This window comes from Osmerus eperlanus, chromosome 28 (genome assembly GCF_963692335.1).
Source record: "Osmerus eperlanus chromosome 28, fOsmEpe2.1, whole genome shotgun sequence".
Taxonomy (NCBI): Eukaryota; Metazoa; Chordata; class Actinopteri; order Osmeriformes; family Osmeridae; genus Osmerus; species Osmerus eperlanus.
In genome coordinates this window covers 5304068-5368624 of record NC_085045.1, presented here as the reverse complement: position 1 = coordinate 5368624, position 64557 = coordinate 5304068, and the positions used below count along the sequence as shown (strand labels likewise).

At 49.5% G+C, this 64557-nt stretch overlaps 6 protein-coding genes across 7 annotated transcripts in view; 3 read left to right on the top strand and 3 right to left on the bottom strand.

Moving 5' to 3' along the window:
• Window positions 1-26622: 26622 nt before the first annotated feature.
• On the bottom strand, window positions 26623-30679 carry wdr54 (WD repeat domain 54). 2 transcript variants are annotated; one of them, XM_062454367.1, is made up of 10 exons: window positions 30625-30679; window positions 29829-30111; window positions 29526-29588; window positions 29373-29439; window positions 29031-29087; window positions 28797-28924; window positions 28370-28470; window positions 28046-28208; window positions 27822-27896; window positions 26623-27527 (listed from the first exon to the last, which is right to left on the bottom strand). In XM_062454367.1, exons 2-10 carry the CDS (start codon window positions 30051-30053, stop codon window positions 27396-27398), a joined length of 1011 nt encoding a protein of 336 aa, XP_062310351.1. In that variant the 5' UTR covers window positions 30054-30111; window positions 30625-30679; the 3' UTR covers window positions 26623-27395. The 2 variants fall into 2 exon arrangements, with proteins under 2 accessions (XP_062310351.1, XP_062310350.1); XM_062454366.1 differs by lacking the exon at window positions 30625-30679 and adding an exon at window positions 30197-30287.
• A 466-nt stretch (window positions 30680-31145) lies between these two features.
• LOC134015201 (uncharacterized protein C2orf81 homolog) lies at window positions 31146-33014 on the top strand. Its single transcript, XM_062454578.1, has 3 exons — window positions 31146-31451; window positions 31586-31789; window positions 31902-33014. Exons 1-3 carry the CDS (start codon window positions 31209-31211, stop codon window positions 32778-32780), a joined length of 1326 nt encoding a protein of 441 aa, XP_062310562.1. The 5' UTR covers window positions 31146-31208; the 3' UTR covers window positions 32781-33014.
• A 174-nt stretch (window positions 33015-33188) lies between these two features.
• Window positions 33189-47420, top strand: skic3 (SKI3 subunit of superkiller complex). Its single transcript, XM_062454368.1, has 41 exons — window positions 33189-33331; window positions 33733-33830; window positions 33975-34118; window positions 34209-34300; window positions 34410-34485; window positions 34579-34719; window positions 34918-35016; window positions 35206-35314; window positions 35422-35562; window positions 35774-35875; window positions 35987-36105; window positions 36220-36306; window positions 36413-36516; window positions 36624-36750; window positions 36930-37109; window positions 37374-37498; window positions 37600-37850; window positions 37952-38054; window positions 38300-38482; window positions 38565-38721; window positions 38848-38926; window positions 39070-39131; window positions 39251-39307; window positions 39465-39533; window positions 39845-39919; window positions 40133-40274; window positions 40517-40610; window positions 40756-40833; window positions 40964-41088; window positions 41185-41308; window positions 41431-41655; window positions 41999-42071; window positions 42164-42217; window positions 42314-42425; window positions 42589-42717; window positions 42815-42939; window positions 43177-43353; window positions 43922-44074; window positions 44677-44807; window positions 44952-45081; window positions 46366-47420. Exons 2-41 carry the CDS (start codon window positions 33741-33743, stop codon window positions 46453-46455), a joined length of 4734 nt encoding a protein of 1577 aa, XP_062310352.1. The 5' UTR covers window positions 33189-33331; window positions 33733-33740; the 3' UTR covers window positions 46456-47420.
• Window positions 47382-48459, bottom strand: gig2p (grass carp reovirus (GCRV)-induced gene 2p). The gene has a single exon (XM_062454369.1). It carries the CDS (start codon window positions 48385-48387, stop codon window positions 47680-47682), a length of 708 nt encoding a protein of 235 aa, XP_062310353.1. The 5' UTR covers window positions 48388-48459; the 3' UTR covers window positions 47382-47679.
• A 705-nt stretch (window positions 48460-49164) lies between these two features.
• On the bottom strand, window positions 49165-56422 carry fam81b (family with sequence similarity 81 member B). Its single transcript, XM_062454452.1, has 8 exons — window positions 56355-56422; window positions 55712-55919; window positions 54588-54706; window positions 53783-53912; window positions 53087-53193; window positions 50834-50969; window positions 50534-50729; window positions 49165-49440 (listed from the first exon to the last, which is right to left on the bottom strand). The coding sequence occupies exons 1-8, from the start codon at window positions 56396-56398 to the stop codon at window positions 49307-49309; spliced, it is 1074 nt and encodes a 357-aa protein (XP_062310436.1). The 5' UTR covers window positions 56399-56422; the 3' UTR covers window positions 49165-49306.
• Window positions 56423-60841: 4419 nt separating this feature from the next.
• The window catches only part of LOC134014904 (multiple C2 and transmembrane domain-containing protein 1-like), a 62898-nt gene continuing 59182 nt past the window's right edge, over window positions 60842-64557 (top strand). The window contains exon 1 of the mRNA XM_062454084.1: window positions 60842-61733. Within this exon, the coding sequence (XP_062310068.1) occupies window positions 61236-61733 (498 nt within the window). The 5' untranslated portion in view covers window positions 60842-61235. The remainder of the gene's footprint in view (window positions 61734-64557) is intronic.

The window sequence follows — 64557 nt, the reverse complement described above, 5'->3', positions numbered from 1 at the left end:
GCTCCCTCCCTCCCTCCCTCCTCTCCCCTCGCTCCCTCCCTCCTCTTCCTCTCTCCATGTTCCCAGCACAGCTGTGACCTCCACGCCGTTTGGCCAGTGTCCTCTGATCCCCGCCCGAAAGCCACAGACGCGGCTCCCTTAAACACGCTGTGGAACACCTGTCTTGTCTCTCGAGCTGCCCGGCCGGCTCACTGGGGCACCAATCTATCCCTTATCTATGATCGATGTCTTTATTCGCGTCTAGGGGGTTATCTTCTTATTGACTGCAGTTTGTCAAACTCTCCCCCCCAAGTCAGTTGTGTAATGGCTCCTAGCGGTGTCAGCCGCTCAGCCCAAACGCCCCCCCCCCCTCCCTGCCCGAGCCTCACACAGCTGCCTCCCCTCTACACCCTCCCCCCCCCCCCCCTTCCCCCACCCCCTCCCTCATGCCAGACGGATTGACCCCGAGAGCAGGGTTGGCTGCACAGTGAATCAGGGGGGATGAACCAATTACACCTCAATACCAAGAGAAAGGAGGTGAGCAGGTGTGTTGGGGCCTCTGGTTGGCTGATTTGACTGTGTGTGTGTGTGTGCCACGGACAGCGAGGGCTGCAGAGACCGTGTCCTCTGCAGGCAGAGTGGGCACAGACAGGTTATGTAACCAGGTCTGCTCTGCAGCCTCAACACAGGCAGGCTGTACGCAGCGGTCACCACACCTAGCCAAAGCCTCATCTGCTGATGAGCAGCCCCGGGCTTCTGCTCTACACACACACACACACAATCAGACATATCACACCATAACACACGCAGACACAAACACACACAAGTATGTCTGCCTGACAGGAACGTATATATAACATATATAGCCGACACGCAACACAAACATTTAGAATAGGCATCAATCAGTGGAGCCCTAATGAGCATCACTCCGGGGCACTGAGACAGTGTGTCTGCACGGAGCCCTGCTTTAGTAAACATGGTCAGGCAGGCAGGCTGGCCGCTCTGACTGGCCTCATTTCTCTCCCTCCTCCTTCCTCTTCTCCCCTTCCCTCCTCGTCTCTCTCGCTTCATCTCTCTCTCTCTCTCTCTCTCTCTCTCTCTCTCTCTCATCTCTCTCTCTCTCTCTCTCTCTCTCTCTCTCTCTCTCATCTCTCTCTCTCTCTCTCTCTCTCTCTCTCTCTCTCTCTCTCTCTCTCTCTCTCTCTCTCTCTCTCTCTCTCTCTCTCTCTCTCTCTCTCTCTAATATCCCCTCCCATCCTTTTAGCTCTTCTCCTTTCTCCCCTCCTGCTCTGCTCCCTCCTCCCAAATAGACTCCCAAGGCATATCCATTGAGAGAGAGGGGCGAGAGGGGAACGCGGTGCAAGCGGAACCTGCAGTAGCACAGAGGTTCTGATGGGGCTCCATGTACCACAAGGTGAGGGCAAGCAGCGAGAATTGAGATGTTCAAGTGTCACAAAGAGCATTAGGGTGAGGTGAAGCCTTCTGAAACCGTCATTTCACAAACTGGGACTGGGTTCACCCTGTTTCCCCATCCTCTCCTCCAACCATCTGTTGAAACAGCACAAACACAGACACACACACCACCACTGCACTCATAAAAACCATATCAGGCACCCAAGTCCAATTCAAAGGTGTCTGATCGTCACAATAAAGTATGATACGCTCGTTTATAAGGGCCTTAGCCCCCCCTCCCCCTCCCCCACAGGACTCGTAGATGCTAGTCCTCTCCTCCTCAACCTGTTTACTCCAAGGCCTCAGTCTGTGTCTACAGGCATTCCTCTCTCTCTCTTTGTCTCTCTCTCTCTGTCTCTCTCTCTCAGTTATAACTGGGCCCTCTGTCCAACCTGCAGAGAGAGGGGGGGGGCACTGACTCTTCAATGGGGCTCAATGAAGGGAGCGGTTATCTCTGGGCTGTAGGGGGAGAACGAGAAGCATGGCGGGTGATGGGGCCCAGCGCGGCCCCGTGTCCTGTGAGAGAGGTGTCCGTCATGCAGCGCGACCACGTGTTCTGTCGGAACGTGCATCGTCACGGGGGAAGCATGTTTAGGAACTGCCTTTTGTTTCCAGAGAAAGATGCATTTCATTTGCCAAAGCACGTCCAAGGCCACACTGGCTATAACAAGGTTAGGAAGCGTGTAATCTATGTTCCACAAAACATGAAGATGAGTGGCTTTTATCATATTTGCGGTAAATTGTTAAATTGTCCTCCTGAAGTGGTTGGACCAGACAATGGAACAGGACAATTAGTGTGAGATTTAGAGAGCTTGATGAAAACATGCTTCTTCTAATCTCAAAGGAAATTGATATTTGAACATTCATACGAAACAGTTTCTTGTTTGTGTGAACTGTGTTTCAGTGATTTGTGGGAACACAGTATCTTAAATCTCACAGATTCTGACAGTCACCCGGAAACATATACCTAACACCCCTCTGAACCCACAGCGACCAAAGTTGCAGATCACTGAGCGAGTGTGTGTGTGTGGGGGGGGGGGGGGGGGGGGGGGGGGGTGGGGGTGTTAGCTGTCTGTCTACTGTGAAGACAATGGATGTTGAAGAACCTGTACATTTTATCTACCAGTTCAATCTGAAATTCAGACACTGAGCCAGTAATTCAACAAAGGCACAAGCCAGACACTAGAAGTTAAGCTCCAGCATTTCACAGGATTGCATCAGTATGAGCTGCCTGCTTCCTGCGATGCTTTGAGCAGTCATTCACAACTATCAGGTTCATTCATATTTTTGTATTCCATGGTGTTAAACGTGCATCACTTGATCGGTAGGCTATGGCATGCTGTAGTGTTTAACCTACATCTTAACGAATACCTTTCAAAGATGCAAAATTGAAAAAATACATGAGAACGCATTGTGTTATTGAGCAAGTAGCCCAAAATGGGTTGGCTAACCCCCGCCCAAAAAGAGATGCATTAATAATCTCTTGCATAACGGGCCAAGCCCATGCAGCACAATCGAACATGAAGCCATCCGTTCCCAAGCAGCAATGCGAGGAAAAACACGTGTGGCATAAATTGAAACAATGTTCCACTGGTGCCCACCCAGACTTTCTGGAAACTCAACCTGTGCGCCATGCGCCGTTTGCTGTCTCTTCTTTAGACCTGACAAATTAAGTAAGCATGTGACCGATGCCTGCAGGAGAGTTCGTTCCTACCTTCCGACTGTTCCGGAATTGACCCACATCCCCTTCTGTTTGCACCACACGGCAAAGACAACCGTGTGCGGAAGAGTAATGAACTAAAAAGACGATTGTCAAAGAGCACTTTTGCCAAAGGCTATTAATAAAAACCTTTTATTGAAACTCTATCCAGTCACAATGGTAACATCTTCCTTCTTCCCGTTGCAATCTTCATCCGATTTCAGTGCCGTGCTTATCTTAATAGTAGGATATGACGTATACTGTCCCTATCGGGTTATACTGCTTATTTTCTGTGAAACTGTATTAATTAGTTGTTCTGTCACTTTTTCTCTCTGATCGAGCAACCTCTCTTTGTTTTTGTTTCGCCAGCTGATTTCCTTACTGGCACGCCCCCACGACTCTGCGTCACCACTGAGGCAGCACAGATCACTGGTCTTTGAGCTAGGCTTGAGACAAACCAAGCATGCAGTGCAAATCTGAAAACCGAGCTTTTCATTGCTCGCCCCGTGTGCCACTGTCTCCTTTCCTACTCAACCTGTAATGTCTGTGGAAAATAATGTGTGGAATTTGGAGTGATCTGTTTAACGGGGGAAAAAACTTCTATAGATAGCCAGTTAAAAGGGACTTTGGTATCAGATTCAGTAAGCATTACCAGGAATTTTGGAACCGATGAAATTATATTCCAATTGTTCATTTAATATTGATCAGTGGTTGTCATGTAAGCCATATCTATGTTGTATTTCCTCTGAATCATTCGCCCTTTGCCAGATTGGCATTTCTCATTCAATTATCCAGCTGCTATTATCCATCCAGACCCTTGTGGCTCACCATCTTTATTATGCATATCCATTCTCATTGAACAGAGTATCAATAATTTCATTAGAGTGTAACACAGCCTGCAGAGGAAAAAGGCTGCCACCCTGTGGTAGTTAAGGGAACTGTCTGACACCTTCAACACTTTCGGGAACGCAGGTGAAAGTAAATCCCCAAAAAGTCTTTTATGAGGGAAAACTTCAAGGTGAAGATAGTTTTCTATTGTAGTCTTTTCCAGTATGGTCATGATCTATGGTCAGAGCAGAGCGCCTGACTAGGGAGGGCTAGAGGTGGGAGAATGTCCATGGCAGTGGGCAGTGACCTACCCTCGCCTGCGGGCCCTGAGAAACACATGCCCTCTAACACCCCTGGCATAGGCCGAAAGGAACATCATGAACGATGGGGGTGGAACGGAATGTGGGTGAAACTGGTGGGAAGGTGTGTGGGGAGATTAAGGGTAGAGGCGGGGGGTTAGGGGGGAGTTGGCTGCCGATCCTGTCACTGTTGATAATGGACTTGAGAACAGGCCTGTGAAACAAGCCACTTTATACCAGCCGCTGGGCTGTTTTTACGGCTGAGCTGAGGTTTGAGTCGGGGCTGAGGTTTGAGTCGGGGCTGAGGTTTGAGTCGGGCTGAGGTTTGAGTCGGGGCTGAGGTTTGAGTCGGGGCTGGGGCCACGGACTAAGGGACGGAGCGGCCTTATCAAAACAGAGCAAATTCACTTCTAGAATGCGGCTGTCTTATTTTGTCCTTCACATGACTGATACGGCTGGGAAACCCGCTGCTGTTTATTTAGTTTTGGAGTGAATATATAACTCTTTTTTCCCCCCTCACACACACACACACACACACACACACAAGCTGTCAGAGCAGTGAAGGAGGACAGGACAAGGGGGCCGAGTTTAACTGAGTGCCAGATTCCCCGTGCTCCCTCTTTGTCTCACAAGGTGGATCTATTTCCTGTCTCGTCTGTCCTCCCGTCTCTCTGTATCGTCTCCCCGTGGCCGTCCAGCCCCGCCGCTCGACGAGCGAACCCCCCTCCATTCCTCCACCGATCCTCTTCTTGCCCACCTTGCCACTCTGCAGTAGCTGGCAGGTCGAAGCCGTCCAAACACCTGCCGCCACAGCCACTAAGACAGACACCCTCCCCTCTCCCTCTCCCTCTCCTCCCCCTCCTCCTCCGCCAGCCAGCCCCACACTCTGACACAAGTAGGTCAGTGCCCCAGTCTCCAAACACTGCAGAGCAGATAGCAGTATCAGAGACTCAATTCTCACTTCATCCCTGTCACACACAGTCTCAGTGACGGCTCAGTCTTGGCAAGGGGGTAGCGGGTGGGGGGGGGGGGGCTGGGGGGCAGCGTGGCTGTTTGGGGACATGTTTTTGTTTTTGTGTTTACCCCCGGGGAAGGAGAGGGGTGTGGTGATGGCGGCTCCTCCTCAGGGGAGCTGCGAGGGGTCAAAGGTGGATGGCGAGCCGTGGCTGGACTGCTGGAGGGCCGGACGACCTTGTGGGAAAGAGGAACGCTGGCATCCCTGAACTCACACACACACACACACACACACACGCACACACATACACTGGCCAAGAGGTGTGTGTGTGATATGATTGCAGAGTAGGAACCCAGCCGAGAAACAGAGTGTTTTAATCGTAGTCTGCATGGTGATGTGCATGTGAGTCGAGTGGGAGTTTGTGTGAAAAACATTCAGGGCTTGATAAGATAGCGTGAGAGTCCGAGGCAGAGAAAAGAGGGAATAGGAAGTTGTTTTCTTGCCCAATATCTCCTGTTTTACACTATGAAAACACAGTTTGATACGGAGAGGTCAAGTAGATGATTCCTAAACTCAATAAGGCAAAGTCCATTGTGCGTTCTTGTTTGAGTACATACAGTATGTGTGCGATTCCGCCACAGTACGGGACACCCTAGAAAGTTCTAATCGCAGACCAGACGAGGGCCGTACGCGTGTTTGTCTCTTTTCTCAGTCACCACCGTGTGTGAACCGATCACAAGTGATAAAGAAGGAGCCGGATGATTGTAATACTGTTGTCCGGGCTGGGTCAGCTCTGGCGAGCAGAGCCAGCGTTACCAGGGAGCATGTGGGGAATATTAAGTGCCCGGGTGATGAGGGGGCTGGGTGATGAGGGGGCTGGGTGATGAGGGGGCTGGGTGATGAGGGGGCTGGGTGATGAGGGGGCTGGTTGATGAGGGGCCTGGGTGATGAGGGGGCTGCGTGGGGGGAACAGGGGCAGCGGGGAGAGGAGGGAGGGGAGGCAGGCCATTTTTTTGTTCAACCGCGTCCTCAACACTGGTGATGAGGTTAAACAGATCTCTGGAAGTCTCAGTGGGCCCATCAGTGCCAATAGAAACCACCCCCCCCCATCCCCTCCCCTAATGCCTACCCCCCCCCCCCCCCACCACCACCACCACGCACAGCTGTCCTCGCCACCCGTTGCCCTTTTACAGTCATACTTACGGCCCCGCCACCGACCGTTAGGTTTCACTTTCGCCCTTACCCTCCCTCTTCTATGCAGCCCCTGGGGGGGGGGGGGGGGGGAGGGGAGAGTGGACAATTGGGTTTGCAGCCAAAAACCTGAAAGCGCTGACTCAGAATCACTACAGAGGCGCATGGCAGCGGTTGTTTGTTTCCCTAACTGCTGGCTGCTCGCTATTTACCTTCTCATTTCGTAATGCCAGGATCCTGAAGTCAGCGCCTCTCCATGCACTAACTACAGACTCGGTGGAGTGTAAATCACAGTGGTTGGGGGGGGTGGGGGGGTGGTCAGGCACTGGTGTGCTGGGGGGGGGGGGGGGTGTGGAGGCTTCAAATTCCTGAGTGGCAGACAGCTGCCGCGACGGAGACAGACCGCTTGGAGGGACGTCTTATTGTCTCCTTCTATCTGTCTGCAGTCGCCCCTACACCTAGGGGTCTTTCAACCCCTCCCCCCCTCCCGTCCAGTCCCCCCATGTACCTGCTTCCCAGGGACATGTCACCACCAAAGGCACACAAACACACACACACACCTCCTCTACCGCCTGGGTTAGAGACGCAGGGGTCAGAGGAGGTACTCCTCAGCCATGGCTCTGTCGAGTGGCAGGGCTAATCTCGTTAAGGCTCTACTTAGCTGCTGTTCTAAGGCCTTAATTAGCTGATGAGACAAGGGCCAGTGCCAGACACACAGCCCCTCTGGTCTCTGTCCAGGACACACTGGGGCAAACATTGAAGAAGGAGGTTTCCTCGGAGACGCTCCACTGCTGGGAATCAACCTTCGGACCCTGTGTCAGCGCAGTGTCGTACTCTCTTAAACGTTAGCCAAAATATGAGTGTTTGGCGAGTGTAATCGCCTGTGCGTGCCCTGTCTGTCAGATGCTATGAGGCTTACACATTAACAACTTCATCTGCGTCCGGTGCCAAGTATGAAATCGACTTAATCCACTTGATCCGGCCTGCTCCGATACGCCCTTTGGTCAATTCATCAGCCACGAGGAGGGAAGGCCGCAACGCCCCCCGCCTCTCCGTGCGTGGAGACACCCAGCCCGGCGCTGAGATCCAGGGCCCTAAATCTTCATCCCTGGCCCTGGAGGACAGACATGTCCTGAGGCGTTCACAGCCCGGTGCGACCTGAGGGCCGAGTGGAACCTGTCTGGAAGTCGACAGCGATCTCGGGCACGCCTCACACCGAAGCGTGGACAGGTCTTGGTAAACATCTGAGGCGAGGCCCGGAGATGGGGCAAGATGGCGGGGGAGGAGAGGGCTAGGGAGAGGGTAGGGCAGTGAACCCTCGCGCCCTTCAGCGATAGGCCCACGTGGGCCTATCGCTGATGTCGCCAGGAAAAAGGGGAAAGTAGCACCAAGTCGAACCCAGAATGTGGATACTTATGTAGTATGGTCGAGGGGAAAGAGAGTTGGGGAGTGGAGCGATAGAGAGAAAAGAGAGAGGAAGCAAGGGAGAGACAGACTGTGGAGGGTTGGGGAGGCGGGGGGGCACCTGGCAGAGGCATGGGTGAGTTTTGCAGAAACAGCCTGATCAAACAGAGCCCTAGGCCAAGCCAAACACCTCTGGACTTCAGTCTGCTGGGGCCGAGATCACACTGTGCTCACTCAGACACAGAGAGAGAGAGAGAGAGAGAGAGAGAGAGAGAGAGAGAGAGAGAGAGAGAGAGAGAGAGAGAGAGAGAGAGAGAGAGAGAGAGAGAGAGAGAGCGAGAGAGCGAGAGAGCGAGAGAGCGAGAGAGAGAGAGAGAGAGAGAGAGAGAGAGAGAGAGAGAGAGAGAGAGACGCGAGAGACGAGAGGGAGAGAAGAAGAAATAGGAGAGGAGGAGAGAGAAAGAAGAGCAGAGAGATCCAGTAGATGAGGTGAGAGAGAGGAGAGGAGGAGAGAGAGAGGCGGAGAGAAAGGACAGGAGATTCGAGAAAGAAAAAGAATCCATACTCGTGACAGGCCACCTCCCAGAGAGCCTACTCTCCAACTGCATAACAGGAAGGTTGTTTGTTTTGATTCCTTCCAATAGCCGCCGCCATGCCTGTTTGTCCGTTTCTGCGGCCCTCTCGGTGTGTTCCCCACATGGTCCCCCTCACAGCACACAGACACCAACATGCCTCCCTAGCACAGACACACCACGCCGACACTTAACATACTTCCACGCACGCGCACGTACTTATGTGAACACAAACAGCCAGACAGCCTCCTCTCTCTCTCTCATTGTGAGACTGGAGCGCTTGGCAGCGACTCCCCCAAAAAAGAGACAGAGAGAGAGAGCCATGGAAAGATATATAGCGGTGTCCGGTTATTTCCGGCCCTCGCGGCCGCGCTGCGCTCCCGATAGCCCGCCGACGGTCTCAGCACACTGTGACCACATGGCAGCGGCCACTCCAAAGCCTCACACAGGGGGAGGGGCCGCGCCGAGAGAGCCCAGGTTGGGAACACCTGATGCAGGGGCAGGAGAGAGGACGGCGAGGGGTCCCTTGGCTCGGCCTCTCGGGATACTGGGGCACAATATGGCGAAGCCGGGCGTGTTCACTGTTCACACAGAGCTACTGTGGGATCGGAAACTGGTCAGTTTGTGTTCTGGTCTGTTGGGGAGCGGGGGGGGGGGGGGGGGGGGGTTGTGTTGGTGATTATGTAATGATACATGGGAACTTGTTGTATGCTTAGCTACCCCCTGCTAGCGAGTCACCTCTCTGTATATATTGTGTGTATCCAAGCCTATTGTCTCTCGTCTGAAAATAAAATATGACCGCGGGCCTGCACCCAAACCACCGCATACCTCTCCAACAACGATCCCAGTCACGATGTACAATGCTGAGCAAAGTAAGACGTTCGTTGAGAACCTGAAGCCCTACCTTAGACGGCATTACCTTCCAACGACAGTCATCTTCTTCATCCAGACAGGGCCCTTCCTCCCGCCTGCACACCACTGGGTGTCTTCCGTCGCTGCCCGCGCGTAAAGGTTCAGGTTGGCGTGACACATTCACGCTCGTCCCTCTTTGACAATCCAAAACGCTGTATTTCATCGTACTGGAGGCCCTCCTTGACAGCAATAAGTGGTTGGGCTGAGATGAAAGCAGACACTGTGGCACTCCCTTCACTGGCTAGCCGTCAACTGCTGTAGAGAATGCAAGACGAGGGACACTCCTAGGTGGACTGAAACCAAAATGCTACCACAGGTCTAACCTGTGGCTTGGCTAGCTTCTTGACTTATTAGCTGTTTAGGTCCAGTTCCTGTACATAGTAACTAAGCTCTTAGCAACGGCCTACCAGCTTGTTTAGCAAGGTGGCTCCCTGGCATCCTGTGCAGTAGGGCAGCCAGCTGTGTGTGTGTGTGTTTGTGTGTGTGTGTGTGTATGTGTGAGAAAGAGAGAGAGAAGTCCGCCAGGGACCTTGCCTAATTACTCCCCAGCCCACGACAAAAACACTGGCATCGAAAAGTAAAGACTGTTACTGAGAGGACAGGATCCTACAAGTCACTACGAGACGGAAATATTGTGTTTTCTTACCGGGTGTCTTCCTGTTAATGAATAATCTATCAAGACACATCATTACCCTGTTCTTCCTCTCACAGACTCTCTCGTTTCACTCTCCCTCTCTCCCGTGCACTCTTTCGTCTCCCGCACGTGCGCACGCGCGCAAACCTCGTTGTGGAAAGGCGTTAATGGGGCTTCTTAATTCTGAGTTGATGAAAGTCGCGTTCTCTGGAGGGGTGTGATGGGAGCTGTTATTAGAGGCAGGCAGACAGGGGGCTGAGACGGGGAGGGGGAAGGCTGGGAGTAAATCAGCAAACACGCAAACTGTGGAACACACGCACACACAGACAGGCAGACAGGCACACAGGCAGACAGGCAGACAGACAGACAGACAGACAGGCAGGCAGGCAGACAGGCAGGCAGACAGGCACACAGGCAGACAAAGAGGCACACAGGCAGACAGACAGACAGACAAGCAGACAGGCAGACAGACAGACAGACAAGCAGCCAGGCAGACAGGCACACATACAGGCAGAGACAGAAATAAAAACACGTACACCCAGGCCTCCTCATAAGGTGAGAGAAGACACACACACACTCACACATACACACACACTCACACATACACACACGCACACACACGCTCACACACACTAACACACACAAGCACGTCCCATAAACATGTATCATAAACATAAACACCCGTAAGTGAGGCCCTCTCTCTCAGTCACATGGTTGAGCTGCCGTCTCGCCCAGGAGGATCCTGTTTCATTAGCACACATAGAACAGCAGCAAACACTGAAGAACAGAGTGTGTCAAAGTCACATCTCCAATTCCACGTGCATTTCAAAACACACACCCCGCAACGCCACATCACAACACACACAGACAGACACACACGTTGTAAATAAAGAGAACGGCATAGGCAGGGATACATAGCTACAGGCACTCTGAGAGTGTGTGTGTGTGTGTGTGTGTGTGTGTGTGTGTGTGTGCGCGCGCGAGCTCGTTTTGTAGTTCAAGTCAAAGGACTGATATCTTTTGGAAAGATCAAATAGCTTATGTTTCAGAGACATGCTCTTCTAAAGTTGGAATGCCAGTCAACCTTCACCTGGACTCTGACCCTGTACCATCTTAGTGCCTGCCTGTCACATGAAGCCATTCCATGGGTAGAATGTGCTAGAACAGAAATTTCCACCACTATTTAGGGTTTCAGTAATACACACTGTGTACAAGCACCACTGTGGGACAGAGACACAGTGTTTTCGATGCATACAAAACAGCTCGATGTTATGCAAATAAGTTAAGGTTAGGGAACTCAATGTTCGCATTGTCACTGACAATGTGAGCTTTCTATTTGATAAGGTTAAAGAACAAAGCATGGCTAATTCAACTCGCCACAGAAGCATAAACGTCATATTCATTTGTGCAGAACCTGAATCAGGCCAGCTCTGAACTCTTTCCCCCCTCTGGTTTGTCAATAAGTGATTGTGCAACAGGAAGCCCCTATCTGTGTTGGACGCCCAGAGGCAGGTCACCCTCTCGGTCCGCGCGCCCGGCCCGAGGCGCTCAAAGTGGGGGGAGAGGCCGATGGGAGAGAGCCTCCTCTGGAGCTACTGACAGCTTATCTGTGCGCCCCCCGCTCGCCCTGCTCCCCTGTCCCATCCTGTCCTCGCTGGAGGACCAACGCCCCACTGTCCACACCTCTCCCAGCACACGCATGCAGCCAACCAGGATGTACACTGGAGTATGACACTACGTTTGTATACTTACATTTGAAGTGCATATTTACAGTTTATGTTGTGTTTGCTTTCAGTGTGTGTGTGATGTGTGTGTGTGTGTGTGTGTTTGCACGTGCATGCTTGTTCAATACATAAACAATGTATCAACAAATCAACTTTGAAGCCAAGACATCCATTTTGCATTGGCACGAATACAGACTTAAGCTCCACTTCTTTTATGTTTACGACTTGTGGAGGAGATTGACGTGTGCGACGGCGTTAGCGTTCTCGTGGTAACGCAGCCCAGTCGCAGTAAGGACGCCGGAGACACACGACACCAGATGACTAACAACATTACCGCAACCTCAGACAGATGTTCGAAAGAAGGCTGGAGGAAAACGATTCCCGTGTCGCTGACAAACTCAGCCGACGGTTCTCGAATCTGAGAGAACACAGCAAAGGGGATTTCTCTGTTTTCACAGCGTGTTATACCTGAAATATAAATCTCTCTTTCTTTCTCTCCATTTGCTTCTGGGTCGTTTCATTGGTGGAGTTCCTCTCGGCCAACCCCATCCCCTACCCCCTTATGTCCCTCTTCCTCTGCATCTCTGCTCCTCCTTTCCTCCCCACTCCTCTCTGAGCGTCCCACTCTACCGGCCCACAACTCTCCTCTCTCTCTCTCTCTCTCTCTCTCTCTCTCTCTCTCTCTCTCTCTCTCTCTCTCTCTCCTCTCTCTCTCCCGCACACATTCTTTGCACACGGACACCCTGTTTAAAAAAACAACCACAGAGGCGGCCAAAAAAGAGAGAGAAAGGCAAAGAGGAGGAAATTCTGTACCTCTGCCATCCCGTCCACAATCGCCTGCTTCTCTCTTCGGCTCCCCCCCCCCCCCTCTCTCTCGTCCCCGAAACGGCATTACCAAGGCAGGCAAATATCATGTGGTCGAGAAAGAAGAAGACCCTGTTGTTTGGTCTTTCCTTTGAGCGTGTGTGTGCGCGGGAGTGTGTCTGCCCGCGTGTGACGGAGTCAAGTTTGTGTCGAAATTAGCATGTGTGCAGTCCCAGTCGCGACACTGTGGATTTGTGTCATTTTCTTTCCTGTGTCCTTTTGTTGCAGATTAAAGTTCTCCCCATAGACGTGCATACGCATGCAAACACACGAATACTGTCCACACACATAAACAGACCCCCCCCCCACCTCCTCTCCCCCCCACCTCCTCTCCCTCCCCCCCACCCCCTCTCCCCCCACCCCTGCACGGTCGGGGTATGCAGAGTTGAGCGGAGGTGGATGGGGGTACGAGAGCGGACGGTGCGCGCGCGCGCGCCCGTGTGTTTGTGATGTTGCTCAACACACAAAGACACAGCGTCTTATATGGCTCCCAGCTGTGTGGGGCTGGCCTGCTAGCCCGCCATCCAGCAGCCAGGAATGTTTGGTGTGCAACTCCGCTGGAAAGCCCCAGTTGCCAATACACTCTCCCAGCCCCCTCCGGAGACCAGCATACTCCACAGAGCAGGACAGGCCTCACCCAAGGAAGAAGGGTTTGAATTCCACAGCTGATAGGAAAACACAGCCGAACATAACAAAGTGGGGGTCGAGGAACTGATGTCAGCTCCGCAAACGAACTTCCCAGGCCGTGAAGTAAAACGGAGCAGGAGTTACAATTATTTCAATTCTGCTTCAAAGGGGTTGATTGTTCAGTTGTTTTGGTCAGTAGGTTCGGAGGGGGGTGGGGGGTGGGGGGGAGTTGAGGTACAAAGTATGTAACATACTGTGCACTGTCATGAGAACAGACGGCTGAACTGTGGTCATTTTGCTGATTATGTAATTTATTGAAGGACAGCTTGAGAGCATCCCTGTTACACTATGTTGCAAGTGAACCAAAAAGTAAACAGATATGGGCTTTTTGTTTTGGAACAACTTGTGGGTTTTGAGGATGGGCTTCTCTAAATTATGTCATTAAGCATTAGGCTTTTTCAAGGTAATCCGGAATTTAAATGAATCCATATTGTCTAAAAGAGTAGTCTTTACTGCCTATAACAACTTGCTGGCTATACTGAGGCAATGTAAACGTGTTACAAAAGTGTAACACTTATCTATTCAGTAACACCTTCATATCCCTCAGTTTAACCAACGTGATTTTATCACTTGAAGTGTTTACAGTTGACTCGCACAAATATTATGGGTAAAACTCCGTAATGAAAAAGTTGACTTAAACCGTGACTTACGTCTTACGATTTATGACTTGTGTTTAGTCATCAATGGAGAATAGTTCTGTTATGGCAGTCACTTAGATTTGTTTGGGCATAATGCCTTGGTTTGCCTACTCAGGTCTATCGCGGTATACCCTCCAGATGGTACAGTTTCACACAAGCGTCGCGAAACTGATACAGAATGTTATGAAACAATACAAGGTGTCGCAATGAAAACCACGTGCATTTTTTTAAAGCATTGTAGAGTATATGATTGTCACCGGTCTTCTTACCTTCAAATGTCTGGTACCCCTGGAAGATTCGCAAGATTCTTGGCGTCGTCCACTTTCTCACCTCTCCGCTTTTCCTTGTCAGATATTGGAGACAACGTCCTCTTCTCTTGTAACTGTAGTGGCACACATGCATTCAATATTTTAGTATCCCGAGAAAATGAGATTCCCGGGAATCCAACTCTGCTGGGAAGTTTTTTATCTTTCTAAAATCAGATCCGATTATCGCCTTTGTTCATCAGCGCATGCTGAAATGCTCCCGACTGATGAAAGACGCCAGGTAGAATGTCATTTCGAACAGATCTTTTACAAAACAAAATGCAGACTTGGTCATGTGTCGGGGCATGGCCATTGTTGTGTGTATGTCTGGGTGTTGTTCAAGGATGCTGATGCGAGTTTTCCACGTTTTGTACACACCTCGGAAAGAGAGGTTGTGCCTGACTTTCTTTGTCTATGCCCAGCCTGTTAAAGGAAAGACCACGCGGAATACGTTTTTACGATACATGTTATAATCCATTCATATCTGGCTCAGGTCGCGTTTATTAATCCGATGATCTGTGATTATCATAGGATAGGCTAATTAGGCTATGATGTACGGATTAGTTAAAATCACAGCAGACATAACGGTTTGGAAAGAAGAACGTCTCATGCTTTTTCTGTCCAGCCAAAAATAAACTAGGCTAATTGCATTTAACAATCAGTAGAACGTAGAATATTTCAAAGTATATACCCAACTCCTTTGTTGCTCGTCTCCCCACTCCTTGGTCGCGTGTATGTAGTTCATGCGTTTTGCAAGTCTGCCTGCAGCCTTCGCCCCGAACTTCAGCCGTTTTCGTCCCTTTTGGTGGAGCTGAAGGCTACGTCTCTCGCTGTCCGTTGTCAGATGCGGCGGTGGCTCCGAGTCGCGCTCCAGTCCAGTCCTGCCCAGTGCCCGCAACAAATGCCAGTGCCTATCAACCAGCGCCGTGACGACAGCTCAGCGCCAGTCACTCACGCGACGCCGCCACACCCATCCATTCATAAAGTGGAGTACCATTCTTCGACTGCTCTGTGCGCACAGTAGATGAGGGCAAGGTGGGTGAAGGATGTGATTTTACGCAGGAGGGCTCAGTAGACATGCATTCTTGCAAGGTCAGCTTCATAGAATCCGTCACACAATACACAGAAATCAGGGACTGTTGAATAACCTGTCTGCAGTTGCTGCCGTCATTGGGCAAAATTACTCCATCACGTTTGCTCAGAAAGGTGTTTGAATATGATCAGTTTCCACTGAAACTGTGACGCTACATACAAGTCCAAAATACATGCGCAGGTTTAAGTGAGGTTGACACCCTTGGGCAGGTCGGTTGACACCCTGGCACTCGCTTACTGATGGATCGCTCTGTGACCTGGCATCTGCATGTGGCACATAGCTCAGGTGTGCCCCTGCTATGTTGTCCACAGCGCGGATAGTGGATACACTCGTTCCTCAAATGCATCCCGTGTCAGGGCTTAGTCATGTGGCAAGGTGGCAAACAGGATTGCAAGCCACACACACACACACACACACACGGGTGTGTCATTAACACATAGAACCAGAACAAATGGTGGGATTGTGCTATATTTTGAAACTGCCTGATTTGAATGGTATTTCATTGCCAGGGGCTTGACTTTGCTGTGACATTGAGAGGAACAAACCATGTATTATTTTGGGGGAACATCCTTCCCAGGGCCTTACTCAGCTCGACTGCAGTGTGGAGCGACATGTTCAGACTTGCTCTCAGGCTTGCTCCCATGTCGGTCGTTGCCCATCCGAGGCCTCAAACACACAACCCCGGGGTCTTCGGCCACTGGCCACTGGCTAGTCTCCCTCTGTCATTAGCCTCACACACACGGTAAATGTGTCAAGCTGTGGCCATGACAATGGCATTGTCGGAATTTGACCTGTAACCTTGTTATATGTGTAATTGTGTTTCTGTTCCCCCCTTTGTCCCAGTATATGGCCTTTTGGAAATGTGGAGAATGTGAACACAATTAAGATCAACAGTGGATTGTTGATGATGGATGCGTTTTATCAGGCAGGCCATTCTTCAGATGGGCTACCGGCTGACAAACGAAATCGCTGTCCAATCTCTCTCTCAGGAGCGCGAACGGTCATGTGAGTTTCCAACGTAACTCGAGGCGAACGGCCCCACATCACTCATCACTCATTTACCGAGCGCCATGCCACCACGCGCACAGGTGTGCAGGAGCTTTATCCAAAAGTGTCTCGCCCAGCACTTTCCCGTCGCCAGGCCCTGTGCCCAGCACCACAGTTGTGACTGGGCACAATGGCAGCACAATGGGGGGTCTTCCTGCGGTCCGCCCTGAGTTCACTCTCACCTAGGGTAGGCCCTGGGAGGGGCAAACTGCTGATCCCAGAGGTGGGAAAGGCCTGCGTCGGCTCGAATCAACAAAGCCCGATGTGGCCCGTGCCCGAAAGGCCCCGTCCTGGTTCTGCGCCGGATCGATTTCACTCAGCAAACCCTGTGTTTGCTTTAGCCCGGGACAGGTCTGTAGCCACAATAGCTTAGGACACGGGCCGGCTCACCGCCACAATACGGCTCTTTCTGCCCCTGCGAGCGCCCGCTATTCTCCCCCGCTGATCCCTCCCACAAAAGCATGTCAATTGAGCTTCAACAATCGCTCACAATGGGAAGCACTGACTGGGTGTCCCTGCCCCTGCGGCAGCGGGCGGGTGTTTCTAGACTGTTCCGCTAAACGTCCTGTCGGGCTCTCAGAGCCCCGTCGATAGAGAGAGAGAACCGGGCCCTGAAATGGGACGACTGGCATTAAAGGCAGGAACAGAAGCGTAGTGGCTTGGAGATCCTCACAGTCACAGCTATACGATGTCAGAGCCAAACCCTGCAGAGCCTGTGCTGTGTTGAAATACAATTCAACTGCGAGGCGGGTCAGAACGGGGGCCCCGCGAGGACAGGAGAAAAAGAGAAGAGACGGAACTTTCTCGGTGGGTTTGTGCAGGACTAACCGACCGTCACAATGACCTCAATGGTGTGTGTGTGTGTGCGTACGTGTGTGCGAAGAGAGAACATGCTTCCACTGATGTGTGAGGTGCAGGTGATGGATGGATGGATGGAGGGTTGTTCGAGTGAATGTTCATCGGCAAGGACACACATTGCACCGTGTGCTTGGGTCCAGGTCGGCGACACTCGACATGAAGGCCAGGGAAGGGGGAGGGGGGGGGGGCAGATCAAACAGCTATGGTCGACAAAGTGGCCCGGGGGGGGTGGAAGGGGCTCTGTGTGGAATGCGGAGGACCCGGTGTCAGTGTGGAAAGAGATCAGAGAGAGAGGTAAAAGATTACTCCCACCGGTGTCCATCCATGCACCCTCCACCCTCCAACAGGGCCTCCCAGCACGCAGGTCTGCCCCTTGCCAGTGCCCAGTGCCAGGGTCTGTCTGTGCCCGCAAGCCTGGCGCTCTGGGCTGGGCGCGGCATGTGCTATGAATAGCCGTGGCACTCGGTGCCTGGAGGCGGACGCCGGTTTACCGGCACGTGCGTGTCGGCTGCGCCAGTGCGCCGCAAAGCGCTCCTACCGGCGTCACCGCTCAGACGGCGCTTTGGGGTCGCCATGGAAACAGGGAGGACGAGCACAGCTGCCGCTTGGCCCCCCCCCTCCCCCCCCCCGACGTCGTGCGCGAGACGAGGGAAGATTCCGGTCTCGCAGCGAGCCGTTCTTCTCTCTCTCTCTCAACCTCTCTCGCGCACCCTCCCTCTCACGCGCTCTCTCTCTCTCTCCCCTCTCTCTCTTCCACTTTCCGACAGCGTGGATTGGGAGTGGTGACGTTGGGAGGGGTGCTGGGGAGATGAGACGCTATCTATCTAGAGCGTTGTCTGTTCGGACGGAGAAGTTGAGAAACTCAGTGTTTCTTTCGGTCCAGCGTGGCTGCATTCGTGTGATGTGATCTGTCACTATGGCTACAGCCACGGTCAATGATCAGCTGGAACTTCAGCTTCAGCTTCTCAAACTGAAATACATGTGGACTGTCCCACGTCTTTCTCTTTATGTCTCTGTCTCTCCCTCTCTCTCTCTCCCTCTCGCTCCCTCTTACTCTCTCTCTCTCTCTCTTTATGTCTCTCCCTCTCTCTTTCTCTCCCTCTCTCTCCCTCTTACTCTCTCTCTCTCCGTTTCTCTCCCACCCTCCCTCTCTCTCTTTCTCCCTCTTTCTCTCCTTCACCTTCTCCTTCCCCCTCTCTCTCCTTCCCTCTCTCTCTCTCTCTCTCTCTCTTTCTTACAGTCATGCAGAGGGCTTATGGTGTGGTTCAGCAATGGCAGCTCTGTCTGCGTAAATGACCAGATTGAGATGTTTGTGTTTCAGCTCCATTTACCTATTAGGATATAATCTGAGGTATAATTGCTCACCGCCAGGTTGTTAGGCAGACAGACAAGATGTCAGGTTGTTTTCAGGTAAAAAAAAGATTACCATTAAGTTCAGAGTTCGGATGACATCACGTCTTTTCAAGTGGAAGTAGAACAGGCTGTAGTCTCCAGTACAGGCTTGCCTGACTCTGATAAGACTGGGGTCAAAGACTGTCAAAGTGGAGTCAGTTGATGTTACGTATCTCGTGTGTGTGTGTGTGTGTTTGTTTGTGTGCTTGAGTAAAGGAACAGCTGGCTTGGAAAGGCATGGGGTTGGACGAGGCAATGGGGGGTGCCCCCGTGGCTCATCGGTCAAGTGCGCTTATCCCATTGGCTGAGGCTCCAGGGTTTGAATCTGGCCCAGATCTGTTCCTTCATGTCCACCAGTACCCCATATCCGCCTCCCAGTCCAGAAGACCTTAACTGCCTGAGCTGTGCACTGCATTAAAAGTCCGCTGTGCTACATACGAGCGAATCTAATCGGTGAAGGAAAAGTGTCATGTTGAGGTGATAAACAGCTGGAAAAAGTGATGTCGAATCAACGGCTAGATAGATGAGCTGGGAATGTGAAGAGGCAGTGTTAAAGCGGGCTCGTGTTGTTCCAGGACCGCACCAAGGTATTTGGGTGCATTCAGTTTGACAACACAGGCCCTGCCCTGCTTTAATGGTGTGGTCGTGTGATACCAGTTAAACAGACCTTCCACTTGACAAGTAAAGTACTGAAGAGAATAAAACATCGTAAAGGACCACGCCCGGGCCACTGAGTCACTAGCTTTACTCAGTGGCTCACACTGAGTAAAGCTACAGTTGAAATACACATTGCAAGGCGGCGACCATGTAGAGACAGAAATGACACGCCGTTGTGTAAATAACATAAAGAACTTAAGGCCATCTACTTTGTTTAATAAAAGAGCAAGCTATAGACCTGTTTTATAGGAAAGGTAACCTTAAATGAATTATTTTGTGATCGGGCATATATATATAGAGAAATAAATAAATCTTTATTTTTTATTAACTTGACCTTCCAGGGGGGGCGGGGAGGGCCGTTGGGGGGGCGGGGCGCCCCCCCAATATAATGGTAGGGGAAACACTGCATACTAGTGCCCTCAGTGTACAGTAAGAATCATTTGATGCTGGGATATACAGAACAGACAATAGAGGGGGGTGCATTTCACAACAGGCTTGTTGTATTCCTTCTTGCCATGAAATGCACCCCCTGCTAACCCTGACTAGGAAAGTGTTACATGCCTGAAACTTATTGTCCTTACTCATACTAGTGCCCTCAGTGTACAGTAAGAATCATTTGATGCTGGGATATACAGAACAGACAATAGAGAGGGGTGCATTTCACGACAGGCTTGTTGTATTCCTTCTTGCCATGAAATGCACCCCCTGCTAACCCTGACTAGGAAAGTGTTACATGCCTGAAACTTATTGTCGTTACTCATACTAGTGCCCTCAGTGTACAGTAAGAATCATTTGATGCTGGGATATACAGAACTGACAATAGAGGGGGGTGCATTTCACGACAGGCTTGTTGTATTCCTTCTTGCCATGAAATGCACCCCCTGCTAACTCTGACTAGGAAAGTGGCACATGCCTGAAACTTACTGTGCTTACTCATACTAGTGCCCTCAGTGTACAGTAAGAATCATTTGATGCTGGGATATACAGAACAGACATTAGAGGGGGGTGCATTTCACGACAGGCTTGTTGTATTCCTCCTTGCCATGAAATGCACCCCCTGCTAACTTTGAATAGGAAAGTGTCACATGCCTGAAACCTACTGTGGTTACTCATACTAGTGCCCTCAGTGTACAGTAAGAATCATTTGATGCTGGGATATACAGAACAGACAATAGAGGAGGGTGCATTTCACGACAGGCTTGTTGTATTCCTTCTTGCCATGAAATGCACCCCCTGCTAACTCTGACTAGGAAAGTGGCACATGCCTGAAACTTACTGTGCTTACTCATACTAGTGCCCTCAGTGTACAGTAAGAATCATTTGATGCTGGGATATACAGAACAGACAATAGAGGGGGGTGCATTTCACGACAGGCTTGTTATATTCCTTTTTGCCATGAAATGCACCCCTGCTAACTCTGACTAAGAAAGTGGCACATGCCTGAAACTTACTGTGCTTACTCATACTAGTGCCCTCAGTGTACAGTAAGAATCATTTGATGCTGGGATATACAGAACAGACATTAGAGGGGGGTGCATTTCACGACAGGCTTGTTGTATTCCTTCTTGCCATGAAATGCACCCCCTGCTAACTTTGAATAGGAAAGTGTCACATGCCTGAAACCTACTGTGGTTACTCATACTAGTGCCCTCAGTGTACATTAAGAATCATTTGATGCTGGGATATACAGAACAGACAATAGAGGGGGGTGCCTTTCACGACAGGCGTAATGCACCCCCTGCTAACCTTGACTAGGAAAGTGTTACATGCCTGAAACTTATTGTCCTTACTCATACTAGTGCCCTCAGTGTACAGTAAGAATCATTTGATGCTGGGATATACAGAACAGACAATAGAGAGGGGTGCATTTCACGACAGGCTTGTTGTATTCCTTCTTGCCATGAAATGCACCCCCTGCTAACCCTGACTAGGAAAGTGTTACATGCCTGAAACTTATTGTCGTTACTCATACTAGTGCCCTCAGTGTACAGTAAGAATCATTTGATGCTGGGATATACAGAACTGACAATAGAGGGGGGTGCATTTCACGACAGGCTTGTTGTATTCCTTCTTGCCATGAAATGCACCCCCTGCTAACTCTGACTAGGAAAGTGGCACATGCCTGAAACTTACTGTGCTTACTCATACTAGTGCCCTCAGTGTACAGTAAGAATCATTTGATGCTGGGATATACAGAACAGACATTAGAGGGGGGTGCATTTCACGACAGGCTTGTTGTATTCCTCCTTGCCATGAAATGCACCCCCTGCTAACTTTGAATAGGAAAGTGTCACATGCCTGAAACCTACTGTGGTTACTCATACTAGTGCCCTCAGTGTACAGTAAGAATCATTTGATGCTGGGATATACAGAACAGACAATAGAGGAGGGTGCATTTCACGACAGGCTTGTTGTATTCCTTCTTGCCATGAAATGCACCCCCTGCTAACTCTGACTAGGAAAGTGGCACATGCCTGAAACTTACTGTGCTTACTCATACTAGTGCCCTCAGTGTACAGTAAGAATCATTTGATGCTGGGATATACAGAACAGACAATAGAGGGGGGTGCATTTCACGACAGGCTTGTTATATTCCTTTTTGCCATGAAATGCACCCCTGCTAACTCTGACTAAGAAAGTGGCACATGCCTGAAACTTACTGTGCTTACTCATACTAGTGCCCTCAGTGTACAGTAAGAATCATTTGATGCTGGGATATACAGAACAGACATTAGAGGGGGGTGCATTTCACGACAGGCTTGTTGTATTCCTTCTTGCCATGAAATGCACCCCCTGCTAACTTTGAATAGGAAAGTGTCACATGCCTGAAACCTACTGTGGTTACTCATACTAGTGCCCTCAGTGTACATTAAGAATCATTTGATGCTGGGATATACAGAACAGACAATAGAGGGGGGTGCCTTTCACGACAGGCGTAATGCACCCCCTGCTAACCTTGACTAGGAAAGTGTTACATGCCTGAAATTTACTGTGCTTACTCATACTAGTGCCCTCAGTGTACAGTAAGAATCATTTGATGCTGGGATATACAGAACAGACCATAGAGGGGGGGGGGCATTCACGACAGGCTTGTTGTATTCCTTCTTGCCATGAAATGCACCCCTGCTAACTCTGACTAAGAAAGTGGCACATGCCTGAAACTTACTGTGCTTACTCATACTAGTGCCCTCAGTGTACAGTAAGAATCATTTGATGCTGGGATATACAGAACAGACATTAGAGGGGGGTGCATTTCACGACAGGCTTGTTGTATTCCTTCTTGCCATGAAATGCACCCCCTGCTAACTTTGAATAGGAAAGTGTCACATGCCTGAAACCTACTGTGGTTACTCATACTAGTGCCCTCAGTGTACATTAAGAATCATTTGATGCTGGGATATACAGAACAGACAATAGAGGGGGGTGCCTTTCACGACAGGCGTAATGCACCCCCTGCTAACCTTGACTAGGAAAGTGTTACATGCCTGAAATTTACTGTGCTTACTCATACTAGTGCCCTCAGTGTACAGTAAGAATCATTTGATGCTGGGATATACAGAACAGACATTAGAGGGGGGTGCATTTCACGACAGGCTTGTTGTATTCCTTCTTGCCATGAAATGCACCCCCTGCTAACTTTGAATAGGAAAGTGTCACATGCCTGAAACCTACTGTGGTTACTCATACTAGTGCCCTCAGTGTACATTAAGAATCATTTGATGCTGGGATATACAGAACAGACAATAGAGGGGGGTGCCTTTCACGACAGGCGTAATGCACCCCCTGCTAACCTTGACTAGGAAAGTGTTACATGCCTGAAATTTACTGTGCTTACTCATACTAGTGCCCTCAGTGTACAGTAAGAATCATTTGATGCTGGGATATACAGAACAGACCATAGAGGGGGGGGGGGGCATTCACGACAGGCTTGTTGTATTCCTTCTTGCCATGAAATGCACCCCCTGCTAACTCTGACTAGGAAAGTGGCACATGCCTGAAACTTACTGTGGTTACTCATACCAGTGTTTCCCCTAGGTTAACAGCTTTGGGGGGTGGGGGGGTGGAGAAACACTGCATTGTCTGTTCTTAGCCTCAGTGCTAACGTGTTAATCCAGACTTGCCACTGCCAGGACTGCCCTATGCCCTCTAACGTCTGTGTGCCACGACAACTGTCAAGATAATCTCCTGGGCTAACAGCACCCTTCTTGTACCTGAAATGTACACACACCCCCACACCACAATCACAGTAATCAAGCTACAGCAGGCTCTCTGGAGCCTTAGCCCCGGAAAAATAATTCATCATTATACACACCGTATGCGCACACACACACGGGCACACACATTATCCTCAGAACAGCCGCGTCAGACCGTCCAAACAGCGGCCAGCGCTAGGCAACCGCGCCATCCTCGTGCAGATGGCAGAAGCCTATCATGTTTATTTAACTCTAATGCACTTAAGCACAGGCGCTGCGCCATGTCTCCTAATTGACATCAGTAGGAGCAGGTACTGGCCGCCTTCAGCCGGCGGAGAGTTTGTGACGTCAAGACTGGAGAGTCAGAGCAGCGTGAAATGGTGCAGCGCCGAGCAAACAATATCATTCTGCGAATGCCAAACGATTGAAAGTTCAAGGTATGTCAGGATTGAAATGTCCTTGGAATAAGAAGTCCTTGTGTCAAGTCGGAAGGAAGTGTGTCGAACTTTCTAGAATATCTGCTCGGTATCTGTGGGTTGCGGTGCTGGGATTGTTTGGTGAGTCAGGGTTTCCGGGCCAGACGTTTCCTTCATCAGAGAGGCCTAGTCTGGCTTGGCCTGGTCTGGTGTGTTTCATCATAAGATAGATACGGAAGGTACAGCACAGAACTTTCTCAAACGAGGGAGAAGAGGTTTTCTTAGAGAACAACAAGCTAGGATAACAACAACCCCATGATATTATTGCGGTTTTTACCATCAACAGCTTTCCTACGTTCGGTCTGTCTCTCTCTCATTCTCAGTCTCCCATTCTCTCTCTCTCTCTCCCTCTCTCTCACTTTTTCTTTGGGTGTTTTGATAGCAGTCTATTTATACCTGGGCGTCTGTGGGAGCTGGCTTCCTTGTTTCCTTGTGAACGTGTGTGTGTGTGTGCCATGGCAGAGCGGTGCAGCTTCACACTGCTCATCCCCTTGGTGTGGCTTTTCTCCCAGCAGGCTTTGCAGTGGGAGTTGTGCGGAATAAGCCACAGGACTTTGTCCTGAAACCAAACTTGGCTTTCTGATTGATGCCAAGATGACATTCCGGCACACTCGGTGCATGCACACTGTGAACCAATTCTGGGTGTTGACTGACTGAAAAGGTGCCTTGATCTGACAAGAATGTTTTGGGAAACAATCTTTCATTCATGTTTTCAGAATAACCTATTTTTGCTGCTCTCATTAATAAAATATGTCTGTGTGTCTGCGGGGTAAAGTGAATGGGGTCAATGCTTCTATTCCACCTCTAATACACACATACATGCATGCACACTCTCACACACACACACACACACAGAAACACACAGTCAAACACAGGTATGTAGGCCAACACTTAAACAAGGACAGAAGCTCAAACAAAACAAAAAAATCAAATTGTGCCCGAATTAAATAAAATATATTGGAAAAACACATACCGCTTGAAAGTCACAACCTTTCAAGCGGGATTCCGATCTTTGCAGAGTATTGACTGGTATCGTATTGTGCTAAATTGTATGGCAGGACACAGCAGGATCAGGCCTTGGGCCTTTTCTGTCGCTGGAATCTCACCAGGACTATTGACTGAAACCATAACTGTGAGTGACCGATGGAGCTTGTTACCTCAGCCGCTCCCTTGACCGAGGTTCCTTTTACTCCTCCTGTCATCCTGACATCCTCTGACCTTTCCCTTTTCTTACATCCCCTCCATCCTTTATCTCTCTTTCTCCATCCATCAATCCTCCTATCTTCCTCCACTCCTCCCTGCCCACTGTCACAGCCCAGTTCTGCTTCTGGACCTACAGTACTTAAGGACAGTCGTAGTGTTACCAAATCCCATCAGTGACCGTGTGATCGCGGGGACTATATATATAGACATCCATCCTTGTGATACTCGGTCCCACACATCTGCATCTGACCCTCGGGCAGTGTGACAGTCAGTCAGTCAAACAGTCAGTCAGCAAGTCAGTCAAAAAGACAGTCAGCAAGTTGGTCAAAAAGTCAGTCAGCTAAACCGTCAATCAGCCAGTCATTCAAACAGTCAGTCAGCAAGTCAGTCAAAGTCAGTCAGTCAGCAAGTCAGTCAAAAAGACAGTCAGAAAGTTGGTCAAAAATTCAGTCAGCTAAACTGTCAATCAGCCAGTCATTCAAACAGTCAGTCAGCAAGTCAGTCAAACAGTCAATCTGTCAGTCAGTCAGCAAATGAGTCAAAAAGCCAGTCAGACTTTCAGTCAAAACAGTGTCAGTCAGTAAACAACATTGATTACACTCAGCTTCACTGTTGTTTGACCCCCACCATCCTCATGCCTTGTTGATCAGTCAGTCTATACCTGCCAAAGTTAATAGCCTTACATAACCTGGACCGGGTGTGTGTCAGTTCACAACATCCCAGCAGCTGCTCATGTTGTGCTGGGTGTTGTTGACAACAGCGACAGCAAGGACAAAACTAATATCCCTAGATGACCTAAATGTCCTTATCTTGTCACGATAAGAGATGGATTCTGCCTGAGCACACACCTGCGCCTCAGGGGGACAGTTAAGCTGTCGTGTGGATGATGATGACATGGTAAACCAGGTTACTGTCCTGGCTTTATTATGGGATAGCAGGTGAGGAGAGGATTTAAGTTGCATTCATCTCTTCACATTAGTGCTCAGGTTTGTGAAGAAGAGAAAGTGACTTGACTTGCATCCTATTCAAACTTCCAGGAAGGTTCTAGGTTTATCCGTTGAAAATGTACACCGTTATTTATTCGATGTACCTCTCATTTGGTCGCTTTATCTCTCTGCCATGTCCCGAACCACTTTACTGAGTGTTTTGGCAGAGGAAGAGAACTTACTGTGAAGTGGGTCTGAAGCTCTGGGTGTTTGAAGCACAGAATCCATGTTCCCTTCAGGTTGAGGCTAAAGCTCTTCCTAGTCATGTCGTGACTTGACTGGTGACAGCTGTGTAAAGGAGCATCTATTTGATGACCTTATCTTAGAGATAAGAGATTCCTCATGGAAATAGGGGATATGTTGGTGAATACAGAAAACCTGACAAATAGCCCCATCTACTGGCAGGATTGTCACAGAACCATGACGGTACCAAATCAAACCGGGAAATGTCAAGTAGTTGAAAAAAGTAAGATTACATAAACCAAATATTCATCCCCCAATGTCAATTCTGAATTAAGCAAACTCAAGCAGATGAATAACTACATAGAAAACAAACAAAATGAGACAAAAGCTCGCGAGCAATAAATATTTATTTGTTTGATAGTTACGTTTAAAAAGTGACGACAACAAAACGGCACGTCAACCGAAGGAACGTCACATAAAACTCCATGTGGAATGTCCCACGTTCACACCTTCAACATCCAACAGGTACAGCACATGTAAACGTCCTACTCCAACTTGTAACAGTCGTATCCTGTACTGAGACACGACGTACGCGGCTCACAGTGTGGTCTCCACCTTCCATGTCAGCACAGAACTCTGCATGGTCTCTCCCCCTTCACACTCACGGGTCAGATAGTCTGAACGCAGAGAGGACGTGTCAGCGTAATAATCCATAGGGATTGGTCTCCGAATAATAGGCCTCAAATCTGATTTGTATAGCCCTTTTTTTTTTTACAAGCAATGTCACAGAGGGCTTCACATATGCTCATGGAACCGCGCCTAAACCAATCGAAAACCCTCAAAGGAGTGCCTCAGTTATTGGTCCATGTCAAACCATTCATAATTCACTGCTGTTGTTCCTGGTCCATCTGGTGCATACTGTACTCCTACAGTATGCACTAAGACGACACGATTACAACATTCAATCGGACCACCCGGAGACGCCAAGCTTTAGAACCGGTCCTCTCCGGAAAGGTGGATGGGGAATCTAAAGAACGGCCTGTTTCCTACATTCTGTCTCTCCTAGGTCACACGTTCTCCAGTCCCAACAGAGACGGTAAAACACTCTGTTAGCATTTCACACTCACACGCCTAGACACCCCCCCCCCCCCCCCCGCCAGTCCCCTAGGCCTGCGTGTAGCGAATGATCTCGCTCAGGTCGTATCCCGTCACGGCGAAGGCGTAGCCGTCCCCGTCGCAGAACTTGGCCCCGCAGATCTGGGTGTCTGTCACACACTCGTTGTACATGTGGGCGATCTGGAGGCAGAGCGGAGACAGAGAGACAGAGAGAGACGGAGGAGAGAGAGGGGGGGGGGGCAGAGAGAGTGGGGGGGCAGAGAGAGGGGGGGGGCAGAGAGAGGGGGGGGGCAGAGAGAGGGGGAGGGGGCAGAGAGAGAGGGAAAGATAATCAGGGCCCAGTTTGTCCTGTGTGTCCCCGTGTCTCTCTGCGTGCTCCACCGCAGACGGCGGAAAGGAGGTGTGCCTGCATGTCTTCTAGTGACCAGCCTGTGGACCCGTGCCTCAGGCCATCAGACGTGGAGGGGCTTTTACCTCAACACTGTTGCTCTCTGGGGTCATGGTCAGGTGCCAGACCCTCACAAAAGAGTCCTCAGCGGCCGACAGCAGCTAGAAGCACACACACACACAAAATGATAAAAGAGGTGGAGTTAGCATTTCAACGCCCACCTAGCTTTCTCTATCTAGCGCTATTATGGACATGGTTGTGTACAGTAGGGTTAGTATGGGAGTCGTTTCCTCTCCCCCTCCTGACTCACCAGGCCAGAGAAGGGGGCGATGTCCAGAGAGTAGATCCAGCGCGCGTGGGCGTTCACCTCCACGTGCACGATGCCCGTCACGGCCTCGTACAGACGGATCTGGCCCGTGCCATAGGCCGCCACCACCGTCCCCTTCCACAGCTTGACGGAGGAGCAGCACATACTGGGGGGGAGAGGGAGAGAGAGGAAGAGAGAGAGAGACAGAGAGAGGGAGAGAGACAGAGAGAGAGGGAGGGAGGGGGAGATGTTTGCTCAGTGGTAATGATCCCAGCCTGACCCGTTCCAGAACATACCCCCAGGAGGTGGGTCGAGGAATGCGCTCACTCAAAACCGGGGATTTTGTTGAGCAGCTGGAAGTCCTCCCCTGACTTCCACACGCAGAGGAGGCCCGAGGCGTCCGCACTGACCATGTCTGCGATGCACTCCTGAGGGGGGGAGAAGAGTCATGTACCTTCCACACCCTCACAGTGAGTGGTCTGCTACATGCCAATGTCTGCGTGCCCTCCTTGTCTTGCCAAAAAGGGTCAAAGATCTCCTATAGATCACAGAATGTCTACTGCAGCTACACTGATATTCACTAACTGGTAAAGGATCATTTATAGTCATTTAGCAAATATGAATAATTAATTCTGCACCTATTGAGCACTTATAGACCATCTACAGATGGAATATCTGCATCAAATATTACTGAAGTCGAGGTACCACCAAACAATACTAAAGTAGAAAATACAGTTGGAGATGATCTGTGTACCAGGCTTCCAGAACATTCCGAGGCCATGTCGGTGATGGACTCCTTGTGCTCCTCCAGCACCTCCGACAGGGTGATGTTGCTGCCTTTGCTGGGAACGTCAAACACCAGGATGGCTCCTGACGACACGCCTAGAGAAAGAGAGAGAGAGAGAGGGAGCGATGGAGAGAATGAGTGACCCGTGAGAGCAAGCAGGGGAGCGGGAAGCCGTGTCCTTGTTGTTCACACTGCACGTACCCACGCAGATGTATTTTTCCCGCACTGCTGCGATCCCTCGGGCGAACACGGCCTGAGCTGGAACACGCAGGGTTAGTCAACGTGGTCCACAGAGAGGCGCGCACACACACAAATCAACAAACCGAGCACTGTTGAGGACCCCAGAGGCCAATCAAACAGTCCAGGGATAAACAGCCACAAGGGTATGCCTGTTTCTGATGTTACTTAGGAGCAGGCAAACCAAAAAGTCAAGATAATAATATCATTTACAGTTATCTTATAGACAAAAAGATTGTCTGGACTGATTGTCTGTGCTTCACAGAGAATATGTGAATGTGTGTTTGTGTGTGTTTGCAGAGCTACCTGTTGGGGCTTCTGGAGTGTCGAGAGCGTGCCAGTACACCATGATGGAGCCATCAGACTCATACATCTGGAACAGACACACACACACACACACCTGTTGAGACACACTAGGAACACATACCACATGAGACACATTCACCAGAGCCATCTTACCTGAATGCCCTTCTGAGATGTCAGCACCAGGAGCTCACGTGAGGGTAAGACACACCAGGCGGCCTGTAATATGGCAAACACAATTCACACACAGATATGCATCTCTCTTTTACTTTAAGACCACGTGGGAATCATAACCGAATTTCAAAACAAGCCCCTAGACATTTCCGAGAGTTGGGATAGTCCTAGGCTAACTATGGTGAGAAGTCTAGTGGTCCTATGTATTTATGTGCCAGTTAGAGACGTGGATTACTTTTTGAGTCAGGTCATTTGCAACAGAGAAGCCAGCCTCCTTTGCATTACCTGCATAATGAGAGATGAGCTGGTGGCAACGTTGCCCTCCTTAGACTGCAGCTGGCGGTGAGAATAGTTGAGGCCGTCCCAGGACGCGCTGACCATGTTGACCACGTTGGCATGGACCACAGAGAAGTAAGTGAGGTTCCGCGGGGCTATCCGCAGGACACTCAGGTTGTTGTACAGAGCGGACGCGCTGCTTTTGATCTGAATGCTCTTCTCTTTGTGGTACATCTTGAAACGATACAGGAGTTCAGTTGAGTGTCACGGTTGTGTCGGCTTAGTGTTGACACTTTTGGGGAGAAAGGTAAAACAAAGTGTGTTAGTGCAGTAAAGGTATAGAGATGGATAAATGCTAGGTCCCACAAAAAAAGTACCTTGCCATCTGAGCTAGCTCCGTGCATAGTCTAGCAACTTGTATCAACCAGGTAACGTTTTTGAATAGCTAGCTACAATCATTCCTATTAACACCTCTAAAACACACATGGCCACTTTGTTAGCACTGGTAAACTGATCAAATAAATGGCATCCTACATTTTGCAAGTTGGCTATGTTTCTTATACGTGTTATGTCGAGCTAGCTGGCGACCTAGTAGACACAACCTTAACAGATGGCTACTGTACTCCTGCTAGTCCAGCTAGCTAACAAGATAACATTACCTGCGAACTTAAGTTAACGTCTACGCAAAACGGAAAGCAAGCAAGCAAGGCAAGGATTGTTATCGTCTGATCTAGAAAGCAGAAATAGAAAATGTATAGAATTCAGAATAACATAGTTTTGTCTAATCAAAAGGCATATTAGCTACCATAGCAATGAGTAAGAACAGTTACCTAGGGAGCGCGTCCTCTGCAGCCATAGTGACAGATTACGTGGCTAATTACGTAGCACGTTCTGTCTAGCCACACTGCGTGTTGTTGCTATGCAACCACAAGTGCTGGTAAAGTATAAAGATCAAGCTCAATCTCAGCGTTTTCTGAAAACGCCTTAACTTGCCTAACTATAAATAAACTGCAGAAGTAGGGAGAGGAACATTTTCGTCTTTCTCTACATTGAAGGTAATACTTGTAAACAGTGTGAATGACAATGAATAACCAATGCTTTCTTGTTAAGTTTAACTATAGCTATCGTAAACAAGTCAATCGAGTCTATTATTGTTACAGTGCAGTGCAGTTACAGTAGCAGTAAACTTCTGTACAGTGAACGTCTCTTACTTTATTAAGCACGTAGACAAATACAATAGAAAGAAAACAAAATAAACAGAATTGGGTACAGCCATTTCTAAATGGCATGGATTGAATGATACATATCAACCAACCATTAAGTAAATATTTAAATTACATTCTTTAAAAAATTCATTGTATTTTCACCAGTCAAACTGTACCAACACAGATGTCCCGTGCAGCGTCAAAGACTCGTCCCGAGAAAGGGCGCACCCCTTCAGTTCCTGCACAGCCTCCTCCACCAAGCCACAGTCCTGATGTTGTCGTGGACATCGTCCCTGGCCGCCTCACTCAGGCCAACTGGGTGTCCATGCAGGGGCAGGAGGAAGGAGAGGAGGCGGTCATGGATATCCTGAATGAGTTACTTGGTCATGTCATGGACAGGTGTTATGATGTGTACCTTCAGAACCAGGTGAGGCATCAGAAAGACGATGAGTAGTAGAATTGCATGTCTGAACAAAGTCATTTTTAACAACCATCCTTTGTCTAGCAACTTTTTTTTTTAACAATGTACCCTCCCTGGCCATTCACATGTTTCCTCTCTAGCTAGTGCCATTCACAGTGGCCAAGGTCAGAGATTTACTGGTTCACATCATAGAGTGGAACTTCCTGAATCAGGACAAAGGGGAGGGACCAGAAGATGCTCCCACTTGGACTGAGGACTCAGAGCCCCTGCCGTCAACAACAGAATCCTGGGCACAAGGCTGTGTGTCTGTTAAATATGCCACAGCCCCCAAACACCCTCTTCAGGTATCACTGCACCACTCTCCCCCAGCATTGAGAAAAAGAATGACCAAAACGTATCAATTGTTGCATACATTTAAAAGTTAAGTATTAAGTTAAATAGTGTGTGTTTCTGCAGAGAACTCCTGTTCCTCGCGTCACTAGGAAGACAGACCAACGATCGAATCAGAGATCTTGGATGACGGCCCATCCAAGCACCTCTCCAAAGTTCTTCGGGAAAGCAAGACAAAGCAAAGAGCCTCCAGGGTATAGGGGTTATAAACTCCCCCTCGACCCCCCACTAAAAAATGAGGAACCGAAGAAAAGCCTAACAGAATCTTCCAGCACAAAGCCTTCGCTACACCGGCTACAGTCTTCGCTGCATTCTCGAAAAGGCTCAGTGGACGACGAGGAGAAGGAAGGAGGAGGAGAGCAGGGGGAGGGCGAAGAAAGAACCACAGACAGTTCACTCCTTAAACTGGCACGCCAGAGTGAAGACTTCCCAGCCATGCCAAGAGTAGACCCTGCCCATCTGCCACGCCACAGAGTCTGGCCCCAGTATGAGGTTCTGGACACAAGTCCTTCTAAGCAGCATGCCAGGAGAACCAGGGAACCCCCAGCCGTGCCAGGAGGACGAAGACCTGACAGACAGAACATCAGGCACGCACAAGCACTGAAGCCTCTTCTGCGCTACGGAGCCCCATCCCAGGTCAACAGAAGAAATGACGTGTCTGGGGCTGTCTGGTTATCCTTGAGGGAGAGACATATCCTAACTGGGGGCAGAAGTGAGGGGATTATTCCCTTTTCTGGCACTTTGATGCTTGACACAATGGAGCTGGCACCAGGGGTGTCTGTGAAGGGCCCACAGGGTACCAGGAGTAGACCACTGAAAGGGAACCCAGCCCAGCTGGAACCCAGTGCAGAGTCTAGGCCCATACGGATCAATGTTCCGGTGCCAGTATTTCCCCTAGAACAGCTTACAGCTGGAGCAACTCCTCGTGTTACCCCTCTGCTCTGAACCCACAAAGCACAGTGCTACTGTGAACCATAACAAATTCAAATAAAATATCAATAATTACTACAATAAAACATATGACATACTTCACACAGATATGACAAATAAAGTGTATGTTTATTTTTTAATATAATGAATACATATAATTTAATATCATAAATATAAGTATATATATATATACAAAATATTGTTTTTTTCTTGTGATTAACTGTTCCATTATGATCCCATATGGCTTTGAAACATTAGTGAGAACAGCAGCAGAAATCCATGTTTGTGCTAAGCATGTATATAACGCAGCAATAAAGAAGAATGCATGACTATCTGTATGGCTGATGTGTTGTGAACGTTTTCGACTGTCGTTCTTCAATTTACGGATTCGGCACTTGTAGACTTTTATTTTGAAAGTTCAAGCTAGCCCAGCTACCGCTAGCTATCTATCTAGCTTCAAATGTGTTTACTTATGTCAGCTGTACTGCCCAATGTTTACACAACCAACTAGATTATAGCTATTATTATTGTTATGCTAACCGTTTACACTCCTGGACTATAGAAGGGTATGTACAGATGGTGTTCGGTCATATATCACTTATTTGTGAAATCAAGTTAATACTTAGAAAATATAGCTAACGTTAGCTTGTAAATTAGCTTGCTGCCTGTAGTTGCTAGCCAACACATAGACCTACTTAGCAAACTAACGCTGCATTGGCAATGCTAGTAGTAGTAGCCTAGCCAACTGTCAGTTCAAGTTTCTGCGGTTTGTAAGTACGTAAATAGTTAGCCAGGTAGTAACTGTGGTAGCCAGGTAGTGTCATAGAATCAGAGATAACAGTCAGTTGAACAAAAATCATAACAAGTTGCAAACTATTCATTCATTCATTGCCATACAGGCTTGGCTTGGGTCATTGTGTTTGGGGGTCTGGTTTGAACATCCCCATTGCATACTATGTACACTTAGCTGGAACAATGTCAAGCAAAGAAGTGAAATCGGAGCTGAAAAGTGCCAGAGAAGCTATTAAGAACAAGGAGTTCAAAGAGGCACTAAAACACTGCAAGGTAAGTGGCCTCTTCTTTGGAGGGACTGCCTATGTCCAATAATGCTCTGTCACCTGCAGTTGGACTGTCAGGCTGCATATTGCCTTTATAAAAGTAACATAGAAGAACACATGTCCAATGTTGAGCTTGTTTCCCATGGCTTAGGCTGTGCTGAAGCTGGAGAAGAACAACTACAATGCCTGGGTGTTTATCGGAGTGGCAGCGAGCGAGTTGGAGCAGCCAGACCAGGCGCAGACTGCCTACAGGAAGGCAGCGGAGCTTGAGCCTGAGCAACTACTGGCCTGGCAGGTATTGACACGCGGTTCAAAGGGAACCCTTTAAAAAAATAAAGAATGAATCGTAAAGAAGGCACATAAGATGTGTTTTTGTATGTCACAGGGGTTAGCTAACTTGTATGAGAAAACGGAGCAGATAGACTTTAAAGCAGAGCTGCCCCAGGTCTACCAGAAACTCGTACAGCTGTATGAAAGGTGGGTTGTGTTTTTTAAAACGGCATGTCTGCCGTTCACCATTCCCCCTTTTTTGTCCGTTTCTCATTTTGGTTCGGATTGTAATCCGTGCGCCTTTATCCATTTACAGTTCAGACAAGACCAAATGTTACGAGGCCATCCAAAAACTGTCAGACATCTACCACGCCCAGAAGAACTATTTACAGGTATGCATATCGTTGGGATCACCTACAGTGGTGTGTGTGTGTACTATAAACTGTACACAAAATGGACTATGTGAATGTGATTGTGCCATCAAGGTGGCCACGTTGTGGCAGCGTCTGATCCAACTGAAGGAGGGAGAAGCTGTGGAGAAGGTCGAGGTCCTAGGGCTCCTGCGCCGGATGAGCCTCCTACTGTCCGACAGCGTGGAGGAACAGGACAATGAGACACAGCAGCATGTAAGAGCTTCCACAACGACCTCCCCCCTCGTATGAGACACACTGCTGCTGTACGCGTGGCCGGGCATCACTGAATGGATTTGGTCATGTGTTATGATGTTTGGGCCACTTGGATGGTATTCCCGTTTCCGAGCCATTTTTGTCCGTACTGTTGGTGTTCCCTGTCCGATCGACGGATGTTTTTGCGAATGTTCACAGTTAATCGCGGCCTTGGAAAAAGCCATGGCACTCACTGACGGTGTTCCTGGTGAGGAACATCAGAAGCTCTCAGCCGACTACATCAGATGCCTCTCCAAGGTCTGTTCTCACTGGCTGCTGTCTCGCCACTAATGTCCTCACCACTTCCATTGTCGTGAAGATACCTTTTTTTTCCTGTTAACAACCTCGCTCTACTTCCTTTTCTACTCTCCTCTCTCTCCTCTCTCTCCTCTCTCTCCTCTCTTTCCTCTCTCTCTTCTCTCTCTCTCTATCTCTCTGTTTTTCCAGCTCTCCCATGAAGAAGCCAAGATGAAGGAAGCCTGCGAGTCCATGTCGTCCCTCTACCCCTCACACACCTTCCCCCTGGAGGTCATGTGTACACACTACCTCAACACAGGTAGGAACATTAGCACGTTTCGGCACAGGCGTCTCTCACAGCAGGAACTCACACAGCCGGCCAGCGACAGCACAGCCGTAACAGTAACCAGCTGTGCTTGCCTCCAGGGGTCCTCGGTGAGGACGCTGGTCGCTGGTTTGACCGGCTCTCGGAGTTGGACCCTGGCAGTGGCCTGGGCCACCTGGGAGTGGGAATCAGAGCTCTGGAGGAGGGCAAGTGTGAGGACGCCGTCAAGAATCTGGCCCAAGGTAGATTAATCACATGGTTAAACAGTAATAAACGTTGCCTGCTTGTTCTTGTGTCTTCCTTGAGGGTTTAGGCGGGTCTCGGTGCACTTCTATGGGCGTTTGTGAAGCCCTCTGTGACTTTGTAAAAAGGGCTATACAAATCCAATTGGTTAAAGCATGTAATTGGCTTAGCCATGCTGTTTCACCTAACGTGTCGCGGTGTGTCTGTCAGGGCTGAAGAAGATGCGCTCCTGCACAGTAGGATGGCACAGGCTGGCACAGGCCCAGCTCCGAATGCACCGCTACTCTGACTGCGCTGCGTCCTGCCTCCAAGGTGAACGGGTCCCCCTCCCCCTCAAGCTCGAACGTCCCGGACAGTTAGCCAAACAGGCGCCAAGTGGCGTGTTAGCGTGCGTAAACACCCCCTGCTTCTCCGTCCTGTCAGGGCTGAGCGGGGCTGGGCAGGAGGCGGTGAGGCCGAAGCTGCTGAGGCTGAGGCTGGAAGCCCTGGTGGGGAGCGGGGAGAAGCGGGCAGGAGAGCAGGCTCTGGAGACCCTCACCCAGGTATACCTGTCCCACACACGGAGCACCTCCCGCTGCCTCCGTCGCGGAGGGTTGTCGCGGCACATCAGGGAAGAAAGCGATTCCTCATAGCTGCTTCTGGTGTTTTCGCTCTAGCTCCCGGATGCTGAGAGTGACCCCGTCCTGGTGGCGTTGAAAGGCAGAGTGTATCTGCAAACAGACCAAGTGGATCAGGCGCTTCAGGTCAGGGTCCCTCCAAGATTCCTCCCCTCAAACTGTAGCTTGGTTTGTGTTTGTATGAGTTGCAGCCCATTAGGAGATTGTCATTCATGACAACTCACCTCCACAGGTGTCCTCTGAGTTGCTGGCCTCCAACCCTGACCTGGCTCAGGGCTTAGCTCTGAGGGGACTGGCTCAACTGGCCCAGGACCAACACCATCTGGCAGAGCAGAGGTGTGTGTGTGTGTGTGTTGGATGTGTTAACACGGATGGCTTTTCACCTGTTGCCTGAGAGTCCACATCCAATCTAGCTGATAAACCGTTCCCCTCTCCCCCTGCAGCTTCCTGCAGGCAGTGAGCCAGAGGCCAGACTGTGGGGAATACTACTTCCTGTTGGGGCGGCTCTACTGGGACATGGGGGAGGAGACCCGCAAGGACAGGAGCAAGGCCCACACCCACTTGCTTAAGGTGAGCTCTCTCTGTCTCTCTCTGTCTCTCTCTGTCTCTCTCTGTCTCTCTCTCTCTCTCTCTAGCTCTCTCTCTCTCTCTCTCTCTCTCTCTCTCTCTCTCTCTCTCTATCTCTCTCTGGCTCAGCGCTCCATCCTACAGTAGAGTAAACATGTCGGTCTTTGTGATGACTGTGTCAGGCGGCGAAGCTGGACCCGTACCTGGGCTGCGTGTTCCGGTACCTGGGCCACTACTACCGAGAGGTAGCCAGGGACCAAGGCAGGGCCAGAGGCTGCTACAAGAAGGCCTTTGAGATGGAAGCGGGCGATGTGGAGTCGGGGGCCGCCTCGGTGGACCTTAGTATGGAGCAGGGAGACATGGTGAGAGAGCAGCCTGCTGGACTCTGTGGTCCAGGGCACGTGCGGTAGTTGTGGAGATGCAGGCTTGACAAGGCACCCAACACTTTCTTTCTCTCTGTCTTCTTTTTTCCTGACTTTCTTTCTTTCCTTCTTTCTTTTTTTCGGTCTCTCTCTCTCTCTCTCTCTCTCTCTCTCTCTCTCTCTCTCTCTCTCTCTCTCTGTCTCTGTCTCTGTCTCTCTCTCTGTCTCTGTCTCTGTCTCTCTCTCTGTCTCTGTGTACCCCAGGACACAGCCCTAGCGGTGCTCCAGTCCGTGATAGAGAAGGCCAGTCCTGGCTCTGCTAAGTGGGCCTGGATGAGGCGAGGGCTCTACCACCTGAAGGTCGGCCAGCACCCCCAAGCTGTCTCAGAGTAAGACCGCTTACACACACACACACACACATTGACACAAACGGCCGCCTCTCGTATACCGTGACACTGACGCCCACCCACCCACACACTTGCCTCTGCAGCCTCCAGGCAACCCTGAGGGCAGACCCCCAGGACTGGGTGTGTTGGGAGTGCCTGGGCGAGGCCTACCTGCACCGCCGCAGCTTCTCGGCCGCCCTCAAGGCCTTCGCCAGGGCCCTGCAGCTCCAGCCCTCCTCCATCTACAGCCTCTACCAGACCGCCGCCATCAAGCAGACCCTGGGCAATTTCAAGGAGGCGGCCGCAGAGTACTCGCAGATCGTGTCGCGGGAGGACTATGTACCCGCGCTCAAAGGTAGGTGTGTGTGTGTGGGGGGGGGGAGGGGGGGCTTCTGTTGTTCTGGTATGGTGGCTGTGTCTCGGACGTGTCAAGTTTGTCTGGGCTCTGCCGCTCAGGTCTAGGCGAGTGCCTGCTGTCCTTGTCTAAAGGCTTGATGGAGGACTACAGGGATGGAGGGGCCATCGACCTCATCCAGAAGGCCATCCTTCACCTCTTCAAGTGAGGACTAGCAGCGCCACATGACTCAGTTCCCCATTCAGCATCGGAAGAGAGGGTTGGGTTTGCTGGGATTAAGCAAAACTCTGCTCTCTCTCTCTCTCTCTCTCTCTCTCTCTCTCTCTCTCTCTCTCTCTCTCTCTCTCTCTCTCTCTCTCTCTGTCTCTCTCTCTCTGTCACTCTCTCTCTCTCTCTGTCTCTCTCTCTCTCTCTGTGTCTCTCTATGTCTCTCTCTCTCTCTCTCTCAGGGCTGTGCAGCTTCGCCCAGACCTGTCGTGTCTGTGGAAGATACTGGGGGACGTCTGCACCACGGTCAGCGCTGTCTCTCTCAACCGGGCTCACGTCCTGGTACCAGGCCCCCTGGCCGGGCTGCAGCCAGCAGACCAGAACCACCCCCTCGACCAGGCCCAGACCCTCCGAGTCGGGGAGAGGTGAGGCATAAAACCACGCCGGTCCGACGAGCGACCGTCTGTGCGCGTTGTGAACGGCTGATGCATGGGTGCGTTCGTTTAGGTGTTACGGGCGGGCCCTGAAGCTGATGGCCGAGGCCCCCAGCCTGTGGTACGACCTGGGGCTCAACTACCACCAGCAAGCCCGCCTGCTCTGCTCCACACAGGGGGAGGAGGAGGACCCGAGCTCCCTGTCTCTCCTCCTGGAAAAGGCCCAGCAGGTAGTGCCGTCCCTGGGGGAGGAGGGAGAGGGTCTCCCTGGAGGGCTGGAGGGAAGGGAGGTCCATTTTGCTATATTAAATGTCTAGAAAATAACCTTTTTAAGAATATCTTTCTCTCTCTCTCAGTGTGTGAAAAAGGCAGTCATGTTGGACAGTGGTAACCATAGCTACTGGAACGCCCTCGGAGTGGTCGCCATGAGCAAAGGTATGGTCGTGAGCCACTTTTTTTTATTTCTATATTGACTAAAACAGAACCTTCTTTACCCTATGGTCCTGGCATTGGGACTTGGCACATTTGAAACAGGTAACTACTTGTTTGTGGCTGAAAGTGTCTCTCATCCCCCTCAGGACTTGAGAACTTTGCTCTCGCTCAGCACTGCTTCATAAAGTCCATACAAGTGGAGTCCAGTGTGAGTATTAACACACACACACACACACACACTCACACACTCACCAACACACACACAGTGCATCGACTATGTCTTGTTGCAATGTAAACAATCCCACAAACACATTTCTCCTCCTCCAGAATGTTGTCGCATGGACAAACCTGGGTGTGTTATATCTGAAGAAGGACAACATTGAGGTATTGCTTGTATTTCGTGGATTTTAGTCAATTTAATGGACAATAAGCCTTTCGTATCGACTCTATATTCCTGCTTTCACTTTTAGCAGGAAATGTGATTTTTTGGGGTGTTTCATTTCATCCATCTCTCGTGTCTCCTCCTCCATGCCTGACCCAGCTCTCCCACGAGGCGTTCAAGATCGCCCAGTCTCTGGAGCCTCTCTATGTCCGCTGCTGGATCGGACAGGTACCACAACCGTGCTTCTTCCTTTACGTGTTTACATGGATTCATTTAGCAGACTAGTAACAGCAGCAGATCATCCAAAACAATTTGGGATAAAAGCTTCTACGTAATGAATATGTCATACATAATCATGACATGGTCAATTTCATGATTACGATTATGTCAATTTCGCAGTGTCCACAGGAAGTCTACCTGTGGTGTTCTTAGATAAAGTGATTCCTGTGAGTAGAGTCCTCGTTGGAAAATGTCCTCCCTAGCCCTAACCCATTCCTGTCTTCCTCCCGACTCTCCCACCTGTCCCTCGGCCGTCCCAGGCCCTGATAGCAGAGCGAGTGGGCAGCTGCGACACCATGGACCTGTTCAGACACACCACAGAGCTGGGCACACACGTACGTCACCCCCTAAACCTCACCCCGGGACTCTGGGTCACAAGACGCCACCGGCATTTCCCCTCACGCTCTCACTTTTTCTATCCTGCTTTCTCCTTTTTTTCCTTCTCCTCCCCTCCACCTCTCCCCTCTCTCTCCCCCCTACCTCGCTCTCTTTCCCCCCTTCCCCCCCCCCCCCCTCTCTCTCTCCCTGTTTCTCTCCCTCCCCTACAGACGGAGGGGGTGAAGGGCTATGCCTACTGGGTGTGCGCCACCCTGCTGGACAAGACCAACCGAGACACGGAGCTGTACCGCTACAACATCGTCCAGATGAACGCTGTGTCTGCAGCACACGTGTCCCTCAGCAAATACACAGGTGGGCTGGGGGGAGAGGGGGAGGCTGGGGGGAGAGGGGGAGGCTGGGGGGAGAGGGGGAGGCTGGAGGGGGATGCTGGGGGGAGGGAGGGGGGAGGAATGGGCTGGGAGGGAGGAAGGGAGGACTGGGGGGGGGGGGGGGGACTGGGTAGGGGGTGTTTTGTGCAACGTTATGCTAGGTGATGATGTGTTGTCTGGCCTGACCGTGGTGATGGTATGTGCTCCGTCGTGGGTTTCTCCTAGAGAGGATCCAGACCGATCCGGATGCCTTCATCATGCTGGGCTACCTCAACGAGCGCCTGCAGCTGAAGACCCAAGCCCTCCAGGCCTACCAGAGGTGTGTGTGTGTGTGTGTGTGTGTGTGGTTATGAGACAGCCAGACCTACTTCTAACAGCTCAAGTCTGTCTGAGGAGATCTTTTCGAGATTCCCCGTACTGGGTCTTACTGGTGGCCCGTGTGGTGTTGTCCCGTGTGTGTTCAGGGCTGTGGAGCTGCTTCAGACCCCGTCCTGTGAGGAGAAGCTGGCCTTCGCTCTGGGCAGCTACGGACGAGCCCTCTGGTAAACCCAAACTTTATCGACATCCTCTTAGTTGCGGACCTCTCTGTACAGGAGGGGGGCGACTTTAAGACGTCTTAAAAGTGTGTACATTCTGGAGCCTGGTGTCCAAGCCTGTCTGTCTGTCCTGCAGTGCCACAGGCCAGTGGGAGGACGCGGTCCGCGTTTACTCATCCACACCCCTAGAGGAGCTGCAGGACCTGGCAGGCCTGGCCCTGGCCTACTGCAGGGCCGGAATCACTCCAGACAGCATCAACGGTAAGGGAGCGTCTGGGGCTTTACAGTTACCGGGGGTTCAACTGTGGATCCCTCGACGTGTATCAACATTGCGTGCGTGCGTGTGTGTGTCGTCAGCCTACGAGCGGGCCCTGGCGTCGGCCTCCAGCGAGAAGGACAAGGCTTACGTCCTCACGTCCCTGGCTCTGCTGCAGCACAGGCTCGGACACTCGGACGCCGCCAAGACGCTGCTCTTCAAATGGTCAGCTGTCCCCCCCCCCCCCCCCCCCCCCCCCGCACACACCTCCCCCCCAGCTCTGCTACCCGGGGCTCTCCTAGGAGTCAGCATGGATAATCACCTCTCTGGTGTGTGTGTGTGTCTAGCTCCATGCTGAAGGAGCCCATCCCAGAGTCCCTGCTGTGTCTGTGCGCGCTGGGCCTGGTCCAGGGCGACGCCACGCTAGCCGGCGCGGCCCTCAACGAGCTGCTGAAGCAGGGCCGGGCCACCGGGGGCGCCGTGGAGGACCGCTGCCTGCTCACTTGCGCCCTGCTGGCCCTGCAGGGGAACTACAGCGCCGTGCAGAGAGAGGCCTCCAGAGCTGTCCACAGGTGGTCCTCGAACTCTCATAGACTCAATTAGATGTTTTTTTTTTTAAGATGTTTCCCTGCTCCAGCACACCTGATTCGAATGAAGGCTCGTTATCAGGCTTCTGCTGAGCTTCATAACGATTTCTCATTCGAATCAGGTGTGTTGGAGCAGGGAAACATGTAGAACATGCAGGGCCGTGGGCCCTGAGGACCAGGGTTGAGAAAAGCTGCCAGACAGGGCTTCCACAGTGTGATCTTGCTGGTTTCCTATAATTAGGCCTCTGTAGTGGTGTATATAAGTATGTAGTGTGTGTTAAAGGGGATTGTTGTTGACAGTAATCTGACCTGGATTTTCCTGGTCTAGTAATCCTGGAGATCCTTCTCTGTGGGCTCTGCTCTCCAGGCTGGTGCCACAGTACTATCCGAGAAAGGCCAAGGTAAGCTGACCACACGCACGCACACAGACACACACACACACATATCTGCATCGTTTGTAATGTGTGTGTGTGTGTGTGTGTTTGTGTTCCAGGGAGGTGCGATGGCAGGCCACGTCGCTTGTCTCTCCAGTATGACCCAGGGCAAGGTAGATACCTCACTCCTCTCCTCGACACTGTCTCACTCTGAACCGAACCCCACTTACTCCATACTGTTTGCTGCATGCTGCCTGTGTGTCCTGCAGAGGGCGCTGTTGTACAGTGGCGTGAACCAGCTGGCGTGTGGAAGACACTCGGGTGAAGACCCCAGCAGGAACCCCCTGAAGACCCTGCAGAGAGCTGTGCTGCTCTGTCCTGGTGAGACCACAGGGGGCGCTGCAACACCGGGCCCTGCCTCCACACACACACACACACACACACACACACATATATTACACACACACTTATGTATCAAGCCCTTTAGTCACAACCTCACTCCTTCCTGCCCTAATGGCTACTGACCTTCACCCCTCCTTCTTAGATGACCCTGCGGCCTGGGCGGGGCTAATGGCTGCCTGTCACACTGAAAACGCCACCTGCGCCCTGTCTGGCTCCGCCCCAGGGAGACGGGGATTGGAGCAGATCCTGATGGGGGTGGTGTCCGAGAAAGGTCGACACAACCGGACGACATTGTCCTTCCTGCATGTGTGTCGATGTGGACGCACCAGTGCGTGTGTGTCTAACCCTGTGTGTGTGTGTGTGTGCAGTGCGCTGTGTGGAGGAGGGCGACCGGCCCCTGGCCCAAGCCCTCGAGGGCTGGGTGTTGCAGCAGGCCGTAACAGGACTCACCCTGGGGGGGGAACTGGACCAGGCCGAGACCCTCTGCTCCCAGGTACACACTCGCCTCAAACACACACTCACATTCTCTCTTTCTGCTTCAAGACACCTGCAGTCACTTCTGACTTGCTCTCTCCCGCCTGTTAACCCCCTCCTATCTGTCTCTCTCTCTCTCTCTCTCTGTGTCTCTCTCTCTGTCTCTCTCTCTCTGTGTCTCTCTCTGTCTCTCTCTTTCTCTGTGTCTCTTTCTCTGTGTCTCTGTCTCTCTCTCTCTCTGTGTCTCTCTCTCCAGGTCCTGACTGTGTCTCCAGAGCAGCCGGCTGTGCTCCTGCTGCTCAGGCAGGTGCAGTGTGAGCGCCTCCTCTTGGCCAGCGCCGGTACTGCCCCTCCTGCCGCCCTGCCAGACGCGGTGCTGGAGCAACTCAGCAGTGCTGTCCTGGCCAACCACACGTCTGCTGCAGCCTGGCACGTGAGTCACACACTTGGGTGTAGCTCAGTGGTTAGAGCGTTTGACGGCAGATCCAGAGGTTGTAGGTTCAACCCCCACCCTGAATTTGTTGCTTTAGATACGTTTCTGCTGAAGGAGTGCATCATTTATTATTGTTTTAAAGGGTATCAAGGGTTGTCATGCAAGAAAAGCAAAACATGGTTCAAATGAATATTGTCAAAGGCAATAGCAGTATATAAAAAAAATATGCTCTCTGTGAACTACTTTGCTTGCATTGAAAATTCTCCCTTGAACTTTGACACATGGTTTTATCAGAGAGTTGAAGAGTGTGATTGTAAAAATAGCATGCATTAGCCTGGGAGAGGGGAGCTAGCGATATTCCTGCATTTCTCTCTGTGTGTGTGTGGTCCAAAAGACACGACCGCTTAATGACCGAGTTCAAAGGCTCCGTGTTAGTGTCGTTAGTGTCAACTGGAAAAGGAAAGTGACATTTTTATTTTCTCCCACTCTACCCTCTGCCCCCCTCTCCCCCTCCACCATTCCACCCTCTTTCCTCTCCCCAACCCCCCCCCCCCCCCCTCTGTCTCAGTGGCTGGCGGAGGTGTACCGCAGCCAGGGCCTGCTCGTCCAGGCCGTCGTGGCCTACAGGCAGAGCCTGCAGCTGGCCTCTCAGCTGGGCCTGCTCAGCGCCCAGGTGGCCAGCCTCCTGCGCCTGGCTCTGCTAGCCCTGGGCCCCTACATGGTGAGTCCTCTCCCTGGGTGAGAGAGAGAGACGGAGGGTGGGGGGTCTGGAAGGTCTTAGGGTGGAGGGGATGGGGAGGGACAGACTGGAAACTATAGGGTTTATTAGCATGGCCATAACTCTCACTGTGTATACTGTATAGCCTTGCATATGGCCCGCACGCACAGACTGAAAGGGTATTCTGATGAAACACATGCTGGAGGCTGGAGAGGGACTGGGACGAGGCGTACCCTTCCCAGAAGCCCCTGCTGTCTGCAGTGGTCTGGTCACAGCGACTGCACCAGAGGAGGGATGAGTAAACACGACCCTGGGAGGCCCGACAGGAAGTCATGGGCGCGCAGGGCAAGGCCAGGTGGAAATGTAAACAGAACCAAGGCCAGGCGTTGTTTGGTTTAGAGAGTATAGGCTTTCATTCTCTGCCCAATAGGCTTTTCTGTCTGACCAACAACCCCTGCCTCGGCCCCAGAGAGGCTGTCTGACTTCATGCTCAAATGGGAACCGATGACACGCTTGGATATGCAGGGGATGGGTTCAGTTAGCATTAATCAGATCACCGGTGTGCGTGTGTGTGTGTGTGTGTGCGCTGGCTCGCATGCCTCCAGGCGGGCGTCCCCGGTAGCGACTGGAAGGACCTGGTGATGGAGGCCACCGCCGAGGTACTGAAGCTCGGCCCCTCCCCCGTCGCCATCCTCATACAGGCTCTGCTGCAGTTCTCCACCAAGATGGCCGCCAGGTAGGTGACCCTCGGCCCGTCCCTGGCACCTCTCATTCAGCTGGTGAGGAGAGACGAAACCCCCCCCCCCCGAGGCTGAAGAGTCATTTCATGGAAACCCTGACACGTGGGTGACCTCTTGTTTGTTGCCCCTCCGCCCCCCAGGGAGACCAGACGGCTCCTGGAGAGGGTGGTGTACGACCCCTCCCGCAGCTCCCCTCACACGGTGCAGTCTGTGGCCCGCTGGTATCTCCTCAGGCACCTCCACGCCAAGGACGACCTGGAGCTGATGGACGTACGTTCACGTTGAACACACACACACACACACACTCTCATCTCTACCCTGGTCCTCAGTGGCCCGCTGTCCAACACACCTGATTCAAATGAATGGATCATGATTAAGCTCAGCAGAAGCCTGATAACGATCATTCATTAGAATCAGGTGTGTTGGAGCAGGGAAACATCTACAACATACAGGACAGTGGTCCCTGAGGACCAGAGCCCTATACTATAAAGCCAGATTTAGGGTTAGCGAGGTACCTTCAGGTTTAACTCAGGATTTTCAGTATCACGACAGTGGTTCACTTCATGGTAACTCACGCTGCACACCTAACCTATTTCGTAGTAGGTTATGTATGAGAACAGATTAACACGTATAAAAGCACCACCTACTGACCAACCTAAAGCGTCTTGGAAAATGGCATCACCATTTGTTGAAGATCCCGTGGATGTAATTGGATGGAAAACACTATTGTATTTAGTCAGATGTACTACTGCCTTAATGAATGATAATGAGAAGGCCATTAACTTGCGCATTCATAGTCGGCAGTTTTCTCCCAACATTCCTTTCTTTTATTAGAAGCAGCAACAATGTGGCTTTTCACTTTAATTATGCTCTTAAACTTCGTTTTTTTATTAATTTTTTTTTTGAATGTTTGCTGCTCTTGTGAAGTACGGCGCTCTAGACTTGTGCCTGTTTGTAATTGGTCACATTTTGCAAACACGCCCCTTTTTATGTGAACGCACTCATCGCTCAAGTGGGGGAAACCTGGGTTGAGTTAAGGAGCTGATAACCACCGTCGTGATACTGCTTGGCGCGATTGCGGTTGTTAGGCTTCGTGAAGCAAGATAACGAGACCTTATCCTGGGCGTGTTGAACCTGCTTCATAGTACAGGGCCCAGGGTTGAATACCGCCGCTGTAGAGAAGTTGACGTGTGACCAACCCTGGGTGGCTATGACGCACAGCACAGGTCATAATGGAGGAGCAGCCTTCAGGGTTGAGGTATGTCGGCGAAGAGTGAGATCCAGAGAAGGAGGATCCATAACAGGCGTCTATGATGTATTGCAATACTTCGACCCCTCTGCAGCAAGCATGTCTCTAGGGGAAGTAGGGTTTCTGTAGAAGTGAAGTGAGAGAGAGAGAGGTCTGGTTGGAGACACAGATGTAGCAGGCCTAAGACTGCAGAGGCTAGAACAGGTAACGCACTGAACTGCATTCACCCCCCCCCCCCCCTACACACACACACGCACACACACACCCCATGTCCTCTAAGTGATTCCTGCTTTGGTTTTCTGTAGACCCTCCTGGACCAAGCCAGAGCCTGCGGAGACGGGAGGCTTCAGGAGTTCCACACTCTGCTCACCACCTCCTCCTCCAACTCTTGCTGAGCTTCCTTTGCGGACACCCCGCCCCCCCCTTAACCCCGCCCCCCCCTTAACCCCGCCCCCAGCTTGGACATGGCAGAATCCGTGTGGCCCTGCTGAAAACCAGGAACAACACATGAACTGAAATCAAGCATCTCTGAATTCCTCGTCCCTCTGCTTGTCTGAATGATTCGCTGCGGCTCTGTGATTTCTGAAAAAAAGGTATGCATAGGGAGTCATCCATAGAATGTGTGGCTCTGTCACGAGAATAAGCACTTAGACGCTCGCTTTCCTAATCCACGGTAGAACAGAGTCCCAAACCATTGACTGTGGGTGTATAATGATGCCCATTCATTGTCCACATTATCTTATCATGTATGTGCAATCCAGCTGGCCTGTCACAGATAGCCATTCCCAATAATCCTGTCGCCGTAATCGTGTTGGTGGAAGATGTGATAGCACACTGTGCCCACCGGTGGAATCGGAACAACAAGCGTGGTCTGAATGGGCGTTAATTGTGCCTGCGTAGTTGTTATGTCTATGCTTCGCCAAACCACATCAGTCCTTCCCAGGCTGGTCTTCACATCTGCCTTCAGACGTTTCGAAATATGAACTTAAGGATGGTTTTCATTTGCCGCCTAACACAGGCTGTCGACGCGGAAAGCGGTACCCGTGTTTGTCCAAAAGCCTTCACCACAAGCTGTGTGCGCGAGTCGGCACCTGGCCACTCGCAGGGAGATGAGAAGGATTCTGGAAAGACCATGTGTCCTCTCACAGCGGCCGGTCTATTGTGCAGCCGTCAGTTGGAACGGCCAGATCCGTATCACACGTTTGATTTAATCGGAGATGGATTGCTCGGTGATGTCTGAAATATATCGCTGTGAAAATAATTCGTCGAAACGGCCATCAACAACGACTTTATTCATTTAATTGTGATTAAAAAAAAGGGGTTTTGCCAACAGCAACCAAGATTGTGCTTTTTTTTCTAAGAATAGAAAGAGGTTCAGTGGTTATCCTGGATATTCACATAACACTGAAGAAGAAATGTGGAGGTGTAACAACCTCCACATTCCTCCCACGATTGTACAGTGCACATATCAATATTTGGCATGGCTTGATAGGATTTGTATCATTTCCTGACAGAGAGAGTGGAATGTTAAGATGCAAACCGAATACAGCTCAATTATGTCCTTCTGGATGTTCCGACCTACTGCCCGAGAGTCCGGCACGGTACGACCCTCCCCATCCTCAACCGCAGAGGCTGGCCGAGCACACGTGCTTGACCATGAAAGTGCAGATCTTCTGCCCGCAGCCCCAGCACTGCTGCAGGGTGTGCGTGTTACTGGGCGGGCTCTTCCTGTTGCACACGGCGCACACGCCTCGGCCCCCCGCGGCCCCTCCTCCGCTGCTCCGCCCGGCTCCACCGCCCCCCGACCGGTGGGGGGACTGGCCGATGAGCCGGCGGAGCTCCGCGAGGACGATGGAGTCGGGCGCCAAGGCGACGCCGGCCACCCGGATCCGCTGGGGGTCGAACACGCAGTCCTCCTCCAGGCCGCTGGGCACGGCCTTCATGCCGCAGTTGGGGGGCACCCAGGCCGTGTCGTACTTGTGCTGCGTGTGCCAGCTCTTCTGCATGGGGTGGCCGTCCTTGTCGATGCGCTTGACGCGCCCCACGTCCACGTCGAGGGTCAGGACGACGCGGGCGGCGACGTGGGCTCCCAGGGGGTAGCGCTCGGCCTTCTTCTGGTCGCGGCTCACGTACACGCCGGCGCCCAGCATTCCGTCCGGAGACTGGCGGAAGCCGTTGGCGATGATGAGCCGGGCCGTTTGGACGGTGGTGCCGTGGTACATGGTGTAGGTCTTCCCGTCTTTTGGCGTTTGAGCTTCGGTTAGTTCTACCCCCAGAGTGGATTCGTCGTCATAGACCACTTCCCAGCCATTGTATGACACTGACATCTTCCTATAGATTAAAGAATCTCAGGTTCATGGCATGCGGTTTCTTTCAGTCTACAGCTTGTGAATTATGGTGAACTTCAAGGCTACATCAAGAAAGAATAACGTTTTATGATAATATTACTACAATGTAATTCTTGTAATTGTTTTTACATTCAGTCAACTTCGGACAAGTTGGGCAATGGGAGTTTCGTTTTTACATAGGCTACATAAAAAAAATACTTTTTAATTACTTCCAAAAGTCACAGTGATATTTAAGGATATGTATCTCGAGCTAATAAAGAATATGTGGTGCCCAACCGTTTGAAAATAGCATGAAATTGAAAACGTATTTCTTACCTTTTTTTCTTATCGGCAAAAGAATGAAGTTGCTGTACAGTAACGTACTTTCACTTTCTCTTCAGCTGACAACGACGGTGACGCGCGTATCAAAACTCGTTACAGAAAATCGTAGGTCTGTTTTTATTTATGACCATAAAGATTTATTTTTTGCAGGAAACATCAAAGTTTTTAACAACATAAGGGAATGTAAGTGGACGAAGTAGACAGCACGAAAAAATATAATATGCTACCATGCATACACAATTATTAGTAACCAGGCCTCTAGAGTTCATGTTTCACGTTTTGGTAATAGTAGGTTATTTAGTTTAGGCACTGATTCTATGTAGCTATAACAAAGAGCAAACGTAATTCTTATTGACAAGGACCAGGATCCAAACAAAAGAAACATCATTAGAGAATTTAGCTTAAAAATAATACAGATGATACATGCAGTGATTATTTTCAGAGCGAGACCGCTGGATAAAAAACTAAACGTTCTCAAACCATACAGTTCAGAATAATGGAACACATACCGTGTTTCAATTAGTAAATCAATATTTCAAATCTCAGATGTAGTAGGTATACCTTCCCCAGAGCGATGTCACGTGTCTCTTAACTGCACAACCTTCCTGTGGATTTGTCTGATGTCCTTCTGCAGCTTGTCTTTGTCCAGACGGGCTTTGGTGTCAACTATCTGCCTCAGGGATTCTATAGCATCATGGATGGACTTGAATCCTTTTTCATCACAAAGACAGAGACAGGCAGAGAAAGAAAGGACTGAATAAGTAGCTGTCCAGGTAGGTAGATTGCTACCCTTTGATGGACTTAGCGTATTGTTCGCCCAATTCCTTCATCTCGACTCAGGTACCTGTGGGTTAGAGGGGCAGTGGTCAGCATTAAGGATTTGGGCCTGCCTTGGACCATGAAGGTTAATAGCATTTTTTCAGCCGTGGCCAACATTAAAAGCATCATCTATAATGCATATGGGCCCCCTTCCCAACCTTTCTCCTCTCCACTTGTCTGAGGGAATGATTGAAGGGTCCTGCAGGCGCAGCCTAGCCCAGCCAGACAGACTGGAGGCGGAAAGGTGATTCACTCCTCTTTACAGCAGCTCTTATTTACTCGGTCCATTCAGCTATGGTGACAGAACTACAACTTCAAAAGCCATAGAGAGGGAGGGAGGGAGGAAGGGTGGGTGGCTGTTCTCCGTAAACTCCGGCCCTGGAAACATGAGACATAAATTGCCACCGGGATGGGATGGTGAGGAGGATGGATTTCGATCTCACCTGTGTGAAACTGCTCATCCTCAGCCTCTGTGTCCAATTACAACGTTTCAACACCGAGATGAGGCCAGAGATAGCATCAGCCCTATGGAGTTCCGTGTAAGGCTTTACGTAAGCAACCATTGCAAATGGTCGCATAGTATAATGTGTCTCTCTGAGTTGAGTTTCACTGTGAAACACTTGGACCGGTCACCTCCTATTCATGCCTTCATAACTCCTGTTCTCACATTGCCCATTGCCCATTGATGGCCCAGTTAGCCGCCTGCTGTATTTGTTTCTCAGCTCAGGTGGTTTTGATGATCTCAGTCGACCAGAACAGGCTCAGACATCTGTGAGTGCAGGGCATGTCAATAAATGATGAATGAATCCAAACGGCAGCCAATTGGAAAGAAGCACCATGGGCTCCTCTCCAATGGAGCCCACGATACCTTGTTCCAATCGCACAGCGGTCACACGCCAACTCCCAAACTCCCGAAAGGTGTCTCTTCCGGGGGTTTTACAGAGCCCACTGGCCTCTCAGTTGAAGTGAGGTGAAGGGGACTAACCTGACTGGTACTCCTGTTTGGCCAGCTGCAGCTCTTCTCGGAGGCCGGCCTCCACCATGGCTATCCTGCTCTGCAGTTTAGCCTCCGAGCGTTTCACCCTGTCTGTCTGCCTCTCCTGCACCAGCCGGCCCTCGGACTGGTCCAGACGCCCAGCCAGCAGACGGAGCTGGCCGTCTAGACGCCCCTCCACCTCAGCCTGTGGACACACACGCACAGGGAAAACCTGTTTTGATGGAGGAGGAGAAAAAAAAACAAACAATCGCAGTGCACCAAGCCGAACAGCACACACAGACACTGTACCGTGTGCTCATGCAGGAGCGCTTGCAGCCGCTCTCTGGCCTGGGTGTGTGTCTGCTCCCAGGTTTGGAGACGCTCCTCTGTCCACCTCCTCAGCCGGTCCGAGTCCTCCCTCGCCTGCTTGAGACCGCTGGAGCTCCTGCGGAACATCGTCAGGTGACCACACGAGGGAATGAATGATGTTGGAACACACCTCGTAAATCTACCGGGGGGGGGGGGGGCATATGTGCCCGTTCCCCAGGTGACAGCAGAGCCCTTTCTCTTAGTCATTTGCTGAATATCAGCGATGGAGTGTGTGTTGGCAGACAGTCGCCATAGCGAGGAGATGTTCCCCCATCTCTGGGCTTCCGCTGAGCTCACAAAGCAGCCCTTGGAGGAAGGTCGTCATAGCGAGGCTCTCCTTGGTAAGGGCAACAGTGACCTTCACTGAGAAGGCCCATCACACACTTTGTTTTCTGTTTGAGCGGAGGGCAAGGCAGCTCTTCTCTCGGAGGCTGGTCTGAGGAGCAGCACCAGTCTCGATCTCTCTGTTTCTCTCTCTATCCATCTCTATCTCTCTCTTTCTCTCTTTATCCATCTCTATCTCTCTCTATCCATCTCTATCTCTCTCTTTCTCTCTCTATCCATCTCTATCTCTCTCTTTCTCTCTCTATCCATCTCTATCTCTCTCTTTCTCTCTCTGTCCATCTCTATCTCTCTCTTTCTCTCTCTGTCCATCTCTATTTCTCTCTTTCTCTCTATCCATCTCTATCTCTCTCTTTCTCTCTCTATCCATCTCTATTTCTCTCTTTCTCTCTCTATCCCTCTATCTCTCTCTTTCTCTCTCTATCCATCTTTATCTCTCTCTTTCTCTCTCTATCCATCTCTATCTCTCTTTCTCTCTCTATCCATCTCTATCTCTCTCTTTGTCTCTCTATCCATCTCTATCTCTCTCGCCCGCCAGAGGAAGAGAGAAGCAGCCAAGTGGCCGTCTGTCGTCGGCCCCGCGACTGAACACAAAACCCCTCAACACTCAGGAGTCACGTGTGAGAGATTACATGTAGTCATTTTTACATTTAGTCAGAGATGGGTCAGATAAGGGCCGTCACCTTGGACAAGGTGCGCCAGCTTTCCCCTCAGTAGTTTGACACACACAGGAGCACAGTACCTCCAATGACTCATCAGTTTATTTCTCATGGGTGTCATTTGGTAGCTAAACAATGACCCTCCCCCTCAAAATTCCCTCTCCTTCTTCTCATCTAGAGTTTCGCCTTGGCTGAGAGGTTCAGCGAGGCAGGCAACTTACACCAGAGTAAGTTCAGCTCTGTGTGTGTGTGTGTGTGCGTGCGTGGCACAGGAAAACAGAGAAAGAAAGAGAGAGGCTACTGGGCAGTGTACCAGGACGTGACCTAACTACAGATGAGGCTAACCCAGGAAGTCTTGTTCAGTACCCGATGCCGGCTGGCCATGGCAGCTAATACAGATTGATTTCTTCAAACCTAATTCTAATGAAGGTTTCTATTATAGACATGATACCATTGCTTCTGGACTGTAAACAATGAATGTGCCTTTTCACTTCTGGTGACTAATATAATATATTCCAATGAAATATCCGTAGCTCTTCCCTAGTGTAGCAAATACAAATTGCATACTCTTTTATGATGTATATGGTAACATAAAAGAAGTCTGGATGGGGTTTGGCCTACATTATAGTTGATGTAGCCGTATGTGACAGAACCAGGCAGCTATTTTGCATCCGTGAAAAGGCGTGAGTGTATTGTTGATTTGCAGTTTTTGTTCCACTTGTGCAGGGCATCTTATCAAACACATCTATTAAAAGCTCGCTGGGCCTCAGCTACGGAGATGGCAGATGGAGACCAGAGAAGCGTTAAATAACATTCAGAACAACAAACAGCAACAGCGACAACAAACTCGAAAGCCACCAGAACGCCGGGCGCCTTTCTCGGTTAATGCTCGGAGCAATGTCTGCATGGGTTCTGCATCCACAAACAAAGCAGGCATCGGCAAACCTTCCTCAAGGGATAGAAAGGTCAGTCTTGGGGGGGGGGGGATGTCAAAGGGACCTAAGTGTTCAGGACCACTGCGGCCCTGCGGGGGAACTCTGTCCTAACCGAATCTGAAGAGATCGATTCCAGAGGATTTGTGACGGGAGGGTTTGGCAGTTTGTTTACTAAAAGCTCCGGGTGGTTGTCAGGGATTGGAAGCGACCTCGGTCTTGGATCGAGTTGAATGGGAAGGAAACACCTGATCCCCCACCTTTCCTCCAGGATGTGGATGTGGCTGTGCAGGTCAGCCCAGGAGCTCTTCTGTCCCAGGACCTTCTCGCTCAGAGAGAGCTCCAATTCCCCCAGCGCCCGAGACAGCTACACACACAGACACACAGAGCTTCATTACAGCAAGAGGTCAATGTATTTATGAACTGAAAAATGATCAACGCATCAACAATCTATCCTATGTGACCCGTCTGTCTATAGCTAGAGGGATTCTGAATGGATGAATACAAGTAGCAGAGTCCCCTTGCACTTAGCTGAATCAGACCTGTGTACGTTCAACATTGTTTTCCTCTCGGTTCCCTGAAATGTGGACCCAGCGGCTCAGTGACAGCGCTCCTGCCTGTGCTGATGACAGAGACCCACTTTCCACCCATTCCCAATTACCTTTATGGCAGCGCTTGACCACTCCCCAGAGTTAATGTGCCGCAGTCCCAGTGATATACCACCCGTCCCAGAGAACATAGAGCATGCTGGGAGTAGGAGGGAAGCTAAAGGAAATTGGACATACAGTACTGTATACAATACGTTTTTTGGGTGTGTTTTCTCCCAAGAACCGCAATCAGCACAGGTTAACGTTAGCGTAAAGGCAGACACTGGAGCGTTGGTTTTGGTCTGTGTGAGAGAGCATGTAAGCTCATGCAGAGCCGGCAATGTGAGAAGGGGGGGGGGGTGCTGTCACCTTGGTCTCCGTATCCCTGAGTGAGACCTCCAGGGCTGACCTGAGCTCCGATACCTCCCGCTGGAGCCTGAGGAGGTCACGCCCTCCGGAGCTAACGTCACCGGACAGCTTGGCGATGCTGGCGTCGCACCTGACAGACAGAGGCAGAGAGACAGAGGGAGAGGTGAAGACATTCTCACTCAGAAGGACAGTCTGTGCTGTTCTATTCTCCCCCGTTTTAAGGTGTGTACAAGGAAGCACATGAGGGAGATTTTGAAAACCTTCCAGAATATTCTTTTCACAGAAGGGAGGCGGTTATGATGTTTTTCAAATGTGTTTTTTTTGTAAGATGTGCCCCTATGGGGGAGAAGGGGATGCAAAGTTATTTCAATTACACAAATAAATCTCTAGGGGTGCACAAAACACTAATGAAACTCGCTGACAAATGGACTCCCTGGAGAAACTCTAGTTGCAAATGGCCTTAAAACCAAGGTTTCTAATAATGCAACTCATTTCTAGACAGCAACAATAAAGAGGAATGGGGTACTTTGTGTGTGTGTGTGTGTGTGTGTGTGTGGATCCTAGAAGAAGGCTTGAAATTACATTTTCTAGACGCATTTGTAGACCCATTTCAAAAACAATTGTTTAGCTTGCAGCAGTTGTAAAGATTTTTTGTGTCACTGGTAGCAGTTTCACAGATTGTGATTGTGTTCAACGAAAGCATTCTGAATGTGTGTCTTCACTCGAATGTCATGTGTGTAACCTGGACTATAGTACGAGGAGACATAGAGAGACAGCTGTTGGAGTGTAGACGGGTAGTGAGTACCTGGCCACTCGTCCTCGCAGGTCACCGATCCCCTCCAGGTTCTTGTGATCCAGGCTCTGAACGGCGAACGACGTCCCAGAGCTGACGCCGTCTCTCTGGATGATCTGTCTCTCCAGTACCTGCCCCATGACAACAACGACAGCAGCCACTGGGGTGACACTGCCCGGCACACCCACACCTTATCACACCACCTCTGCAACGAGAAGCACCTTCGAGAGCCAGACAAATGGACCAGGCTCTGTGGACTTCATTACCACAGAGCCTGGTCCTTGGCAGATGGTAGGCCGGACTATCGAACTGGTTGAATGGCATTCTCATTAATTTGATTAGGGTCCCGGTCTGGAGCGTTCTGCTGACTGTTCTCCTCACACACACGCGGACAAACATGCATGCGCACACTCACACACACACACACACACACACACTCACACACAACTATATGAAATCAATTTGGAGATGCCAGTTACTGTTTTAATGTTTAATAATGGTGACTGATCCACAAGTGCACTGTTCATTGTAGATATTTATTTCAGTATTTAATATTTTGATGTTACATGGTACTATAAGTGTAATTGTTCCATAAACAAAGCACTGTTTTACACTTCTATCTGTGAATGTACTCATCTGGCTTTGTTTACTGTGTAAGGCAGCCCTGTCTACCTGTGTTAGGTCATGTTTCTGGGCAGGGAAAATGCAGCTCTGGCAAAAAAGAATTATACCAGACATTGACTGATTAAACAACCACATTTTGTGTGCACCACTGTTACAGTATTACCTCTGCTAAGTGACTTTATTGGACACCATTCCAGAGCATTCATTGGTCGTCATTAAACTTATTGCTTGCTTAGGAGAAAAACTCCCATCTGGCAGAATGAGATAGTGAGGCTGGCTCGGGGTTCACTGAACGTTCTACCAAGTGTAATCAAACTAGACTGATCCATCTTACAGGACGAGAGACAGAGGGAGACAGAGAGGGAGAGTGAGACAGAGGGAGATAAAGAGAGAGAGATGTTGAGAGAGAAATAGATAGGTAGAGAACAGAATATAGAGACAAATATGTGCCCGGTGCAGGGAAATTCTTTATAATGCACCTCTAGTCTAAAGTGGTTCTAGTTGAACCCTACCTGGATGTCTGTGCTGAGCTGTTTGACGATGTGTGTGATGACTTGGATGTGGCTCTCCAGTAGCCGGCGAGAGGAGGCCTCTGATTGGACGCAGCCCTGGGTGGAGTGCAGGCTGGCCGCCACCTCCTCCTTGATCCTCAACGCCTGCTCCAGCAGCACGCTCATCGCACGCTCCTGATTGGTCAGCCGGCCTTCTACCACATCCGACCTAAGAGTAGAGACAATATGGTTTCCTCAGCCAGGTAGAAGAGGGTGTTCAACCACACAGCAGTGATGAGAATCCTGTGTTTTCTCCAAATAAGAAAGTGGCTCTTAAATGAGCAAATATAAATGTAACATACAGACATTGCGATTGTCTTGCACACCTACAAATCCAGTTTGACCTACAGAATTCTCTTTCAAATGTTCCCTGGCCTTCCTGTGTGTCAGCTCTCCAAAGGTGTCGGATGTTGTCATGGATTAGGGATTAATTTGATCACGGTGAGAGCAAGGGAGGAAGGTCACCACCGTTTCTCTGAAGCGGGTTTATCAGCTAGAGGAAATGGAATGTGCCTATGCACCCATTTGCAGAATCTGACTCGTGGGAGAGAATGAGAAAAGATTCTCTCGGGGTCGGTGTTTGAAGCTCTGAGGTCAAACCTACCTGTCGTGTGGCTGGTACGGTTGTAACATGGATTTGTCTGACATGATTCCTCCACCGAACAGACTCCCTTGAAATATAACATTATAACTGAATCTTGGTTGTCTTGCAAAACAGCTTACAACATGTACAATATGTTCAGCCTTCTTTCCTTTTCTAAAATTGACCAAACAAAAGTCAAACGCATAATCAAATTCAGTAGTAAGTCAACATTAAAGTTCTTAAAGTACGTACCAGTGGTCTAAAGTGCTGTCCTTCCTGTGTTTGTGCTGGTCACTTGGTAACTGCAGTAGATCAGTCTGAATGGGGAGTGTGTCACCAGCCCCTCAGAACCTGGCAACAACACAATCATGGATTTGATTGATGTTGCTATGAAACCTGCTCACTCTGCTCACTCAGCAAATGAGTAGGTTGTGTTGCAACAGGCAGTCCAGCCAGTTATTGAACCAGTATGCTCTTACCTGGATATATTGATCTGTGGTTAACATACAGACAGGCCACCTCTCTTCTCTCTGTCTCTTTAATGGCGTACACTGGGTTAGATCTATTTAGTCGGGGAAGGTGAACGTTAGCATTGCTGATAGTTGGGAAGTCTGCTCTAAGGAAACCCTTTAAAAACCCTCAAATGTCCATGACAAAGCGCAGATTCAAATATCACCCATAAAAGAAATCAGTCGCAAAGTCTTTATCAAAAACTAAGTAAGGTTTAGATTAAGGCACACAAAGCCCAAATTGACTTGTTTCTTTGCTCAGACAAACTTCTAAAAGGTTTTATTGAAAAGCTTAGCATTTGATACAATTGATCACAACATCCTAATCAATAGACTGGAAAAGCTTATTGGGTTCACGGATAGTGTATTGAACTGGCTGAAATCATATATCACAGGAAGGAAGTTTTATGTTAGTTTTGGTGACCATAGGTCCAAGAAACATGAGAACTGCTACGGGGTTGCTCAAGGAAGCTGCTTAGGTCCATTACTTTTTTCTCTTTATATGTTACCACTCGGCGACATAATCAGAGAACATAACATAGATTTCCATAGCTATGCGGATGACACACAACTATATATATCCACTGAACCCAACGATGCAACGGCCATCAATTCCATTACCAACTGCCTGTTGGCAATAAACAAATGGATGAATGATAACTTTCTTAAATTAAATGAAGACAAAACCGAAGTCCTACTATCTGGCCCCAAATCCAAAAGAGAGATGCTTATTAAGAATCTTGGAGGCTTAACCCCCTGTTTTAAACCAGAGGTGACGAGTCTTGGTGTAATCCTGGACTCAGATTTGAATTTCAACTCTCACATTAATAAAGTGACCAAAACAGCTTTCTTTCACCTGAGGAATATAGCAAAGGTACGACCATTCATAAACCAAAATGATGCAGAGAAGTTAATTCATGCTTTTATATCCAGCCGGCTGGACTACTGTAACGCACTTTTCACTGGTCTTCCCAAGAAAACCACTGAAAGACTACAGCTCATTCAAAATTCTGCAGCTAGATTATTAACCAAAACTAAAAGGAGAGAACACATTAGTCCTGTCCTAGCTACTTTACACTGGCTCCCTGTTACCTTCAGAATTGACTTTAAGGTCCTTTTCCTCACATACAAAGCTCTACACGGACAAGGACCTAGCTACATTGCTAACTCCTTTATAAACTACACACCAGCTAGAACACTGCGATCATCAAATGCAGGCCTATTAGAGGTCACCAGAAGCAATCATAAGAAGATTGGTGATTCGGCCTTTGTCAATTACGCCCCAAAACTATGGAACAAATTACCCATAAATATTAGGGAAGCAAACACTCTAGACATTTTTAAAAGACAGCTTAAAACCTACCTTTTTACCGAAGCATTTAAGTAATTTTTTATCTCAAAAGGGTTTTCCTACTTTTTAAAGTTGTTTTCTCTCTTGAACAGAGATCTTATTGGGATTTTTGTTTGTTTGAATTGTTTATCACTTGTATTATTGTTTTTATTGATTTTATGTAAAGCACCTTGAGCTACAATTCTTGTATGAAATGTGCTATATAAATAAAGTCTTACTTACTTACTTACTTACTTACTTACTTACTTACTTACTTACTTAGCCTTGTGCTTCACCTAGCTTAGCTTTGTGCTTCACCTAGCTTAGCCTTGTGCTTCACCTAGCTTAGCTTTGTGCTTCACCTAGCTTAGCCTTGTGCTTCACCTAGCTTAGCCTTGTGCTTCACCTGGCTTAGCCTTGTGCTTCACCTATCTTAGCCTTGTGCTTCACCTAGCTTAGCCTTGTGCTTGCCTTGTGCTTCACCTAGCTTAGCCTTGTGCTTCACCTACTGTAAGCACATTCAGATCAATAGCAGACCCATTCTATCCAGTCTTCCAAACAGATAATCCCTCTAAGAATGTTATTTTCACTGCCCTATTTACATATCTAACACATTTGTACACTGACTGTTCTGTGAGGAAATGGAGATTATGGACTAATAGTTAAGATTCACGCTTATACTGACAACTTCTAATGTGAATCAAGTTCGTTCAGCATTGTGAGTGCTTTGCAGATTGTGCTCGGACGAATACGATTCGTGGAGTGTTCTTCAAAAGTGTCATAAGTGAATTGCCTGTCAACACAATCATTACGAGGAAGTCCTCTCGGGGTCATCATTTAGCACCTCGGGAATGGGGCCAGTGACTGTACTGATGGTTCCTAAGGGAACAGCTTGACGCCTGCTCCCGACTCCCTATCCACTTTGGTGAACAGGTTTTAACAGTCAGCTGTAGTAGCGCCCCCACTTTGTGCCATGGCTTCGAGGGATCAGTGGATACCAATGTGAGGATGGGCAATGGTGGTTTCTGAACACTTCTGAAATCATAACATAGGCTACTTATCGTATTATCGCACCATGCCTGCTAAATGTAGAGGAAATAAGCCAAACTTCTGGAATATAAGGAGGGAATAGACCCATAACTCCATAAACAGGCATTACTTTCTATTCTTGCAAATATTCTACAAGCCTTCATCATGATGAGTGAATAAGCATTGTCCTCAAAGCCATCGTCCCAAAATTGTAACCTGTTTGAAGTTTGTAGAATCATTTTAAGTCTCAACTATTAATATAAAGCTTGGAATCAGAAATGCATTTTTGAAAGTGAATATTCGGTCAAATGAGAGACTTGCAGACAATGGGGGGGACTGTTCATTGTTGTGTCACACTGGAACAGATAAAGCTTCCTCGGCCTGCCCTTGCCTGGCTAGATTTCCTCAGGACGATGCATGACAACGGATGCCCTCGGTTACACAGTCATAGGTCAGGTTGTCAGAGTCATACAGTCTGACTGATTGGGAACATAGGCCATTAGTGATGAGATCCTGGTGCCACATACTGCTAACCACTCAGCCATGTCCTCAGGTGACGCTACTTAGACAACTACGTCCTAGTTCTTTACCTGTCATCGTCTTGGTGGTAGTTTGGTATGATGGGAGGATCATTCATTAACACCTATGGTGTGAGACGACGAAGGTGTCATGAGATGACACCTTGCTCCAATCATTTCGGTGGTTATGTACTCCCAGGTTGTGTTAAATATGTAAATATTTGGATGAACAATTGTGACGAGGTGGCAAACGATTCAGAGAGAGAGAGACAGAGAGAGAGAGAGAGAGAGAGAGAGAGAGAGAGAGAGAGAGAGAGAGAGAGAGAGGGCGGGGGGGTGAGTGGGAGATTATTAATGACATGGCTGGTGTGTACACTTTCAGCATGATGAGGTAATAGGTCCGGTGCAGGCAAGCGTCCAGAGGCTCAGTGGTGATGAGGACTTAAAGGTGGGATCTTAGCAGCCAAAAAAGACAACAATCACGCCCCTGTTCCTGAGGCTCAGTGGTGATGAGGACTTAAAGGTGGGATCTTAGCAGCCAAAAAAGACAACAATCACGCCCCTGTTCCTGGCTGTCCTCCACTGTTGATGGCTTGACCAGCTCATACTGTTCGTATCCTTGTCCACAATTAAAACACACACAAGACACAAGAGTTTGAAAACATTTTAATGATATTTTGCATGGAATTTGAATATTTCATGAATATGACACAAACAGACACTCAAACGCACGTGTTTAACCCTTGTGTTATCTTCGGGTCATTCTGACCCATCAGTCATTGTGACCCACCGTCGTATTGCGACAAATTTACCTCATACAAAAACAAAGTGAAGCATTTTAACTGTCGGGCTGTCTCAGACCCCCCACATTGGAATGGTTAAAAGAAAATTATTTTTATTTGTTTTTGTATTGGGTAAAATTGGGTAAACACAACAATGGTTCGTTATGAACCTTTGGGTCATGTGACCCGAAGGCAGCACGAGGGTTAAGTGGAGATGTTGATGTTATTGTGCATAGTGTGAGGACAGAGTAGCGTACACACGAGCAGGTCATCATTCTAACCCACTGACAAGGTTGACCAGAGGGAGGCGCATTGCAGCCTTCCAGTCATCTAGAGTAGACCTTGCATCAATTTGACGGGATGCTACTATAGGATAATAGCAGATGAACTAACTGATGTTTATTGCATTTCTCTTATTTTAATATGAATGATATTAGACTTCACTGTGAATGGGAACCAAACGCGTATTCAGCTCAAATCTTGCCTGCTTCATTTCCGCATGCAATCGTTTGACAGCCACAAGTAAAGTGTGACATGCAACTCACACCGCCACGGTCGATCAGGACTAACACGTGCACGAGCTAACACGAGCTGCTGCAAACACTCCCATCGTCTTGTGTGATTCTTTGGGACAGTAAATTGATCACAGTAAGTGCTGCAGCCGAATCAGCAGGGGCTTCATTCACTATACGCTGGGCTGCGCGCTCACACTGACCGGTTGCAGCACGGGGACCATGGACGAGAAACCCAAAGATGACAGCAGCCCTAAAAGACAAGAATCGTTATCCTACCAAAGGAGGATGTGGAGAAATTTCCAAGAGAAGACTAAACCGTGGTTGAGCCCAAAATTGGGCTCCGAACGACGTAGCACAGAGAGTAAAAAAGAGACGGGAATATGGATGTTCAAAAGGAAAAAGAAACAGTTGGACCGCGTCTTCTCCTCCTCTCAACCGAATCTCGTATGCTCTGGCCCGGCTCCTTTCCTGGAGGAAAACTCCCCAGAGCCCGGCAGTAGCTCGGGTCCATCTCTGCATCATCTGGGGACTGCCGCTGGAGCATCGACCAGTATACCAGAGTTTACGGGGCACGGCAGCCCCAATCTCGCCGTCTCTCATTTAATCATGTCCCATCAGAAGAGCTCATCTCTCGGTTCTGCATGCTTCGAGAAGCTGGTGGTGGAGTCTGGGGCCGTTGGAGAGGACGAACAACTGCGTAAAAACGCTAGTGATTCAGTGAGTAAATACACACCAAGTCGCACAACAATATTCTGTCGATAAACGAGTAATAGGCATTCAGAACATTTAAAAGACTAGTCAATTTAGATAATAACGCGACGTACACCTCATGTGAAACAGACCCCATCAATATTTCAGTGCCCTTATTTCAATTAGGCCAATCGTGGAGCATTATCAGAGAGGGGCTCTTGTTGTGTTTCAGCCTGACTGCAGTACAAGCTAAATCAGGTTGTTCTTGCTTGACATGAGGTTGTTTAATTAGATAAATAAACCCATTTCAGTTGGGTTGTCTCCCCACTTGCTTAGTTTATTTTATCCAGCAACACGGTGGAGCACTACTGCACGACACACACAAACGCATGCACACACACACACACACACACACACACACACACACACACACACACACACACACACACACACACACACACACACACACACACACACACACACACTACTTTCCATTGCATCAAACAGTGGCTTCAGAGATCAACAGAAACCGTTAACCAAAAACACAAAACGAAACCTGCACCAGTTGTCTTTATTCTCCACAAGACTGTTTCGTTCAGTTGTTACATCCAGCCTAGCCATGTGAGACTTTGGCACCCAAGAGCCTGAGTAAGCAATCTGGCACACACACACACACACACCCCCAGTACTCTTCTCCCCAGTATGGTTGGGCCAAGAACCTCTTATATCTATAACCTCTGAGACGCAGGGCATTCAGATAATGGGATTGGAGCTCTTCATAAACTATCTCAATTTCATAACAGAATTTACCCACTAACACAATGAAATGAGATGCGTTGCTACCTAGACCTTGAATAGTAATAGTCACAGCAATCACTCACACAAACACTAGAGATCTAAGCTTTAGTTTAGTGAGCCAGTGGACATCCTAAGCTCTTTGACAGCTACCTGTCATGGTTATTGAACCATGTCTTTAACACTTGGCAAAGTCATAGTTGTTATTTCCTAGTGAACAGTCAAAGCGTGGATCTTATGCAACAAACAGGGTGGGGAAAATAACCATGTTTGTTGGTTGGTGACAGTACCTAAGTCAACACTTTATAAATGAAAGGGTTATTTTTGGTGAAAGAGCACATGCATGCACTCTACAACATGGATCTCAGTCCTGGGCCTCAGGGCCCACTGTCCTGTGTGTTTTAGATGTTTCCCTGCTCCAACACACCTGATTCAAATACGTTATTGTTATCATACTTCTGCACAGCTTCAATAACGACCATTGATTGGAAACAGGTGTGTTGGAGCAGGGGAACATATACAGGACAGTGGGTCCTGAGGACCAGGGTTTAAGATCACAACTCTACACGTTACTTCATTAAGAGAGTCATAGGTGGGAATTCATTTCAAGTTATTATGAAACTGCTGGCAAGAAAGTACAAAAGGTGAGATTCTTGGTTTGGTAACTTGACTGTGTTCATCGGTGCGAGTGTGTGCATAATGGGCATGTCAGTGTTTGGGTATTTGCTTTGAACCTAAGACTTAAACTAAATGTATTGCTGTCTTTACTATTTCAATGAGTTCCTGAAGGCTGTTTGCAGAGTCTGAAGCCAAAAAGCAATACTGTAATGCATTTCTCTTAATGAATGTATTTGGCCTATAATGTGTTTCCACACTGCAGAGGGCCAAGCCCTTGTTTTCTCATTCTCCAAATTCAATCCTGCAGTATAAGAAAACAACTTATATATCACTGATAGACTGGCCCAGAGGGATGGTTTGTGATTAGCTCTCTAACAGTCTTAGATCTTAGTTTGGAAGCCTGCAGAAACAGGCTCTCCTCGATTTAACATATCTAACTCTTCTGCTGGGATGACTGGTTGTGAAAGGCACACTGGAGAAAGCTAGGCCTGTGTGCCCATCTGGTCGTTCTCAACTGCCAGTGAGTTGTGTTACAATAAGCTGCCGAGGTGAGTGCTATCATTCAGAGACTTGACGATATTGCTCCCCCATGGTCAGTTGAAAGCATGCGATTATGCCTTCTGTGAGGCTGCAGATGAGATGGCAAGGTTAAACCTTTTCCAATCCCCGTGACGAACCATCTGTTCGTTCTCAATGGTGAGGTTGTTTTTTTTGGGGGGTTAAATCGTTTTAGATCCCTCAGTCATGCCCTGATGTTGAGGGATCGTTCACTTCACAAGCTGTCTGGTTTCCTCGCGTTGTGGCCCTGGTGGAGGAAGGTGAGCAAAGAGGCTCGTCTGGTCCTGTGGGGACTCCAGATGTTAGGGTTGTGGAGCGATGGAGGATAGTGACATTGTCATGCCTTGAATGCATTGGAGTCCCCAGGCTTTGCTTTGTAGAGGGAGATTCATGGCTGATGGGGGGCAGGTTGTGAAGGTCTGCTAGCAGGCTGAGAATAGAGAGAGAGAGAGAGAGAGAGAGAGAGAGAGAGAGAGAGAGAGAGAGAGAGAGAGAGAGAGAGAGAGAGAGAGAGAGAGAGAGAGAGAGAAGAGAGAGAGAGAGAGGAGAGAGAGAGAGAGAGAGAGAGAGAGAGAGAGAGAGAGGAGAGAGAGAGGAGAGAGAGAGAGAGAGAGAGAGAGAGAGAGAGAGAGAGAGAGAGAGAGAGAGAGAGAGAGAGAGAGAGAGAGAGAGACTTTTTCATTTGGGGTCACCGGCAAGTAGGACAGATGAACATGAACAGTCAACTCATATAAAAGTAATTAAAGTTGAACCACCTCCTAATTTAAGTATAACATAAAATCCACTATCTTTTCCTCAGCACTGGGAGTGACTTGCTTCTGCTGCCTGTTGTGCTACCTTCTCCTTCTTCGCTCAGAAAGTGTCATCTCCCTGAATCCTC

Bases quoted from the DNA above. Each gene is read 5' to 3' on its own strand.
- wdr54 (XM_062454367.1), bottom strand. From the start codon at position 30,053: ATGTACCACAAAGAGAAGAGCATTCAGATCAAAAGCAGCGCGTCCGCT. The intron at 29,589-29,828 runs GTAATGCAAAGG...GCCATATTACAG, and splicing joins GCTCATCTCTCATTATGCAG to GCCGCCTGGTGTGTCTTACC. The intron at 27,897-28,045 runs GTGAGTCAGGAG...GTGTGCTTCTAG, and splicing joins TCGCCCCCTTCTCTGGCCTG to CTGCTGTCGGCCGCTGAGGA.
- LOC134015201 (XM_062454578.1), top strand. From the start codon at position 31,209: ATGTCCCGTGCAGCGTCAAAGACTCGTCCCGAGAAAGGGCGCACCCCT. The intron at 31,452-31,585 runs GTGAGGCATCAG...TTTCCTCTCTAG, and splicing joins ATGTGTACCTTCAGAACCAG to CTAGTGCCATTCACAGTGGC. The intron at 31,790-31,901 runs GTATCACTGCAC...GTGTTTCTGCAG, and splicing joins CCCCCAAACACCCTCTTCAG to AGAACTCCTGTTCCTCGCGT.
- skic3 (XM_062454368.1), top strand. From the start codon at position 33,741: ATGTCAAGCAAAGAAGTGAAATCGGAGCTGAAAAGTGCCAGAGAAGCT. The intron at 40,611-40,755 runs GTGTGTGTGTGT...GTGTGTGTTCAG, and splicing joins GCCCTCCAGGCCTACCAGAG to GGCTGTGGAGCTGCTTCAGA. The intron at 45,082-46,365 runs GTACGTTCACGT...GGTTTTCTGTAG, and splicing joins ACGACCTGGAGCTGATGGAC to ACCCTCCTGGACCAAGCCAG.
- gig2p (XM_062454369.1), bottom strand. From the start codon at position 48,387: ATGTCAGTGTCATACAATGGCTGGGAAGTGGTCTATGACGACGAATCC.
- fam81b (XM_062454452.1), bottom strand. From the start codon at position 56,398: ATGTCAGACAAATCCATGTTACAACCGTACCAGCCACACGACAG. The intron at 53,913-54,587 runs GTACTCACTACC...TCTGTCTGTCAG, and splicing joins CTGCGAGGACGAGTGGCCAG to GTGCGACGCCAGCATCGCCA. The intron at 49,441-50,533 runs GTTAGTCCCCTT...GTGATGAAAAAG, and splicing joins CAAACAGGAGTACCAGTCAG to GATTCAAGTCCATCCATGAT.